At 48.7% G+C, this 72,089-nt stretch overlaps 1 long non-coding RNA gene across 1 annotated transcript; it reads left to right on the forward strand.

Moving 5' to 3' along the window:
• Nucleotides 1–25,274: 25,274 nt before the first annotated feature.
• LOC138297193 (uncharacterized) lies at nt 25,275–54,758 on the forward strand. Its single transcript, XR_011203927.1, has 3 exons — nt 25,275–25,341; nt 36,353–36,448; nt 54,681–54,758. It is a non-coding gene; the product is annotated as an uncharacterized lncRNA (long non-coding RNA).
• Nucleotides 54,759–72,089: the final 17,331 nt, after the last annotated feature.

Consider the following 72,089-nt stretch of genomic DNA (forward strand, 5'->3'; position numbering starts at 1 on the left):
GTCCCAGTGACACATAACAAACATACTGAAAACATAGGGTTTTCACTATGAGCACTGGGCCCTGGCTAGCAGGATCCCAGTGAGACAGTGAAAACACCCTAACATACACTCACAAACAGGCCAAAAGTGGGGGTAACAAGGCTAGAAAGAGGCTACTTTCTCACAGTCTTGCTACTTTGTTGCAGTTTTGCAGGCGTCCTGAGCAGTCAGCGGTCGATCCTTGGCAGAAGTTGAAGAGGGAAGTGCAGAGGAACTCTGGTGAGCTCTTGCATTCGTTATCTGAAGAATTCCCCAGAGGAGAGACCCTAAATAGCCAGAAAAGGAGGTTTGGCTACCAAGAAAGGAAGATTGGCTTCCAAGAAAGGTAGGAGCCTATCAGAGGGGGTCTCTGACGTCACCTGCTGGCACTGGCCACTCAGAGCAGTCCAGTGTGCCCCCAACACCTCTGTTTCCAAGATGGCAGAGGTCAGGGACACATTGGAGGAGCTCTGGGCACCTCCCCTGGGAGGTACTGGTCAGGAGAGTGGTCACTCCCCTTTCCTTTGTCCAGTTTCGTGCCAGAGCAAGGCTTGGGGATCCCTGAACCGGTGTAGACTGTCTTATGAAGAGATGGGCAGCATCTGTGCCCATCAAAGCATTTCCAGAGGCTGGGGGAAGCTACCCCTCCCCAGCCCTTCACATCTATTTCCAAAGGGAGAGGGTGTAACACCCTCTCTCAGAGGAAATCCTTTGTTCTGCCTTCCTGGGCTGGGGCTTCCCAGACCCCAGGAGGGCAGAATCTTGTCTGAGGGGTTGGCAGCAGCAGCAGCTGCAGTGGAAACCCCAGAAGGCAGTTTGGCAGCACCCGGGTTCTGTGCTAGAGACCCGGGGGATCATGGGATTGCCCCCCCCAATACCAGAATGTTACAAGGCTATGTTCGGAGTTACTATTGTGAAGCTATACATAGGTAGTGACCTATGTATAGTGCACGCGTGTAATGGTGTCCCCTGTAGGAGGCTGGACTGGCTTGTAGTGAGTACCAAGGGGTACTTGCACCTTGCACCAGGCCCAGTTATCCCTTATTAGTGTATAGGGTGTCTAGCAGCTTAGGCTGATAGATAATGGTAGCTTAGCAAAGCAGCTCAGGCTGAACTAGGAGACGTGTGAAGCTACTACAGTACCACTTAGTGTCATATGCACAATATCATAAGAAAACACAATACACAGTTATACTAAAAATAAAGGTACTTTATTTTTATGACAATATGCCAAAGTATCTTAGAGTGTACCCTCAGTGAGAGGATAGGAAATATACACAAGATATATATACACAATAGCAAAAATATGCAGTATAGTCTTAGAAAACAGTGCAAACAATGTATAGTTACAATAGGATGCAATGGGGAAACATAGGGATAGGGGCAACACAAACCATATACTCCAGAAGTGGAATGCGAACCACGAATGGACCCCAAACCTATGTGACCTTGTAGAGGGTCGCTGGGACTATTAGAAAATAGTGAGAGTTAGCAAAATAACCCACCCCAAGACCCTGAAAAGTGAGTGCAAAGTGCACCAAAGTTCCCCTAAGGACAAAATAGTCGTGTTAGAGGGAGAATGCAAGGAAAACACAAATCAGCAATGCAACAACGATGGATTCCTGTCTGAAGGTACCTGTGGAACAAGGGGACCAAGTCCAAAAGTCACAAGCAGCTCGGAGATGGGCAGATGCCCAAGAAATGCCAGCGGTTGGTGCAAAGAAGCTCTTACTAGGCTGAAGAACTGTGAATACTGCAGGAACGACAAGGGCTAGAGACTTCCCCTTTGGAGGGTGGATCCCCCACGCCTTGGAGAGTCGTGCAGATGTGTTTTCCCGCCGGATGGACGCCAACAAGCCTTGCTACACGCAAATCGTGCGTTTGGCGTTTTTGGACGCTGCTGGGGCCCAGGAGGGACCAGAAGGTCGCAAATTGGACCTGCTGAGAGAGGGGACGTCGAGCAAGACAAAGAGCCCTCGCTGAAGCAGGTAGCACCCGCAGAAGTGCCAGAAACAGGCACTACGAGGATGCGTGAAACGGTGCTCGCCGAAGTTGCACAAAGGAGTCCCACGTCGCCGGAGACCAACTTAGAAAGTCGTGCAATGCAGGTTAGAGTGCCGTGGACCCCGGCTTGGCTGTGCACGAAGGATTTCCGCCGGAAGTGCACAGGGGCCGGAGAAGCTTGCAAAGTCGCGGTTCCCAGCAATGCAGCCCAGCGAGGTGAGGCAAGGACTTACCTCCACCAAACTTGGGCTGAAGAGTCACTGGACTGTGGGGGTCACTTGGACGGTGTCGCTGGATTCGAGGGACCTCGCTCGTCGTGCTGAGAGGAGACCCAAGGGACCGGAGATGCAGCTTTTTGGTGCCTGCGGTTGCAGGGGGAAGATTCCGTCGACCCACGGGAGATTTCTTCGGATCTTCTGGTGCAGAGAGGAGGCAGACTACCCCCACAGCATGCACAAGCAGGAAAACAGTCGAGAAGGCGGCAGGATCAGCGTTACAGAGTTGCAGTAGTCGTCTTTGCTACTATGTTGCAGGTTTGCAGGCTTCCAGCGCGGTCAGCGGTCGATTCCTTATCAGAAGGTGAAGAGGGAGATGCAGAGGAACTCGGCTGAGCTCATGCATTCGTTATCTAAAGTTTCCCCAGAGACAGAGACCCTAAATAGCCAGAAAAGAGGGTTTGGCTACCTAGGAGAGAGGAAAGGCTACTAACACCTGAAGGAGCCTATCACAAGGAGTCTCTGACGTCACCTGGTGGCACTGGCCACTCAGAGCAGTCCAGTGTGCCAGCAGCACCTCTGTTTCCAAGATGGCAGAGGTCTGGAGCACACTGGAGGAGCTCTGGACACCTCCCAGGGGAGGTGCAGGTCAGGGGAGTGGTCACTCCCCTTTCCTTTGTCCAGTTTCGCGCCAGAGCAGGGGCTAAGGGGTCCCTGAACCGGTGTAGACTGGCTTATGCAGAATTGGGCACCTCTGTGCCCAACAAAGCATTTCCAGAGGCTGGGGGAGGCTACTCCTCCCCTGCCTTCACACCATTTTCCAAAGGGAGAGGGTGTCACACCCTCTCTCAGAGGAAGTTCTTTGTTCTGCCATCCTGGGCCAGGCCTGGCTGGACCCCAGGAGGGCAGATGCCTGTCTGAGGGGTTGGCAGCAGCAGCAGCTGCAGAGAAACCCCAGGAAGGGCAGTCTGGCAGTACCAGGGTCTGTGCTACAGACCACTGGGATCATGGAATTGTACCAACAATGCCAGGATGGCATAGAGGGGGCAATTCCATGATCATAGACATGTTACATGGCCATATTCGGAGTTACCATGGTGAAGCTACATATAGGTAGTGACCTATATGTAGTGCACGCGTGTAATGGTGTCCCCGCACTCACAAAGTTCAGTGAATTGGCTCTGAACAATGTGGGGGCACCTTGGCTAGTGCCAGGGTGCCCTCACACTAAGTAACTTTGCACCTAACCTTTACCAGGTAAAGGTTAGACATATAGGTGACTTATAAGTTACTTAAGTGCAGTGTAAAATGGCTGTGAAATAACGTGGACGTTATTTCACTCAGGCTGCAGTGGCAGGCCTGTGTAAGAATTGTCAGAGCTCCCTATGGGTGGCAAAAGAAATGCTGCAGCCCATAGGGATCTCCTGGAACCCCAATACCCTGGGTACCTCAGTACCATATACTAGGGGATTATAAGGGTGTTCCAGTAAGCCAATGTAAATTGGTAAAAATGGTCACTAGCCTGTCAGTGACAATTTGGAAAGAAATGAGAGAGCATAACCACTGAGGTTCTGATTAGCAGAGCCTCAGTGAGACAGTTAGTCACTACACAGGTAACACATACAGGCACACTTATGAGCACTGGGGCCCTGGGTTACCAGGGTCCCAGTGACACATACAACTAAAACAACATATATACAGTGAAAAATGGGGGTAACATGCCAGGCAAGATGGTACTTTCCTACACAACCCCCCCCAAACGAAGGACAATAAGACTAGCCATTACCTGATGAGTCTTCATTGTCTAAGTGGAAATATCTGGAGAGTCCATCTGCATTGGAGTGGCTACTCCCAGGTCTATGTTCCACTGTATAGTCCATTCCCTGTAGGGATATGGACCACCTCAACAATTTAGGATTTTCACCTTTCATTTGTTTTAGCCAAAGTAGAGGTTTGTGGTCTGTCTGAACAATGAAGTGAGTGCCAAACAGGTATGGCCTCAACTTCTTCAGAGCCCAGACCACAGCAAAGGCCTCCCTCTCAATGGCAGACCAATGCTTTTCTCTAGGGGTCAACCTTCTACTAATAAAAGCAAGAGGTTGATCCTGGCCCTCAGAATTAAGTTGTGATAGGACTGCCCCTACTCCTAATTCAGATGCATCAGTTTGGACATAGAATTTTTTAGAGTAACAAGGGCTTTTTAGGACAGGTGCAGAGCACATGGCCTGCTTCAGCTCCTCAAAAGCTTTCTGACAGTTTGCTGTCCATAATACCTTTTTAGGCATTTTCTTGGATGTGAGGTCATTAAGAGGGGCTGCAATGGAGCCATAGTTCTTAATGAACCTCCTGTAATACCCAGTGAGGCCTAGGAAGGCTCTCACCTGAGTCTGAGTGGTAGGGGGAATCCAATCAATAATGGTTTGGATTTTCCCCTGAAGTGGTGCAATCTGTTCCCCACCAACAAGGTGTCCCAGATAAACCACCTTACCCTGCCCTATCTGGCACTTTGAAGCCTTGATAGTGAGGCCTGCCTTTTGCAGGGCCTCCAAAACTTTCCAAAGGTGGACCAGGTGATCATCCCAGCTGGAGCTAAAGACAGCTATATCATCCAAATATGCTGCACTGAAAGCTTCCAGCCCTTGCAGGACTGTGTTCACCAACCTCTGAAAAGTGGCAGGTGCATTTTTCAAACCAAAAGGCATTACAGTAAACTGGTAATGTCCTCCAATGGTAGAAAATGCAGTCTTAGGTTTAGCATCTTCTGACATTTTGATCTGCCAATACCCTGCAGTCAAATCAAAAGTGCTTAGATACTTGGCAGATGCCAGTGTATCTATTAGCTCATCTGCCCTGGGTATAGGGTGAGCATCTGTTTTGGTTACCAAGTTGAGACCTCTATAGTCTACACAAAACCTCATTTCCTTCTTTCCATCTTTAGAATTGGGTTTTGGTACCAGTACCACAGGAGAAGCCCATGGACTGTCAGAGTGCTCAACCACTCCTAGTTCCAACATCTTCTGAACTTCTTGCTTTATGCAGTCCCTGACATGGTCAGGCTGCCTATAGATCTTACTTTTGACAGGTAAACTGTCTCCAGTATCTATAGTGTGCTCACACCAAGAAGTGGTGCCTGGCACAATGGAGAAGAGTTCTGAAAATTGTCCTAGGAGATTTATGCAATTATCTTTCTGCTCAGCAGTAAGACAATCAGCCAAAACTACCCCTTCCACAAGAGCATCTTGTTCTGTGGAAGAGAAGAGATCAGGTAGAGGATCACTGTCTTCTTCCTGTCCCTCATCTGTTGCCATGAGCAGGGTGAGATCAGCCCTGTCATAGTAGGGTTTCAGGCGGTTGACATGGAGCACCCTAAGGGGACTCCTGGCAGTGCCTAAGTCAACCAAGTAGGTGACTTCACCCTTCTTTTCAACAATTGTGTGTGGACCACTCCATTTATCTTGGAGTGCTCTTGGGGCCACAGGCTCCAAGACCCACACTTTCTGCCCTGGTTGGTACTGAACCAAAACAGCCTTCTGATCATGCCATTGCTTCTGGAGCTCTTGGCTGGCCTGAAGGTTTTTACTGGCCTTTTTCATGTATTCAGCCATCCTTGATCTGAGGCCAAGTACATAATCCACAATATCCTGCTTAGGAGCTTTTAAAGGTTGTTCCCAACCCTCCTTTACAAGTGTGAGTGGACCCCTAACAGGGTGTCCAAAAAGAAGTTCAAAGGGGCTGAAGCCCACTCCTTTCTGGGGTACCTCCCTGTAGGCAAAAAGGAGGCATGGTAGAAGGATATCCCATCTCCTGCGGAGTTTTTCAGGGAGTCCCATAATCATGCCTTTGAGAGTTTTATTAAATCTCTCCACCAGTCCATTTGTTTGTGGATGATAGGGTGTTGTGAACTTGTAAGTTACACCACACTCCTTCCACATGGCCTTTAAGTATGCAGACATGAAATTGCTTCCTCTGTCTGATACTACTTCCTTTGGGAAGCCCACCCTGGAAAATATTCCCAGGAGGGCCTTTGCCACTGCAGGAGCTGTAGTGGTCCTTAAAGGAATTGCTTCAGGATACCTTGTGGCATGGTCCACTACCACTAAGATAAACCTATTGCCTGAAGCAGTAGGAGGGTCAAGGGGGCCAACTATGTCAACCCCTACCCTTTCAAAGGGAACCCCAACCACAGGCAGTGGGATAAGGGGTGCCTTTGGAGTGCCACCTGTCTTGCCACTGGCTTGACAGGTTTCACAGGACTTACAAAATTCTTTTGTGTCCTCTGACATCCTAGGCCAATGAAACAGTGGAACCAATCTGTCCCAAGTTTTCATTTGACCCAGGTGCCCAGCTAAGGGAATGTCATGTGCCAGTGTTAGGAGGAACTTTCTGTACTCCTGAGGAATCACTAATCTCCTGGCAGCTCCAGGTTTAGGATCCCTATGCTCAGTGTACAAGAGGTTGTCCTCCCAGTAAACTCTGTGTGAGTCACTGACATCCCCATTAGCCTGTTTGACAGCTTGCTGTCTGAGACCCTCTAATGTGGGACAGGTTTGCTGTGCCACACTCAGCTCCTCTCTGGCAGGCCCCCCTTCACCCAAAAGCTCAGCAGTGTCTGCTTCCAGCTCCTCTGGTGTAGGTTCTGCACAGGGAGGGAATTCTTCTTCCTCAGAAGTAGAATCCACTGTAGAGGGAGGGATAGTAGGAAGTGGTTTGCTTCTACTAGCCCTAGCTTTAGGGAGCACTTGGTCCATTGTTCCAGGATCCAAGCTTCCCTGTCCTTTTTGCTTTTTGGCCTGAGCCCTTGTCAAAGCAAAAATATGCCCTGGGATGCCCAGCATTGCTGCATGGGCCTCCAACTCCACATCTGACCAAGCTGATGTCTCCAAATCGTTCCCTAATAGACAGTCTACAGGTAAATCTGAAGCTACCACAACTTTCTTTGGACCAGATACCCCCCCCCAGTTGAGATTTACAACAGCCATGGGGTGGCTTTGTGTTATGTTGTGAGCATCGGTTACTTGGTACTGGTGTCCAAGTATGTGTTGTTCAGGGTGCACCAGTTTCTCAATCACCATTGTGACACTGGCACCTGTGTCCCTGTAGGCCTGGACCTCAACACCATTTATTAGGGTTAGTTGCTTGTACTTCTCCAAGTTATGGGGGCAAGCAACCAAAGTGGCTAAGTCAATAGCCCCTTCAGAGACTAAAGTAGCCTCTGTGGTCTCCCTAATCAGACCAACCCCAACTAAATTACCAAAAGTGAGCCCAGCTACTCCCTTGGATTGGCTATTAGTAGGTTTGCTCCCACCACCACTGCTATTAGTAGGGACACTAGGTGTAGCAGTAGGGGTTGTAGTGGTAGGAGCTGTGGTGCCTTTCTTTGGACAACTGGGATCTGTTGTCCAATGGCCTTTTATCTTACATAAATAGCACCATGGTTTCTTTTCCTTGTTCTGATTAAAGGAGGGTTTGGGCCCACCACCCCCACCAGAGTGTTTTTGTGGGCCTGATGAAGACTCATTTTTAGATTTGTCCCCACCCTTGTCTGAAGACTTACCATCCTTCTTTTTGTTGCCATCTTTGTCACCCCCTGTATGAACTTTTCTGTTCACTCTTGTTCTGACCCATTTGTCTGCCTTCTTTCCCAATTCTTGGGGAGAGGTCAGATCAGAGTCCACCAAGTACTGGTGCAACAAATCAGACACACAATTATTAAGAATATGCTCTCTCAGGATTAAGTTATACAGGCTGTCATAATCAGTAACTTTACTGCCATGTAACCACCCCTCCAAGGCCTTCACTGCCTGGTCAATGAAATCAACCCAGTCTTGTGAAGACTCCTTTTTGGTATCTCTGAACTTGATCCTGTACTGTTCAGTGGTTAAGCCATAACCATCCAGGAGTGCATTCTTAAGAACTTGGAAATTGTTAGCATCATTTTCTTTTACAGTAAGGAGCCTATCCCTACCTTTTCCAGTAAATGATAGCCATAGGATAGCAGCCCACTGCCTTTGAGGGACATCCTGTACAGCACAGGCCCTCTCAAGTGCAGCAAACCACTTGTTAATGTCATCCCCCTCCTTGTAAGGGGGAACTATCTTATGCAGATTCCTGGAATCATGCTCTTTTGCAGGATGACTATGGGGAATACTGCTGCTGCCACCATGGGTATCTAAACCCATTTTCTGTCTTTCCCTCTCTATTTCTAAAGACTGTCTATCCAAATCCAGCTGTTGCTTCTTGAGCTTCAGTCTGGTTTGCTCCACTCTCAATCTATTGAGCTCCCTTTCCAACAATCTGTCATCAGGGTGGGTGGGAGGCACATTTCTAGATACAGAGGTATGATGGGAATGAACAGAAGGAGACCTGTCCCTTACAGAGGGCACCCTAACAGCTTGGCTACCAGTATAATGTGAGAGCACATCATCAGTATGATGTGATTCAACCTCTGTACCAACTATGCTAGACTGTCTAGTAATGGGCAGGCTGAGAAGTTTCTTTCCTGAACCTTTTCCTGGGGGAGTCCCTGGATCAGATTGAGAACCATTAGCTACTTTTTCTACAGATTGGGCACTTATGGCCTTATCCTGTACTCTAAGCATATTAATTAACAGTTCTAAGGAAGGATTCTTCCCTACACTCAAACCTCTCTCTATGCAGAGACTCCTTGCTCCTTTCCAGCTAAGGTGATCATATGCAAGTTTGGACAGTTCAACTTTTTGGCCTGTGCCAGACATTTTTTAGAGAGAGTTAAAGTGATAGACAAAGAGAAAAAAAGTTTTCAGAACTTTTTGGAAAGACAGAAAAAACTTTTTAAACTTTTAAGAACTTTTTGAAAGTTTAGAAGTACTTTTCAGCACTTAGAAAAGAGTGAAAAGAGGAAATGCAAAACTTTTTGGCTATGTGTATATACACTGACCTTGTTTTGTATATTTTTCTCTTATGAAAAGTACAATGACAAGAGTGGTAAGTAGTCTCAAAGCACTTATCCCACCACTGCACAACCAATGTAGGAGGCTGGACTGGCTTGTAGTGAGTACCAAGGGGTACTTGCACCTTGCACCAGGCCCAGTTATCCCTTATTAGTGTATAGGGTGTCTAGCAGCTTAGGCTGATAGATAATGGTAGCTTAGCAAAGCAGCTCAGGCTGAACTAGGAGACGTGTGAAGCTACTACAGTACCACTTAGTGTCATATGCACAATATCATAAGAAAACACAATACACAGTTATACTAAAAATAAAGGTACTTTATTTTTATGACAATATGCCAAAGTATCTTAGAGTGTACCCTCAGTGAGAGGATAGGAAATATACACAAGATATATATACACAATAGCAAAAATATGCAGTATAGTCTTAGAAAACAGTGCAAACAATGTATAGTTACAATAGGATGCAATGGGGAAACATAGGGATAGGGGCAACACAAACCATATACTCCAGAAGTGGAATGCGAACCACGAATGGACCCCAAACCTATGTGACCTTGTAGAGGGTCGCTGGGACTATTAGAAAATAGTGAGAGTTAGCAAAATAACCCACCCCAAGACCCTGAAAAGTGAGTGCAAAGTGCACCAAAGTTCCCCTAAGGACAAAATAGTCGTGTTAGAGGGAGAATGCAAGGAAAACACAAATCAGCAATGCAACAACGATGGATTCCTGTCTGAAGGTACCTGTGGAACAAGGGGACCAAGTCCAAAAGTCACAAGCAGCTCGGAGATGGGCAGATGCCCAAGAAATGCCAGCGGTTGGTGCAAAGAAGCTCTTACTAGGCTGAAGAACTGTGAATACTGCAGGAACGACAAGGGCTAGAGACTTCCCCTTTGGAGGGTGGATCCCCCACGCCTTGTAGAGTCGTGCAGAAGTGTTTTCCCGCCGGATGGACGCCAACAAGCCTTGCTACACGCAAATCGTGCGTTTGGCGTTTTTGGACGCTGCTGGGGCCCAGGAGGGACCAGAAGGTCGCAAATTGGACCTGCAGAGAGAGGGGACGTCGAGCAAGACAAAGAGCCCTCGCTGAAGCAGGTAGCACCCGGAGAAGTGCCAGAAACAGGCACTACGAGGATGCGTGAAACGGTGCTCGCCGAAGTTGCACAAAGGAGTCCCACGTCGCCGGAGACCAACTTAGAAAGTCGTGCAATGCAGGTTAGAGTGCCGTGGACCCCGGCTTGGCTGTGCACGAAGGATTTCCGCCGGAAGTGCACAGGGGCCGGAGAAGCTTGCAAAGTCGCGGTTCCCAGCAATGCAGCCCAGCGAGGTGAGGCAAGGACTTACCTCCACCAAACTTGGGCTGAAGAGTCACTGGACTGTGGGGGTCACTTGGACTGTGTCGCTGGATTCGAGGGACCTCGCTCGTCGTGCTGAGAGGAGACCCAAGGGACCGGAGATGCAGCTTTTTGGTGCCTGCGGTTGCAGGGGGAAGATTCCGTCGACCCACGGGAGATTTCTTCGGATCTTCTGGTGCAGAGAGGAGGCAGACTACCCCCACAGCATGCACAAGCAGGAAAACAGTCGAGAAGGCGGCAGGATCAGCGTTACAGAGTTGCAGTAGTCGTCTTTGCTACTATGTTGCAGGTTTGCAGGCTTCCAGCGCGGTCAGCGGTCGATTCCTTATCAGAAGGTGAAGAGGGAGATGCAGAGGAACTCGGCTGAGCTCATGCATTCGTTATCTAAAGTTTCCCCAGAGACAGAGACCCTAAATAGCCAGAAAAGAGGGTTTGGCTACCTAGGAGAGAGGAAAGGCTACTAACACCTGAAGGAGCCTATCACAAGGAGTCTCTGACGTCACCTGGTGGCACTGGCCACTCAGAGCAGTCCAGTGTGCCAGCAGCACCTCTGTTTCCAAGATGGCAGAGGTCTGGAGCACACTGGAGGAGCTCTGGACACCTCCCAGGGGAGGTGCAGGTCAGGGGAGTGGTCACTCCCCTTTCCTTTGTCCAGTTTCGCGCCAGAGCAGGGGCTAAGGGGTCCCTGAACCGGTGTAGACTGGCTTATGCAGAATTGGGCACCTCTGTGCCCAACAAAGCATTTCCAGAGGCTGGGGGAGGCTACTCCTCCCCTGCCTTCACACCATTTTCCAAAGGGAGAGGGTGTCACACCCTCTCTCAGAGGAAGTTCTTTGTTCTGCCATCCTGGGCCAGGCCTGGCTGGACCCCAGGAGGGCAGATGCCTGTCTGAGGGGTTGGCAGCAGCAGCAGCTGCAGAGAAACCCCAGGAAGGGCAGTCTGGCAGTACCAGGGTCTGTGCTACAGACCACTGGGATCATGGAATTGTACCAACAATGCCAGGATGGCATAGAGGGGGCAATTCCATGATCATAGACATGTTACATGGCCATATTCGGAGTTACCATGGTGAAGCTACATATAGGTAGTGACCTATATGTAGTGCACGCGTGTAATGGTGTCCCCTCACTCACAAAGTTCAGTGAATTGGCTCTGAACAATGTGGGGGCACCTTGGCTAGTGCCAGGGTGCCCTCACACTAAGTAACTTTGCACCTAACCTTTACCAGGTAAAGGTTAGACATATAGGTGACTTATAAGTTACTTAAGTGCAGTGTAAAATGGCTGTGAAATAACGTGGACGTTATTTCACTCAGGCTGCAGTGGCAGGCCTGTGTAAGAATTGTCAGAGCTCCCTATGGGTGGCAAAAGAAATGCTGCAGCCCATAGGGATCTCCTGGAACCCCAATACCCTGGGTACCTCAGTACCATATACTAGGGGATTATAAGGGTGTTCCAGTAAGCCAATGTAAATTGGTAAAAATGGTCACTAGCCTGTCAGTGACAATTTGGAAAGAAATGAGAGAGCATAACCACTGAGGTTCTGATTAGCAGAGCCTCAGTGAGACAGTTAGTCACTACACAGGTAACACATACAGGCACACTTATGAGCACTGGGGCCCTGGGTTACCAGGGTCCCAGTGACACATACAACTAAAACAACATATATACAGTGAAAAATGGGGGTAACATGCCAGGCAAGATGGTACTTTCCTACATCCCCGCACTCACAAAGTCCGGGGAATTTGCCTTGAATGATGTGGGGGCACCTTGGCTAGTGCCAGGGTTCCCACACACTAAGTAACTTGGCACCCAACCTTCACCAGGTGAAGGTTAGACATAAAAGTGAGTTATAAGTTACTTATGTGCAGTGAAAAATGGCTGTGAAATAATGTGGATGTTATTTCACTCAGGCTGCAGTGGCAGGCCTGTGTAAGAATTGTCTGATCTCCCTATGGGTGGCAAAAGAAATGCTGCAGCCCATAGGGATCTCCTGGAACCCCAATACCCTGGGTACCTAAGTACCATATACAAGGGAATTATATGGGTGTACCAGTGTGTCAATGAGAATTGGTAATTTTAGTCACTAGCCTGCAGTGACCAATTTAGAAAGCAGAGAGAGACTTTGGGGTTGCTCTGAACCCCGAACGCTGGGCTACCTTGGACTCAACTTTGAACCCTGTAAGTGTTTTACTTACCTGTGAACCTAACAATTACTTACCTCCCCCAGGAACTGTTGATTTTTGCAGTGTCCACTTTTAAAATATCTTATTGCCATTTCTGCCAAAACTGTACATGCTATTGTGATTATTCAAAGTTCCTAGAATACCTGAGTGAAATACCTTTCATTTGAAGTAGTACTTGTAAATCTTGAACCTGTGGTTCTTAAAATAAACTAAGAAAATATATTTTTCTATGTAAAAACCTATTGGCCTGGAATTGTTTCTGAGTGTGTGTTCCTCATTTATTGCCTGTGTGTGTACAACAAATGCTTAACACTACTTTCTGATAAGCCTACTGCTCGACCACACTACCACAAAATAGAGCATTAGATTATCTCCTTTTGCCACTATCTTACCTCTAAGGGGAACCCTTGGACTCTGTGCACACTATTTCTTACTTTGAAATAGTATATACAGAGCCAACTTCCTACATTGGTGGATCAGCGGTGCGGTACAATTCTTTGCATTTGCTGGACTACTCAGCCAATACCTGATCACACGACTAAATTAAAAAAATTGTCATTAGAAACTGATTTTTGAAATTTGAGCTATTTTTCAAAAAATGTTAAAGTCCTGCTAGGACCTTGTGTTAGTCCCTGTTAGCATTTCTTTTAGAGTTTAAAAGTTTTGTAAAAGTTTGGATTAAGTTCTAGAGATAGTTTTAGATTCTTAAAAAGTATCCCATCTGTTAGAGAAATACTGTCTACTACAGAAGAGATGGTGGTGGAGCTCAACCTCACCCCTTACCTGCATCTTAGGATATCAGAGTTAAGGACTTACAATTAAAAAGATAAAAACTGGTTCAAACCCTACCAAAGTACAGCTCCAGGAGCTTTTGGCAGAGTTTGCTAAGAACAACCCCTCTGAAGAGAACCTCACAGAGGAGGAAGCTAGTGACGTGGAGGACAATTTCCCCCCTCCACTCCTAGTTAGGGAGACTAAGGTTTCTCCAACTCTGACTCCAAATGTGATAGTCAGAGATGCTGCTTCTCCCACAGGGGAGTCCAACAGCTCTGGAAGCATTGAGGGCAGCCTCAATGAAGATGACCTCCTGTTAGCCATGATGGCCAAAAGATTGGCTTTGGAGAGACAGTTCCTAGCCATAGAAAGGGAAAAAAGAGATGGGGGTTAGCTCCCATCAATGGTGGCAGCAACTTAAATAGGGTCAGAGAAACTACTGACATGCTAAAAATCCCCAAAGGGATTGTAACAAAATATGAAGATGGTGATGATATCACCAAATGGTTCACAGCTCTTGAGAGGGCTTGTGCAACCAGAAAAGTAAACAGTTCTCACTGGGGTGCTCTCCTTTGAGAAATGTTCACTGGAAAGTGTAGGGATAGACTCCTCACACTCTCTGGAAAAGATGCAGAATCCTATGACCTCATGAAAGCTACCCTGATTGCGGGCTTTGGATTCTCAACTGAGGAGTACAGGATTAGGTTCAGGGGGGCTCAAAAATCCTCGAGCCAGACCTGGGTTGATTTTGTTGACTTCTCAGTCAAAGCACTGGATGGTTGGATTAATGGCAGTGGTGTAAATGATTATGATGGGTTGTACAATCTGTTTATGAAAGAACACCTTTTAAGTAATTGTTTCAATGATAAACCTCATCAACATCTGGTAGACCTAGGTCCAATTTCTCCCCAAGAATTGGGAAAGAAGGCAGACCATTGGGTCAAGACTAGGGTGACCAAGACATCCACAGGGGGTGACCAAAAGAAAGGGGTCGCATAGACCCCCCAGGGGAAGAGTGTTGAGACATCCAAGGGTAAAAGTAAAGAGTCTTCTACAGGGCCCCAAAAACCTGCTCAGGAGGGAGGGTCCAAAGCCTCTTCACAATCCACATTTGGGTACAACGGTAAAACCTTTGATCCCAAAAAGGCCTGGTGTCGTAGCTGTAATCAGCAGGGACACCAAACTGGAGACAAGGCCTGTCCCAAGAAAGGTTCCACTGCTACTACTACTCCAGTTAGCACTGGAATAGCCAGTCTCCAGGTGGGATCAACAGTGTGCCCAGAGAAAATCAGGGTCCACACTGAAGCTACATTAGTCTCTGAGGGCACACTGGCTGCCTGGCTGCCTGGCCCACTAATATGAAAAATTACAGGCAGCAGCTCTTTATTAATGGGACTAGTGTAGAAGCCCTGAGGGATACAGGTGCCAGTGTCACAATGGTGACAGACAAACTGGTTTCCACAGGACAATACCTGACTGGACAAACTTATCCAGTCACCAACGCTGACAATCAGACTAAAGTACATCCCATGGCAACTTTAGAATGGGGAGGGGTCACTGGCCACAAACAGGTGGTAGTCTCCTCTGCTATACCAGTTGAGTGTTTGCCTAGAAATGACCTGGAGTCCTCAGCATGGGATGAGGTAGAACTCAAAACCCATGCAGCCATGCTGAGTATCCCTGAACTGGTGTGTGTCAAGACAAGGGCACAGTGCAAGGCTGAGGGTGAAAAAGAGAATGGCCCAACCCTCCAAGAGAAAAGGAAAGAAGACTGGGGAACCAGCTTCAACACAGCAAAATAAAAAGAACCTCTCTTCCCAGGAAGAAGTTCTGCCCTATGAGGGAACTGAGCCCATGGAGTTGGAACCTTATCATGTTGAACTTTTAGGCCCAGGGGGACCCACAAGGGAACAGCTGTGTAAGGGGCAAGAAACCTGTCCCTCTCTTGAAGGCCCTAGGCAGCAAGCTGCTGAGGAAATCAAAGGAAATGTCAGTGGAACCCCCAGGGTCTATTGGGAAGATGGACTCCTTTACACTGAGGCAAGAGATCCAAAACATGGTGCCACTAAGAGAGTGGTAGTGCCTCAGGAGTTTAGGGAGTTCATTCTGACCTTAGCCAATGACATTCCACTTGCTGGGCATTTGGGACAAACCAAGACTTGGGAGAGGTTAGCCAACCATTTCTATTGGCCCAACATGTCCCAGAAAGTAAAGGAGTTTTGTGCCTCCTGTGCCACCTGTCAAGCCAGTGGTAAGACAGGTGGCCATCCAAAGGTCCCCCTCATTCCACTTCCAGTGGTGGGGGTCCCCTTTGAAAGAGTGGGAGTGGATATAGTGGGTCCACTTGATCCTCCCACAGCATCAGGGAATCAGTATATCCTGGTGGTAGTGGATCATGCTACCAGGTACCCTGAGGCAATTCCCCTTAGGTCCACTACTGCCCCTGCAGTAGCCAAAGCACTCATTTGTATCTTTATCAGAGTGGGATTTCCTAAGGAAGTGGTTTCTGATAGAGGTACCAACTTCATGTCAGCTTACCTAAAACACATGTGGAATGAGTGTGGGGTGACTTGCAAGTTCACCACACCATACCATCCACAAACCAATGGTCTTGTTGAAAGGTTTAACAAGACATTGAAGGGCATGATCATGGGGCTCCCTGAAAAGCTCAAAAGGAGATGGGATGTCCTCTTGCCATGTCTCCTTTTCGCCTACAGAGAGGTGCCTCAGAAGGGAGTAGGGTTTTCCCACTTTGAACTTCTGTATGCCATCCTGTTGGGAGACCACTAGCTCTTGTGAAAGAAGGGAGAGACCTCTTAATGAGCCTAAGCAAGATATAGTGGACTATGTACTAGGCCTACGTTCCAGGATGGCAGAGTACATGGAAAAGGCAAGTAAAAACCATGAGGCCAGCCAACAACTCCAGAAGATGTGGTATGACCAAAAGGCTGCAATGGTTGAGTTTCAACCAGGGCAGAAAGTCTGGGTTCTGGAGCCTGTGGCTCCCAGGGCACTTCAGGACAGATGGAGTGGCCCTTAACCAGTGCTAGAGAAAAAGAGTCAGGTCAGCTACCTGGTAGACCTAGGCACTAGCAGGACCCCCAAAAGGGTGATCCATATGAACCTCCCAAAACTCTTCCATGATAGGGCAGATGTGAATCTGTTGATGGTAACAGAGGAGGGCCAGGAAGCAGAGAGTGAACCTCTCCCTGACCTCCTCTCAAATGACCCTAAAGATGGCTCAGTAGATGGAGTGATCTACTCAGATACCCTTTCTGGCCAACAGCAAGCTGACTGCAGGCAAGTCCTCCAGCAGTTTCCTGAGCTCTTTTCCCTAACCCCTGGCCAGACACACCTGTGTACCCATGATGTGGACACAGGAGATAGTGCAAAAAAGGATTTGTCTAAAGGTCGGGATCAATTTTTATACGTGTTTGCAGAGATAAGTGATTAATACTTTCTTTGTGGTTTTACTACTTTCCAATATTTATTGAAAATGATTTTTGCAAGGCAGGAAGTGACTCATACGAAAATTATTTCGTGACATAGAATATCTTAGTGACAACACATAGCACATCTATAAATACATAAAACGTTTACCATCACTTGTTACACTTGTTAGTTTTCTAGGACTACAATGTACATGCTGTAGCCTAGAAAGCCAATGAACAGATGAATTACTTCTGTAGAAGCTAGTGGTTACAGCTGGTAATTATGGTTGTAATCCACTAAGGAGCGATGATTGAGGGTTTGTGTATTGGCTACACAGGGATACCTGTATGTTTCTTTGAGGTATCTATCAGTGTGCAGTGGAAACTCTTTGGAATTGAATACAACTACAGAACTCAATCTCGCCACGTTGTGTGTCGATGCGTTTCAGCCTCTCTATTCTAGGCCTCATCAGGACTATCAAGGGACACTGTGACTTTTGTGCCGGGTGCGGTAGAAGTCTTCGCCGGAATGTTAGACGGCTCACGAGACGTTATGCCGCTAAATATAAGGGGACCGTTCTGGATTATTTGTCATTTGGAACGCTGAAACATAAGCGGTCCTCTTAGGGGTCCTCTTAGGAGTGCGCGGCTGGATGTCTACTTGTTTACTGGCTCCAGTGTGGGGTGAGGCAGGCGTGTCGAGTAAATCGGCACGTTGTTCAGGAAGTAATATGGGAAGACAGCATGCCTGTCAAAAACAACATTTTCAGACAGTCTGATCAAGTTAAGGAAAGCATCAAGATGGAAGTCTACAAGATGCTGGAATTGGGAGTCATTGAGCACTCTGACAGCCCCTGGGATAGCCCAGTGGTCTTAGTCCCCAAACCTCACACAAAGGATGCCAAAAGAGAAATGAGGTTTTATGTGGACTACAGATGACTTAATTCTGTCACCAAGACAGATGCCCATCCCATTCCAAGGGCAGATGAGTTAATTGATAAATTGGGTGCTGCCAACTTAAGTACCTTTGACTTGACCGCAGGGTACTGGCAAATAAAAAGGCACCAGGAGCAAAAGAAAATACAGCATTCTCCACACCTGATGGGCACTACCAGTTTACTGTGATGCCCTTTGGCTTAAAGAATGCCCCTGCCACCTTCCAAACGTTGGTGAATTAAGTCCTTGCTGGCTTGGAGACCTTTAGTGCATCTTGTCTTGATTATATTGTTGTCTTTAGCTCCAGCTGGCAGGATCACCTGGTCCACCTGAAGAAGGTTTTGAAGGCCCTGCAAGCAGCAGGCCTCTCTATCAAGACATCCAAATGCCAGATAGGGCAGGGAACTGTGGTTTACTTGGGACACCTTGTAAGTGGAGGCCAAGTTCAGCCACTCCAACCCAAGATCCAGACTATTCTGTACTGGGTAGCTCCAAAAACCCAGACTCAAGTCAGGGCATTCCTTGGCTTGACTGGGTACTATAGGAGGTTTGTGAAGGGATATGCATCCATAGTGACACCTCCCACAGAACATACCTCTAAGAAAATGCCCAAGAAGGTAAAATGGACTGTAGAATGCCAACAGGCCTTTGACACCCTGAAACAAGCTATGTGCACAGCACCAGTTCTAAAAGCTCCAGATTACTCCAAGCAGTTCATTGTGCAGACTGATGCCTCTGAACAATGATGATGGCTTTGACCAGCCTGTTGCTTTCATTAGCTGGAGGTTACTCCCCAGGGAGCAGCATTGGAGTGCCAATGAGAGGGAGGCCTTTGCTGTGGTCTGGTCCCTGAAGAAGTTGAGACCATACCTCTTTGGTACTCACTTTGTAGTTCAGACTGACCACAGACCTCTCAGATGGCTGATGCAAATGAAAGGAGAAAATCCTAAACTGTTGAGGTGGTCCATATCCCTACAGGGAATGGACTTTATAGTGGAACACAGACCTGGGACTGCCCATGTGTAGGAGGATGGCCTGGCTTGTAGTGGGTACCAAGGAGTACTTACACTCTGTACCAGATCCAGTTATCCCTTATTAGTGTAGAAGAGGTGTTTATAGCAGCTTAGGCTGATAGAAGGTAGCTATAGCAGAGCAGCTTAGACTGAACTAGGAGACATGCAAAGCTCCTACTATACCACTGGTGTCATATGCACAATATCATAAGAAAACACAATACACAGATATACTAAAAATAAAGGTACTTTATTTTTATGACAATGTGCCAAAAGTATCTCAGTGAGTACCCTCAGTATGAGGATGCCAAATATACACAAGATATATACACACAATACCAAAAATATGCAGTAATAGCAAAAGGAAGTAGTGCAAGCAATGTAAAGTTACAGTAGATTGCAATAGGAGCACATAGGTATAGGGGCAACAGAAACCATATACTCCAAAAGTGGAATGAGAACCACGAATGGACCCCAAACCTATGTGAGCTTGTAGAGGGTCGCTGGGACTGTAAGAAAACAGTGAGGGTTAGAAAAATAGCCGACCCCAAGACCCTGAAAAGTAGGTGTAAAGTGCACCTATAACCCCCAGAGAGCACAGAAGTCATGATAGGGGGTTTCTGCAAGGAAGACCAACACCAGCAAAGCAACAACAGTGGATTTCCGGACCTGAGTACCTGTGGACAATGTCGAGAGTGGGCACATGCCCAGGAAATGCCAGCTGAGGGTGCAGGATGGTAGAAGCTGTGGATTCTGCAAGAACAAAGAGGGCTAGACACTTCCCCTTTGGAGGATGGATGTCCCACGTCGCGAAGAAGCTTGCAGAGGTGTTCCCACGTAGAAAGACCGCAAACAAGCCTTGCTAGCTGCAAGGGTCGCGGTTAGGGTTTTTGGATGCTGCTGTGGCACAGGAGGGACCAGGATGTCGCCACTTGGATGAGGAGACAGAGGGGGCGCCCAGCAAGTCAGGGAGCCCTCACAGAAGCAGGCAGCACCCGCAGAAGTACCAGAACAGGCACTTAGAAGAGGAGTGAACCAGAGTCCACCCGAAGACACAAAAGGGAGTCCCACTCAGAAGGTTGTGCACTGCAGGTTGGAGTGTCGGGGACCCAGGCTTGGCTGTGCATAAAGGAAATCCTGGAAGAGTGCAAAGGAGCTGGAGCAGCTGCAAATCACGCGGTACACAGCAATGCAGTCTAGCGTGGGGAGGCAAGGACTTACCTCCACCAAACTTGGACTGAAGAGTCACTGGACTGTGGGAGTCAATTGAAAAGAGTTGCTGAGTTCCAGGGACCATGCTCGTCGTGCTGAGAGGTGACCCAGGGGACCGGTGATGCAGTCTTTTTTTGCCGGGGGAAGATTCCGTCGACCCACTGGAGATTTCTTCAAAGCTCCAGGTGCAAGAAGGAGGCAGGCTACCCCCAGAGCATGCACCACCAGGAAACAGTCGAAAAGGCGGCAGGATAAGCGATACAAGGTTGCAGTAGTCGTCTTTGCTACTTTGTTGCAGTTTTGCAGGCGTCCTGAGCAGTCAGCGGTCGATCCTTTGGCAGAAGGTGAAGAGAGAGATGCAGAGGAACTCTGTATTCGGTATCTGAATAATTCCCCAAAGCAGAGACCCTAAATAGCCAGAAAAGGAGGTTTGGCTACCTAGGAAGGAGGATAGGCTAGTAACACAGGTAAGGGCCTATCAGAAGGAGTGTCTGACGTCACCTGCTGGCCCTGGCCACTCAGAGCAGTCTAGCGTGCCAGCACACCTCTGAATCCAAGATGGCAGAGGTCTTGGGCACGCTGGAGGAACTCTGGGCACCTCCCCTGGGAGGTCCAGGTCAGGGGAGCGGTCACTCCCCTTTCCTTTGTCCAGTTTTGCACCAGAGCAGGGCTGGGGGATCCCTGAACTGGTGTAGACTGGCTTATGCAGAGATGGGCACCATCTGTCCCTATCAAAGCATTTCCAGAGGCTGGGGGAGGCTACTCCTCCCCAGCCCTGACACCTTTTTCCTAAGGGAGAGGGTGTAACACCCTCTCTCTGAGGAAGTCCTTTGTTCTGCCTTTCTGGGCCAGGCTTGGCTGGACCCCAGGAGGGCAGAAACCTGTCTGAGGGGTTGGCAGCAGCAGCGGCTGCAGTAAAACCCCGGGAAAGGCAGTTTGGCAGTACCCGGGTCTGTGCTAGAGACTCGGGGATCATGGGTGATAATTCCATGATCTTAGACATGTTACATGGCCATGTTCGGAGTTACCATTGTGACGCTATACATAGGTAGTGACCTATGTATAGTGCACGCGTGAAATGGTGTCCCCGCACTCACAAAGTCCGGGGAATTTGCACTGAACAATGTGGGGGCACCTTGGCTAGTGCCAGGGTGCCCACACACTAAGTAACTTAGCACCCAACCTTCACCAGGTGAAGGTTAGACATATAGGTGCCTTATAAGTTACTTAAGTGCAGTGGTAAATGGCTGTGAAATAACGTGGACGTTATTTCACTCAGGCTGCAGTGGCAGGCCTGTGTAAGAATTGTCAGAGCTCCCTATGGGTGGCAAAAGAAATGCTGCAGCCCATAGGGATCCCCTGGAACCCCAATACCCTGGGTACCTTAGGACCATATACTAGGGAATTATAAGGGTGTTCAAGTATGCCAATGTGAATTGGTGAAATTGGTCACTAGCCTGTTAGTGACAATTTAGGAAGCAGAGAGATCATAACCACTGAGGTTCTGGTTATCAGAGCCTCAGTGAGACAGTTAGGCATGACACAGGGAACACATACAGGGCACACGTATGAGCACTGGGGCCCTGGCTGGCAGGGTCCCAGTGACACATACACTAAAACAACATATATACAGTGAAATATGGGGATAACATGCCAGGCAAAATGGTACTTTCCTACACCATGCCAATGCAGATGGCCTTTCCAGGTTCTTCCACTTAGAAAATGAAGACTCTCTTGGTGAAAGACTCTCTTGGGAAAGGTTAGTCTCATCCTCTTTCGTTTGGGGGGGGTTGTGTAAGGAAATGCCTCCTTGGCATGGTTAACCCCTGACTTTTTTTCTTTGCTGATGCTAAGTTATGACTTGAAAGTGTGCTGGGACCCTGCTAACCAGGCCCCAGCACCAGTGTTCTTTCACTAAACTGTACCTTTGTCTCCACAATTGGCACAACCCTGGCACCCAGATAAGTCCCTTGTAACTGGTACCCCTGGTACCAAGGGCCCTGATGCCAGGGAAGGTCTCTAAGGGCTGCAGCATGTCTTATGCCACCCTAGGGACTCTTTACTCAGGACATGCACACTGCCTCACAGCTTGTGTGTGCTGGTGGGGAGAAAATGACTAAGTCAACATGGCACTCCCCTCAGAGTGCCATGCCAACCTCACACTGCCTGTGGCATAGGTAAGTCACCCCTCTAGCAGGCCTTACAGCCCTAAGGCAGGGTGCACTATACCACAGGTGAGGGCATATGTGCATGAGCACTATGCCCCTACAGTGTCTAAGCAAAACCTTAGACATTGTAAGTGCAGGGTAGCCATAAGAGTATATGGTCTGGGAGTTTGTTAAATACGAACTCCACAGTTCCATAATGGCTACACTGAAAAATGGGAAGTTTGGTATCAAACTTCTCAGCACAATAAATGCACACCGATGCCAGTGTGCATCATTGTGCATTTTATTGTAAAATACACCCAGAGGGCATCTTAGAGATGCCCCCTGAAAACATACCCGACTTCCAGTGTAGGCTGACTAGTTTCTGCCAGCCTGCCTCACACCAGACATGTTGCTGGTGACATGGGGAGAGTGCCTTTGTCACTCTGTGGCCAGGAACAAAGCCTGTACTGGGTGGAGGTGCTCTCACCTCCCCCTGCAGGAACTGTAACACATGGCGATGAGCCTCAAAGGCTCACCCCTTTTGTTACAGCGCCCCAGGGCATCCCAGCTAGTGGAGATGCCCGCCCCTCCGGCCACTGCCCCCACTTTTGGCGGCAAGGCTGGAGGAGATAATCAGAAAAACAAGGAGGAGTCACCCATCAGTCAGGACAGCCCCTAAAGTGTCCTGAGCTGAGGTGTCCCTTACTTTTAGCAATCCTCCATCTTGTAGAAGGAGGATTCCCGCAAAATGATTAGGGATGTGCCCCCCTCCCACAGGGAGGAGGCACAAGGAGGGTGTAGCCACCCTCAAGGACAGTAGCCATTGTCTAATGCCCTCCCAGACCTAAACACACCCCTAAATTCAGTATTTAGGGGCTCCCAGAATCGAGGAAGACAGATTCCTGCAACCTAAAGAAGAAGAAGGACTGCTGACCTGAAGCCCTGCAGTGAAGATGGAGACGACAACTGATTTGGACCCAGCCCCACAGGCCTGTCTCCCTACTTCGACGAAAACTGCAACAGCGAGGCCTCCAACAGGGACCAGCGACCTCTGAAGCCTCAGAGGACTGCCCTGCATCTAAAGGACCAAGAAGCTCCAGAGAACAGCGGCCCTGTTCAACAAACTGCAACTTTCTGCAACAAAGAAGCAACTTTAAAGACTTCACGTTTCCCACCGGAAACGTGAGACTTTCCACTCTGCACCCGACGCCCCCGGCTTGACCTGTGGAAAACCAACACCTCAGGGAGGACTCCCTGGCAACTGCGAGCCCGTGAGTAACCAGAGACGACCCCCTTGAACCCCCACACCGACGCCTGCAGAGGCAATCCAGAGGCTCCCCTGACCGCGACTGCCTGTAACAAGGGACCCTGGAATCAACACTGCACCGCAGCCCCCAGGACCTGAAGGAACCGAACTCTAGTGCAGGAGCAACCCCCAGGCGACCCTCTGCCTAGCCCAGGTGGTGGCTACCCCGAGGAGCCCCCCCTGTGTCCGCCGGCAACGTTGAAGAGACCCCCGGGTCTCCCCATTGCTTTCTATACTAAACCCGACGCCTGTTTGCACTCTGCACCCAGCCACCTTTCTGTGCCTGCTTTTGTCCCCCCCGGTGCCCTAGAAAAAAACCCTGGTCTGCCCTCCGAGGACGCGGGTACTTACCTGCTGGCAGACTGGAACCAGGCACCCCTGTTTCCATTGAAGCCTATGTGTTTTGGGCACCACTTTGACCTCTGCACCTGACCGGCCCTGAGCTTCTGGTGTGGTAACTTTGGGGTTGCTCTGAACCCCTAACGGTGGGCTACCTTGGACTCAACTTTGAACCCTGTAAGTGTTTTACTTACCTGTGAACCTAACAATTACTTACCTCCCCAGGAACTGTTGATTTTGCAGTGTCCACTTTTAAAATAGCTTATTGCCATTTTTGACATAACTGTACATGCTATTGTGATTATTTAAAGTTCCTAGAATGCCTGAGTGAAATACCTTTCATTTGAAGTATTACTTGAAAATCTTTAACCTGTGGTTCTTAAAATAAACTAAGAAAATATATTTTTCTATCTAAAAACCTATTGGCCTGGAATTGTCTTTGAGTGTGTGTTCCTCGTTTATTGCCTGTGTGTGTACAACAAATGCTTAACACTACCCTCTGATAAGCCTACTGCTCGACCACATTACCACAAAATAGAGCATTAGATTATCTCTTTTTGCCGCTATCTTACCTCTAAGGGGAACCCTTGGAGTCTGTGCACACTACTTCTTACTTTGAAATAGTATATACAGAGCCAACTTCCTACAGTAACCTTGCATCTAGCCTTCAGTAAATAAAGGTTAGACATATAGGTGACTTATAAATTACTTAAGTGCAGTGAAAATGGCTGTGAAATAGTGTGTGCACTATTTCACGCAGGCTGCAGTGGCAGTCCTGAAGAAAGGTTTGTCTGAGCTCCCTATGGGTGGCAAAAGAAATGCTGCAGCCCATAGGGATCTCCTGGAACCCCAATACCCTGGGTACCTCAGTACCATATACTAGGGAACTATAAGGGGGGCCCAGTGTGCCAATTGGAATTGGAATATGAAGTCACTAAACTATAGTGACAAATTTGGTAAGTAGAGAGAGCCTAAGCACTGGAGTTCTGGTTAGCAGAACTTCAGTGATACAATTAGGCATATTGACAACAGACACATTAGGCCACAAACTACGAGCACTGGGGTCCTGGCTATCAGGATCCCAGTGAGGCAGGCAAAACATGCTGACAAGCAGGCAGAAATTGGGGGTAACATGCCGAGAAGGATGGTACTTTCCTACAGTACCTCTCACCTCCCTCATGCATCACTGAAGATAGGTGTTTGTGGTGCGGGCCTCTTATTCTGAGTCTCAGCATCTCTCCCTCTCACACAAAATACAGCAATAACAAGATTGTATCTGATCCTCTGCACATCCCTCCTTGCTCCAGCGTGTCAGCATGTAAAGCTGCATCAGCACTTTCTAAGCCACTTCCTTTGTCTGTAGTTGGTAAAAACCTCATGTCCTCAAGCTCTCCTCTTCACAGGGCCCCGAGGATTTGCCGAGGATCAAATGGCTTCAAGCAGTGCTCCAAGGAGCGGTCCGCCAGCACCCACAGGTAATTTTGATGCAGCCTGTTGCTTCCAGAACTTATTCTGACACAGGATGAAGGGGTCAGCTTTTAACTAGAGCTAGTTAGAAAACTGGCAGGGTCACATTTTCTATAGTGGTAATCCTTACATACAATTTCACACTCAAGCAGCACCTAGGGGGGTCACACTACTTACAGCAGTAATCCTCACACAGTACGAGAGAGTCATGCAGCACCTAGGGGCACACATCCTATGCTGGTAATCCTTACACTGTATGACACACTCATCCAGCACCTAGAGGGTCACACTTCTTATAGTGGTAATTCTTACACTGTATGACACACTCATCCAGCACCTAGAGAGTCACACTTCCTATAGTGGTAATCCTTACACAGCATGACACACTCATGCAGCACCTAGGGGGCACACATCCTATGCTGATAATCCTTACACAGCATGACACTCATGCAGCAGCTAGGGGGCACACATCCTTTAGTGATAATCCTTACACTGTATGACACACTCATCCAGCACCTAGAGGGTCACACTTCCTATAGTGGTAATCCTTACACAGCATGACACTCATGCAGCAGCTAGGGGGCACACATCCTGTGCTGATAATTCATACACTGTATGACACACTCATCCAGCACCTAGAGGGTCACACTTCCTTTAGTGATAATCCTTACACTGTATGACACACTCACCCAGCACCTAGAGGGTCACACTTCCTATAGTGGTAATCCTTACACAGCATGACACACTCATGCAGCACCTAGGGGGCACACATCCTTTAGTGATAATCCTTACACTGTATGACACACTCACCCAGCACCTAGAGGGTCACACTTCTTATAGTGGAAATCCTTACACAGCATGACACTCATGCAGCACCTAGGGGGCACACATCCTATGCTGGTAATCCTTACACAGTATGACACAGTCATGCTGCACCTAGAGGGTCACACTTCCTATGGTGGTAATCCTTACACTGTATGACACTCATGCAGCACCTAGAGGGTCACACTTCCTATGGTGGTAATCCTTACACAGCATGACACTCATGCAGCACCTAGGTGGCACACATCCTATGCTGGTAATCCTTACACTGTATGACACACTCATCCAGCACCTAGAGGGTCACACTTCCTATAGTGGTAATCCTTACACAGCATGACACTCATGCAGCAGCTAGGGGGCACACATCCTATGCTGATAATTCATACACTGTATGACACACTCATCCAGCACCTAGAGGGTCACACTTCCTTTAGTGATAATCCTTACACTGTATGACACACTCACCCAGCACCTGGAGGGTCACACTTCCTATAGTGGTAATCCTTACACAGCATGACACACTCATGCAGCACCTAGGGGGCACACATCCTTTAGTGATAATCCTTACACTGTATGACACACTGACCCAGCACCTAGAGGGTCACACTTCTTATAGTGGAAATCCTTACACAGCATGACACTCATGCAGCACCTAGGGGGCACACATCCTATGCTGGTAATCCTTACACAGTATGACACAGTCACGCTGCACCTAGAGGGTCACACTTCCTATGGTGGTAATCCTTACACTGTATGACACTCATGCAGCACCTAGAGGGTCACACTTCCTATGGTGGTAATCCTTACACAGCATGACACTCATGCAGCACCTAGGGGGCACACATCCTATGCTGGTAATCCTTACACTGTATGACACACTCATCCAGCACCTAGAGGGTCACACTTCCTTTAGTGATAATCCTTACACTGTATGACATACTCATCCAGCACCTAGAGGGTCACACTTCCTATAGTGGTAATCCTTACACTGTATGACACACTCACCCAGCACCTAGATGGTCACACTTCCTATAGTGGTAATCCTTACACAGCATGACACTCATGCAGCAGCTAGGGGGCACACATCCTATGCTGATAATTCATACACTGTATGACACACTCATCCAGCACCTAGAGGGTCACACTTCCTTTAGTGATAATCCTTACACTGTATGACACACTCATCCAGCACCTAGGGGGCACACATCCTATGCTGGTAATCCTTACACAGCATGACACTCATGCAGCACCTAGGGGGCACACATCCTATGCTGGTAATCCTTACACAGCATGACACTCATGCAGCACCTAGGGGGCACACATCCTATGCTGATAATCCTTACACTGTATGACACACTCATGCAGCACCTAGAGGGTCACACTTCTTATAGTGGTAATCCTTACACTGTATGACACTCATGCAGCACCTAGGGGGCACACATCCTATGCTGATAATCCTTACACTGTATGACACACTCATCCAGCACCTAGAGGGTCACACTTCTTATAGTGGTAATCCTTACACAGCATGACACTCATACAGCACCTAGCGGGCACACATCCTATGCTGGTAATTCATACACTGTCTGACACACTCATCCAGCACCTAAAGGGTCACACTTCCTATAGTGGTAATCCTTACACAGCATGACACAGTCATCCAGCACCTAGAGGGTCACACTTCCTTTAGTGGTAATCCTTACACAGCATGACACTCATACAGCACCTAGGGGGCACACATCGTATGCTGGTAATTCATACACTGTATGACACACTCATCCAGCACCTAGAGGGTCACACTTCCTTTAGTGATAATCCTTACACTGTATGACACACTCATCCAGCACCTAGAGGGTCACACTTCCTTTAGTGGTAATCCTTACACAGCATGACACTCATACAGCACCTAGGGGGCACACATCCTATGCTGGTAATCCTTATGCAGTATGACACACTCATGCAGCACCTAGAGGGTCACACTTCCTATAGTGGTAATCCTTACACAGCATGACACTCATGCAGCAGCTAGGGGGCACACATCCTATGCTGGTAATTCATACACTGTATGACACACTCATCCAGCACCTAGAGGGTCACACTTCCTATAGTGGTAATCCTTACACAGCATGACACAGTCATCCAGCACCTAGAGGGTCACACTTCCTTTAGTGGTTATCCTTACACAGCATGACATTCATGCAGCACCTAGGGGGCACACATCCTATGCTGGTAATCCTTACACTGTATGACACACTCATCGAGCACCCAGAGGATCACACTTCCTTTAGTGGTAATCCTTACACTGTATGACACACTCATACAGCACCTAGAGGGTCACACTTCCTATAGTGGTAATCCTTACACAGTATGACACTCATGCAGCACCTAGGGGGCACACATCCTATGCTGGTAATCCTTACACAGCATGACACTCATGCAGCACCTAGGGGGCACACATTCTATGCTGGTAATCCTTACACTGTATGACACACTCATCCAGCACCTAGAGGGTCACACTTCCTTTAGTGATAATCCTTTCACTGTATGACACACTCACCCAGCACCTAGAGGGTCACACTTCCTATAGTGGTAATCCTTACACAGCATGACAGTCATACAGCACCTAGGGGGCACACATCCTATGCTGATAATCCTTGCACTGTATGACACACTCATCGAGCACCCAGAGGGTCACACTTCCTATAGTGGTAATCACCACACAGCATGACTCACTCATTGAGCACCTAGGGGGTCACATAAGCTATACTGGTAATCCTTACACAGTATGACACAGTCACGCCGCACCTAGAGGGCACACTTCCTATAGTGGTAATGGCTACACAGTATAAGAGACTCAGGCTGCACCTATGGGATCACATGTGCTACAGCGGTAATCCTTACACAGTGTGACAATGTCATGCTGCACCTACAGGGTCACACTTCCTATGCTGGTAATCCTTACACTGTATGACACACTCATCCAGCACCTAGACGGTCACACTTCTTATAGTGGTAATCCTTACACAGCATGACACTCATGCAGCAGCTAGGGGGCACACATCCTATGCTGGTAATTCATACACTGTATGACACAGTCATACAGCACCTAGAGGGCACACATCCTTTAGTGATAATCCTTACACTGTATGACACACTCATCCAGCACCTAGACGGTCACACTTCCTATAGTGGTAATCCTTACACAACATGACACTCATGCAGCACCTAGGGGGCTCACATCCTATGCTGATAATCCTTACACTGTATGACACACTCATCCAGCACCTAAAGGGTCACACTTCCTTTAGTGATAATCCTTACAGTGTATGACACACTCACCCAGCACCTAGAGGGTCACACTTCCTATAGTGGTAATCCTTACACAGCATGACACTCATGCAGCACCTAAGAGGTCACATATCCTGTGCTGGTAATCCTTACACTGTATGACACACTCATCCAGCACCTAGAGGGTCACACTTCCTATGGTGGTAATCCTTACACAGCATGACACAGTCATACAGCACCTAGAGGGCACACATCCTTTAGTGATAATCCTTACACTGTATGACACACTCACCCAGCACCTAGAGGGTCACACTTCCTATAGTGGTAATCCTTACACAGAATGACACTCATGCAGCAGCTAGGGGGCACACATCCTATGCTGATAATTCATACACTGTTTGACACACTCATTGAGCAACCAGAGGGTCACACTTCCTATAGTGGTAATCACCCCACAGTATGACACACTCATGCAGCACCTAGGGGGTCACACAACCTATACTGGTAATCCTTACACAGTATGACACAGTCACGCCACACCTAGAGGGCACACTTCCTATAGTGGTAATGGCTACACAGTATAAGAGACTCAGGCTGCACCTATGGGATCACATGTGCTACGGCGGTAATCCTTACACAGTGTGACACAGTCATGCTGCACCTACAGGGTCACACTTCCTATGCTGGTAATCCTTACACTGTATGACACACTCATCGAGCACCTAGAGGGTCACACTTCCTTTAGTGGTAATCCTTACACAGCATGACACTCATGCAGCACTTAGGGGGTCACACAATGCTGGTAATCCTTATGCAGTATGACACAGTTAAGCTGCATAAAGAAGGTCACACTTTCTACAGTGGTAATCCTTACACAGTATGACACAGTCATCCAGCACCTAGAGGGTCACACTTCCTATGGTGGTAATCCTTACACAGTATGACACAGTCACGCTGCACCTAGAGGGTCACACTTCCTATGGTGGTAATCCTTACACAGCATGACACAGTCACGCTGCACCTAGAGGGTCACACTTCCTATGGTGGTAATCCCTACACAGTATGACACAGTCACGCTGCACCTAGAGGGTCACACTTCCTATGGTGGTAATCCTTACACAGTATGAAACAGTCATGCTGCACACAAAAGGTCACACTTCCTATGGTGGTAATCCTTACACAGTATGACAGTCACGCTGCACCTAGAGGGTCACACTTCCTATGGTGGTAATCCTTACACAGTATGACACAGTCACGGTGCACCTAGAGGGTCACACTTCCTATGGTGGTAATCCTTACACAGTATGACACAGTCACGCTGCGCCTAGAGGGTCACACTTCCTATGGTGGTAATCCTTACACAGTATGAAACAGTCATGCTGCACACAAAAGGTCACACTTCCTATGGTGGTAATCCTTACACAGTATGACACAGTCACGCTGCACACAAAAGGTCACACTTCCTATGGTGGTAATCCTTACACAGTATGACACAGTCACGCTGCACCTAGAGGGTCCACTTCCTATGGTGGTAATCCTTCACACAGTATGACACAGTCACGCTGCACCTAGAGGGTCACACTTCCTATGGTGGTAATCCTTACACAGTATGACACAGTCACGCTGCACCTAGAGGGTCACACTTCCTATGGTGGTAATCCTTACACAGTATGACACAGTCACGCTGCACACAAAAGGTCACACTTCCTATGGTGGTAATCCTTACACCATATGACACAGTCACGCTGCACCTAGAGGGTCACACTTCCTATAGTGGTAATCCTTACACAGCATGACACTCATCCAGCACCTAGAGGGTCACACTTCCTATGGTGGTAATCCTTAAACTGTATGACACACTCATCCAGCACCTAGAGGGTCACACTTCCTATGGTGGTAATCCTTACACAGTATGACAGTCGCGCTGCACCTTGAGTGTCTCACTTACCTAATAAGTAAAGTATGTGGTTAAGGCAGAGAAAAAGGCAGTCGTTGTTTAGTCAAGCGTTGTTGCGCTTACATGGAAAACGTCTGTGTTGTTCACACAACAATACGGGCATGCAAAGAGGCCAGTTGCATCTATTCTGCAACACTGGACCCAGTGGCAGGTTTTCTGCCTGGGTGCTTGTAGTATATTGCTGCTACAGCAGTGGCCATCACACTGAGTGAAATTATTGTAATGGGACACACATTATTTGCATGTGTGCCACACCTAGTTGAAATGTTGTTAACTCAGTCACACTCAGCACTTGAAAAGCCACTGTTTAACAAGGTATGAGCAAATACTCCTGGCTGCAGGGAACAGCATGTTGAATCCTGGTGACTTGTTGCCAGTTTATAAAGATGACAGAGAAGAAGAGGAAATGGATGAGGACCAGGACTACATTGATGTAAAATCAAACCAAGAGCAGACAAGAAGACGTAACACTCCATCGGGGTGATTTACTTTGCTTTATGGATGGCTCATGCTTGAGAGATCAACATATAACTGTTTGCACACACGTGTAGTGGCATAGAGTGCAGTGGCATTGAATGCAGTGGCATAGAGTGCAGTGGGATAGAGTGCAGTTGCATAGAATGCAGTGGGATAGAGTGCAGTGGCATAGAGTGCAGTGGTGCAGAGTGCAGTGGCATAGAGTGCAGTGTCGTGGAGTGCAGTGGCATAGAGTGCAGTGGCATAGAGTGCAGTGTCATGGAGTGCAGTGGCATAGAGTGCAGTGGCATAGAATGCAGTTGCATAGAGTGCAGTGGTGCAGAGTGCAGTGGCATAGAGTGCAGTGGGATAGAGTGCAGTGGTGCAGAGTAGAGAGCTGCATAGTGCAGTGGCATAGAGTGCAGTGTCATGGAGTGCAGTAGCATAGAGTGCAGTGCATAGAATGCAGTGGCATAGAGTGCAGTGGTGCAGAGTGCAGTGACATAGAGTAGAGTGCTGCAGAGTGCAGTGGCATAGAGTGCAGTGACATGGATTGCAGTGGCATTGAGTGCAGTGGGATAGAGTGCAGTTGCATATAATGCAGTGGGCTAGAGTGCAGTGGCATAGAGTGCAGTGGCATAGAGTGCAGTGGTGCAGAGTGCAGTGGCATAGAGTGCAGTGGTGCAGAGTAGAGTGCTGCAGAGTGCAGTGGCATAGAGTGCAGTGACATGGAGTGCAGTGGCATTGAGTGCAGTGACATGGAGTGCAGTGGCATTGAGTGCAGTGGGATAGAGTGCAGTGGCATAGAGTGCAGTGGCGTAGAGTGCAGTGTCTTAGAGTGCAGTGGCATAGAGTGCAGTGGTGCAGAGTGCAGTGGCATGGAGTGCAGTGGTGCAGAGTGCAGTGTTATAGAGTGCAGTGGCATAGAGTGCAGTGGTGCAGAGTAGAGTGCTGCAGAGTGCAGTGGCATAGAGTGTGCTGTCATAGAGTGCAGTGGTGCAGAGTGCAGTGCATAGAATGCAGTGGCATAGAGTGCAGTGGCGCAGAGTAGAGTGCTGCAGAGTGCAGTGCCATAGAGTGCAGTGACATGGAGTGCAGTGGCATAGAGTGCAGTGGAATAGAGTGCCGTGGCGCAGAGTAGAGTGCTGCAGAGAGCAGTGGCATAGAGTGCAGTGTCATGGAGTGCAGTGGCATAGAGTGCAGTGTCATGGAGTGCAGTGGCATAGAGTGCAGTGCAAAGAGTGCAGTGGCATAGAGTGCAGTGACGCAGAGTAGAGTGCTGCGGAGAGCAGTGGCATAGAGTGCAGTTTCATGGAGTGCAGTGGCATAGAGTGCAGTGGCGCAGAGTAGAGTGCTGCAGAGTGCAGCGGGGTACAGTGCATATGGAATGCGCACAGTTACACATATGATGGACGATTTGTACCTGTGTTGTGCAAGCGTATGCTGTTAGAAGAGCACGCTGCGTAGCCAATTAAATGAGGGGTACAATCTACACAGATAGCCAATGTGCTTTTGGGGTGGTCCACGATTCTGGGCGATTATAATCGCAGCGGTGTTCAAGAGGTCAGCGAGCACCAGCAATTCAAAGCAGTGGCGTATTTTGGATTATTGAACATGCTGAAGTTGCATATCACATATGATGTGTGAAATGTGTTGCACATAAAGGTGGCAGTAAGTTGGCCAGATTGGGTGATACGTTTTCTGATGAAACTGCCATACAGTGGGCTTTTATTTCTGCTACATTAACAATATCAGGCGATGAGTCAGAAACAAATGATGTTGAACCAGTGAATGCTTTCCCTTCAATAAAAAAAATCTGATTTTTGAGGGATTGAGCGATTGACGGATCTGGAGAGGAAAAGGTGGGACAATTCAGACTCTAAACAATGCAAAATGTCAAGAAGAAAATCTAACCTTGAAAACCCAGGGCAAGCTAGAGAGCTGTCAAGGATCCACAAGTTGTAAGGAGTCCAGGAAGGAGAAATGTGCAAAGCAGGTCCAGCAGATGAGAAGGAGATGCTGGAAGATGGCGGCTTGGACCAGGCTGGACGCTCTGCAGGTCTCAGAAGAGGAAGCAGCGTTGCAAAGACAAACTGGTGTGAGAGAAAGTGATGTCATTTCAGTTGAAGTGAGGACTGGTTGACAAGGAGAAGGTGAAGCAGCAGTCAGAAGATCATCAGCCACAGCAGTGACAAACAAGATGTGCAGGAGAGAGGTGCACTGACCTGAGAGAGTTCACAGCTTTGCTTAAAGAACCTCCTTGAAGATGCACAAGAACTGAGAAGTGGAATTACTGAGCTAAATAACGCCATGATGACGGATGAACTCTGAGTTTGGATTCAATTTTTTTAAAAGACTGAACTGATTTTGATAATGCATTTTATGGCCACGTAGTTTTGATTGCCCGAATAAAGTGGATTCCAACCTTTGCACACATTAATTATTTATTATTTGGCATATTTTGTATTTTGCTTGCAATCCCTACCAAAATTCTATCAACTCAATTACTTATTTTAATTAGAGCACCAGCTGACCTGCCGTACATTGGGAGACACTGGTGGCCTTAAAAGATACTGTGAGTCTCTGAATATTTATGGCATGCACTGGCAGTGACTGACCAGTCCCCACACAGACTTATAGCATTTGACTAGTCTACAATACACTAAGGGGGATATTTAGGAGAGCCTTGCGTCATGTTTGCACCATGCAAAGTGGTATAACGCAAAGCCACTAGGAGTGGCCTCATAAATCTAGAGTAGCACAATGCAGCGAAAGGCAGTGCGTTGTGCTACTCTGCTCCGGGTAGTCGTTCCATGGGTGTTGGGGTGGATGTTCCCATGCAACTCCCATTGATTTTGACGCATCCCCAGATTCACAAGAACTTGTAGACCTGGAGATCCACCAAAACCTTACGCCTCCCCAGGTGAGATGCAATGAGGAGGAATATCACTATTTTTCCTCATTTCTGGCGCTAGGCTGCACGTTTCAGCTCCTTTGCGTCACTCTTGCTCCAAGCAACGTGGGGTTGAGAGGTACAAGAGTGACGCAAGCCCAAAGTTAGATTTATGAAGCCATGCAAGGCCACTTTGTGCAAACCACCAAATCATATCACTGAAGCCATGCAAGGCCACTTTGTGCAAACCACCAAATCATATCACTGAAGCCATGCAAGGTCACTTTGTGCTAACCACCAAATCATATCACTGAAGCCATGCAAGGCCACTTTGTGCAAACCACCAAATCATATCACTGAAGCCATGCAAGGCCACTTTGTGTGGCTTTGAACGGCCCCATAGATATGGAGTAAGGCAAGGCATCTGAAATTGCTGAGTTGCCAAACTCTGCGCAAGGGAGGTGTTCCATGGGAGTTGCAGTGAGTGTTCCCACACAACAGCCATGGATTTTGATGCATCCTCAGATGCACTGCGCCACTTTTCACATACATTTGCCCCTAAGTGTCTCTCACCATTCTGAGACCACCCTGAGAATCAGTGGCCAGTGTTGTCACAAACTGTTAGTCAGTGTTGGGAAACACTTAGAGCCAAAGGCCAATTATGGCGCTCACTGAGGCTCACAGGGTAGTCACTGTGCACACTGGGAGTCACAGGCCACAAACGAGGCACAGCTATTTACGCACCAATCATGGAATACACGGAAAGTGACTGGCTAGCGTTGTCATAGACTGGTAGGCTGTGTCCCATCTTAGCATAAGCTGAGGCAAAGACCATAGTACTGTTTGAGACTCACGAGCTGGTCATGGTGTACACCAAGGTTTATGAATATGCCTGGTACACCCCAAGAATCACTGTCTAGGTCAGCACACACTGACAGCCAGCAGTAAACCCTGGTATACACCGGCAATCTGTGGTGGTCTTGGCAGACACTGAGGTTCATTGACCAATGTTGGCACAGGTGGGAGGCACTGGCTGGCCTAGCACAAACTAAGATTATCTGAACAGTTGTGGCAAATGCTTGGGATCAATCTCTTGTCCTGGCACACTCACTGTCACTGACTAGTCCTGGCAGACACTGAAAGACACTAAGGGCCTTTTTTCAGAGACCCTAGCAACACACTGTGCGACTGGAGCATCATTTGTTTTAGCGCTCCAGTGCTGCAATGAGCCAGCACATATTTACAAGGCCACCCAAAACCATGTGGTGTGACTTTTCATGGCAGTGAAAATACGAACCCATTTCACGCATAACACTGCGTGAAAGGGGCGTTCCATGGGTGTTGCTGTGGGTGTTTCCATGCAACACACATGAAATCCAAAGGAATCTGACACATTCCTGCCCTTTTGTTTTGACTCAGGCCGACACAACAAAAAGGCTTGCGGTGCTGCCCTGTGCCAAAAGTTAGTATATAAAGCCCTAACTGGGGCTGGCCCAATCATCTTCACTGGCCAGCCTTTGCATATTCTGCTATGATGCTATAAGTCAGGTATTCAAAGGCAAATAACCTAATCATTATTAATCATGTGTGACTTCCTTTGCAGGTGTCTCAGAGATTCGTCGTGTGAAGAGACAAGCTATAACCCTGGGAGTGATGACAGCCATTAGCACCTTTGTGACCATCGTGCTGTACCGCCTGGGTAAGCAGCAGTGAACAGATATTTAGACACCTGACAAGTCAATGGCCCACTTCTGCCTCAGATGCAGCGGCAAAACATAGATACTTCTGTTAGGACCATGCACCAAGAACTGGCTGAAGAGACTCCAGGCCTCATTTACAAGGCCTGTGGTGCAGGGCAGTGCCGTCGGGAAAGGGCAGAACTTTGCTTTATCTGCAAGATACGGCACATTTCTGTCCTCTTCCCATGCGCTGGCACACAAATTGCTACCATGCGTTGCGGGGATACTTGTTTTTGTGCAGAAAGGGACACCTCACTGTAGGAGCTGTCCTGGCTTATAGTGGGTACCTTGTGGTACTTACACCTTGTGCCAAGTCACCTATATGCCTAATCTTCACCTGGTGAAGGTTGGGTGCCAAGTTACATAGTGTGTGGGCACTAGCCAAGGTGCCCCCACATTGTTCAGGGCAAATTCCCCGGACTTTGTGTGAGTGCGGGGACACCATTACAAGCGTGCACTATACATATGTCACTACCTATGTATAGCGTCACAATGGTAACTCCGAACATGGCCATGTAACATGTCTAAGATCATGGAATTGTCACCCCAATACCATTCTGGTATTGGGGGGACAATTCCATGATCCCCCGGGTCTCTAGAACAGAACCCGGGTGCTGCCAAACTGCCTTTGCGGGGTTTCCACTGCAGCTGCTGCTGCTGCCAACCCCTCAGACAGCTTTCTGCCCCCCTGGGGTCTGGGCAGCCCCAGCCCAGGAAGGCAGAACAAAGGATTTCCTCTGAGAGAGGGTGTTACACCCTCTCCCTTTGGAAATAGGTGTGAAGTGCTGGGGAGGACTAGCCTCCCCAGCCTCTGGAAATGCTTTGATGGGCACAGATGCTGCCCATCTCTGCATAAGCCAGTCTACACCGGTTCAGGGATCCCCCAGCCCTGCTCTGGTGTGAAACTGGACAAAGGAAAGGGGAGTGACCACTCCCCTGACCAGTACCTCCCAGGGGAGGTGCCCAGAGCTCCTCCAGTGTGTCCCAGACCTCTGCCATCTTAGATTCAGAGGTGTTGGGGGCACACTGGACTGCTCTGAGTGGCCAGTGCCAGCAGGTGACGTCAGAGACCCCCTCTGATAGGCTCTTACCTTTCTTGGTAGCCAAACCTCCTTTTCTGGCTATTTAGGGTCTCTCCTTTGGGGTATTCTTCAGAAAACGAATGCAAGAGCTCACCAGAGTTCCTCTGCACTTCCCTCTTTGACTCCTGTCAAGGATCGACCGCTGACTGCTCCAGGACGCCTGCAAAACAGCAACAAAGTAGCACGACGACAACCAGCAACCTTTGTAGTGCCTAATCCTGCCGGCTTTCTCGACTGCTTCCTGGTGGTGCATGCTCTGAGGGCTGTCTGCCTTCACTCTGCACTGGAAATCCCGAAGAAATCTCCCGTGGGTTGACAGAGTCTTCCCCCTGCTCAAGCAGGCACCAAACTTCTGCATCACCAGTCCTCTGGGTCCCCTCTCATCTCGACGAGCGTGGTCCCTGGCACACAGGAGCTGGATCCAAGAGACTCCCACAGTCCAGTGGTCCTTCAGTCCAAGTTTGATGGAGGTAAGTCCTTGCCTCCCCACGCCAGATGACATTCCTGTGTTCTGCGTGATCTGCAGCTGCTCCGGCTTCCGTGCATTTTTTCAAGACTTCCTTTGTGCACAGCCTAGCCTGGGTCCCCAGCACTATGTCCTGCATTACCCAGCTCCCTGAGTTGGAATCCAAAGTCATGGGACCCTCCTTTGTGACTCTGAGTTGACTGCTGATGTCAGGTCTTCTAAGTGCCTGCTCTGGTACTTCTGCGGGTGCTGCCTGCTTCTGTGGGGGCTCTATGAGTTGCTGAGCAACTCCTCTGTCACCTCCTCCAAGTGGCGACATCCTGGTCCTTCCTGGGCCCCAGCAGCACCCAAAAACCTCTACTGTGACCTTTGCAGCTAGCAAGGTTTGTTGGCTGTAATTCTGCGTGGAAACACTTCTGAAACCTCCTGCGCACCATGGGACATCTTCCATGCAAAGAAGAAGCTCCTGGCCCTTTTTGTTGTTGCAGAATCTTTGGCTTCTTCCACCTGGAGGCAGCCCTTTTGCACCTTCATCTGGGGTTTCCTGGACACCTGCCCCCAAACACTATCGCAACTCTTGGACTTGGTCCCCTTGCTTTGCAGGTCCTCAGGTCCAGGAATCTGTCTTCAGTGTTTTGCTGGTGCTTGTGGTTCTTGCAGAATCCCCCTATCACGACTATTGTGTCTTTCTGGGGGAGTAGGGTAACTTTGCTCCTACTTTCTAGGGTCTTGGGGTGGGGTATTTTGGTAACCCTCACTGTTTTCTTACAGTCCCAGCGATCCTCTACAACTTCCCATAGGCCTGGGGTCCATTCGTGGTTCGCATTCCACTTGTGGAGTATATGGTTCGTGTTGCCCCTAGGCCTATTTCTACCTATTGCTTTCTATTGTGATTCTACATTGTTTGCACTACTTTTCTAACTGTTACTTACCTAACTTGTGTATATTACTTACCTTCTAACTGAGGGTACTCACTGAGATACTTGTGGCATATTGTCATAAAAATAAAGTACCTTTATTTTTAGTAACTCTGAGTATTGTGTTTTCTTATGATATTGTGCTATATGATATACGTGGTATAGTAGGAGCTTTGCATGTCTCCTAGTTCAGCCTAAGCTGCTAGAAACACCTCTATTCTACTAATAAGGGATACCTGGACCTGGCACAGGGTGTAAGTACCACAAAGTACCCACTATAAGCCAGGCCAGCCTCCTACATTGGTGGTGCAACGGTGGGAGAAGTACTTGCAACTGCTTTACCACTTTGTCATTTTGTACTTTTCATAAGAGAATCATATACCAAATAGTTCAGTGTATGTACACTTAACCGAAAAAATTCACTTTTCCATTCTAAAACTTTTTAGAAAGTTCTGAAAAGTTTCCTAAAACTTCTAAAAGTTTTCCCAAAGTTTGAAAAAGTTTTTTCTTCTGTGCTTTCTAAAGTTCTAAAAAAAAATTCTTTCTCACTAACCTTAAACCTATACTATCATGTCTGTTGTAGAGCCCAATCCCAAAACTGTTAATGCAACATATGAGAGTTTAAACTACAAAAGTTTAAGGGGTCTCTGCCTGGATAGAGGTTTGAGTATAGGAAAGAACCCTACAAAAGAGTTTCTCTTTAACATGCTTGTTGTGGATGACCAGAACCAGTCTGGCCCATCAAATGAGAGATTAGAAAAGGGAGAAGCTTCCCAGTCTGACTCAGGAGAGTTCCTTGAGAAAGTTGGGGAGGATTCTTACAAGGGCCTGCCCCCTAGCAGGGCACCTAGTGATGCTGGTAGTGATAGAGGTACCCATAACAGTAGGGCATCCTTTATCCCTAGAGGCCAGGTTACCAAGGGTCCAGACAGTTAGGGACAAGTCCCCCTCTGAAACTTCACACATTTCCTCTGTGTCAAAGCATTCATAACCCACCCACCCTGAGGATAACTTGTTAGAAAGGGAAATCAAAAAGTTGAGGGTTGAAGAGACCAGACTGAAGATTAAACAGCAGCAGCTGGCCTTAGATAGGGAATGCCTAGACATAGAGAGGGAAAGACAGAGGTTGGGGTTAGTTCCCCATGGTGGCAGCAGCAGTATTCCTGATAGTAATCCTGTTAGAGAGCAAGATTCCAGGAATCTGCACAAGATAGTCCCCCCTTACAAGGAGGGGGATGACATTAACAAGTGGTTTGCTGCACTTGAGAGGGCCTGTATGGTACAGGGGGTCCCTCAAAGGCAGTGGGCTGCTATTTTGTGGCTATCATTCACTGGAAAGGGTAGGGATAGGCTCCTTACTGTTAGAGAAAGTGAAAACAATAACTACAAAGTTTTGAAAGATGCACTCTTGGATGGATTTGGCTTAACCACCGAACAATACAGGATTAAGTTCAGAGACACCAGAAAAGAGTCTTCTCAAGACTGGACAGATTGTGTGGACTGTTCAGTGAAGGCTTTGGAACGGTGGTTGCATGGCAGTAAATTTTCTGACTATGAAAGACTGTAGAATCTTATTCTGAGAGAGCATTTTTTTAACAACTGTGTGTCTGACTTGTTGCACCAATACCTAGTGGACTCTGATCTGACCTCTCCCCAAGAATTGGGAAAGAAGGCAGACAAATGGGTCAGAACAAGGGTGAACAGAACAGTTCATACAGGGGGTGACAAGGATGGCAAGAAGAAGGATGGTATAAATTTTACCTTTGCCAGGCAGGCAAAGGTAAAAGCAGTGCCAAGTGGACCTCTTACAGGGTGCCCAAAGAGGAGTTCAAAGGGGCTGAAGCCCACTCCTTTCTGGGGTACCTCTATGTAAGCAAAAAGAAGGCAAGGTAACAGGACATCCCATCTCCTCCTGAATTTTTCAGGGAGTCCCATTATCATACCTTTGAGAGTTTTATGAAACCTCTCAACCAGACCATTTGTTTGTGGATGGTAAGGGGTGGTGAACTTGTAGGTAACACCACACCCCTTCCACATTGCTTTTAGGTATGCAGACATGAAGTTGCTACCTCTGTCTGACACCACCTCTTTAGGAAAACCCACTCTGGAAAAGATTCCCAGGAGGGCCTTTGCCACTGCAGGAGCTGTAGTGGTCCGTAGAGGAATTGCTTCAGGATATCTTGTGGCATGGCCCACTACCACCAAGATAAATCTATTGCCTGAAGCATTTGGAGGGTCAAGGTGGCCAACTATGTCAACCCCTACTGTTTCAAAGGGCACCCCAAGCACTGGTAGTGGAATTAGAGGGGCCTTTGGAGTGCCACCAGTCTTGCTACTGGCTTGGCAGGTCACACAAGATTTACAAAAGTATTTTGTGTCCTCTGACATATGAGGCCAGTGAAACAAGGGGACAAGTCTTTCCCAAGTTTTCGTCTGGCGCAAATGCCCAGCCAAAGGAATGTCATGTGCTAGGGTGAGAAGAAACTCTCTGTACTGCAGGGGAATGACCAATCTCATGGCAGCTCCAGGCTTTGGGTCCCTTGACTCTTTGTACAAGAGGTTGTCTTCCCAGCACACCCTATGACTGTCACTGATATCCCCATTCTGCTGTTTGACAGCTTGCTGTCTGAGACCCTCTAATGTGGGACAGGATTGCTGTGCCACACTCAGCTCTTACCTGGCAGGCCCCCCGCCCCCAAAAGCTCAGCAGTGTCTGCTGCCAGCTCCTCTGGTGTAGGTTCTGCACAGGGAGAGAATTCCTCTTCCTCAAAAGGGGAATCATCTGTAGAGGGAGGGATAGTGGGTCGGGATTTACCCTTACTACCCCTAGTTTTTGGGAGCACTTGGTCCATTGTTCCAGGATCCAAGTTTCCCTGTCCTTTTTGCTTTTTGGCCTGAGCCCTTGTTAAAGCAAAAATATGCCCAGGAATGCCCAGCATTGCTGCATGAGCCTCCATCTCCACTTCTGCCCAAGCTGATGTTTCCAAATCGTTTCCTAGTAGACAATCTACAGGTAAATCAGTGGCTACCACAACTTTCTTTGGACCAGTACCCCCCCCCCAGTTGAGATTCACAACAGCCATGCGGTGGCTAAGCGTGTTGTTATGAGCATCAGTCACTTGGTACTGGAGACCAAGTAGGTGTTGATCAGGGTGGACCAGTTTTTCTAACACCATAGTTACACTGGCTCCTGTGTCCCTGCAGGCCTCAACCTCAACAGCATTGATTAGGGGTAGTTGCTTGTACTTACCCATATTAAGGGGACAAGCAACCAAGGTGGCAAAATCAAGGCCACCATCAGAGACTAAAACAGCCTCTGTGGTCTCCCTAACAAGACCAACCCCAACTACAGGCCCTCCAAAGTGCAGCAAACCACTTATTAATGTCATTCCCCTCATTGTAAGGGGGGACTATCTTGTGCAGATTCCTGGAATCTTGCTCTCTAACAGGATTACTATCAGAAATACTGTTGCTGCCACCATGGGGAACTAACCCCAACCTCTCTCTTTCCCTCTCTATGTCTAGGGATTCCCTATCTAAGGCCAGCTGCTGCTGTTTAAGCTTCAGTCTGGTCTCTTCTACCCTCAGCTTTCTGAGTTCCCTTTCCATCAAGTTATCCTCAGGGGGGGTGGGTTGGGAATGTTTAGACACAGAAGAAATGTGGGAAGTTTCAGAGGGAGACCTGTCCCTAACTGTCTGGACCCTAGCAACCTGGCATCTAGGAGTGAAAGATGCCCCACTGGTGTGCGATCCTCTAACACTACCAGTGTCGCTAGGTGGCCTATCAGGGAGCAGGACTTTGTAGGAACCCTCCCCAGCTTCCTCATGAAACTCCTCTGAGTCTGACTGGGAAGCTTCCCCATTTTCTAACCTCTCCTGAGATGGGCCAGACTGGTTCTCGTCATCTACAATGAGCATGTTAAAGAGAAACTCTTTTGTAGGATTCTTACCTATACACAAACCTCTATCCAGGCAGAGACCCCCCAAACCTTTATAGTTTAAACTCTCATATGTTGCATTAACAGTTTTGGGAGTGGGCTCTACAACAGACATGATAGTATAGGTTTAAGGATAGTGAGAGAAAACGTTTTAGAACTTAAGAAAGCACAGAGAAAAACCTTTTTCAAACTTTGGGGAAACTTTTAGAAGTTTTCAAAACTTTTCAGAAACTTTGTTAAAAGTTTTAGAATAGAAAAGTAAACTGTTTTGTTTTAATGTACATATACTGAACTATTTGGTACATGATTTTCTTATGAAAAGCACCAAATGACAAAGTGGTAAAGCAGTTTCAAGTACTTATCCCACCGCTGCACCACCAATGTAGGAGGCTGGTCTGGCTTATAGTAGGTACCTTGTGGTACTTACACCTTGTGCCAGGTCCAGTTATCCCTTATTAGTAGAATAGAGGTGTTTCTAGCAGCTTAGGCTGATAGAAGGTAGCTATGGCAAAGCAGCTTAGGCTGAACTAGGAGACATGCAAAGCTCTTACTATACCACTTATATCATATAGCACAATATCATGAGAAAACACAATACTCAGTTACTAAAAATAAAAGTACTTTATTTTTATGACAATATGCCACAAGTATCTCAGTGAGTACCCTCAGTTAGAAGGTAAGTAATATACACAAGATATATGCACACAAACCCAAAACAGGTAAGTAACAGTAAGAAAAGTAGTGCAAACAATGTAGAATCACAATAGGATGCAGTAGGTAGACATAGGCCTAGGGGCAACACAAACCATATACTCCAAAAGTGGAATGCGAATTACAAATGGACCCCAGGCCTACGGGAAGTTGTAGAGGGTCGCTGGGACTGTAAGAAAAAAGTAAGGGTGTCCAAAATACCCCACCCCAAGACCCTAGAAAGTAGGAGTAAAGTTACCCTACTACCCCAGAAAGACAAAATAGTCGTGATAGGGGATTCTGCAAGAACCACAAGCACCAGCAAAACACTGAAGGTGGATTCCTGGACCTGAGGACCTGTAAAGGAAGGGGACCAAATCCAAGAGTCATGCTAGTGTCCAGGGAGGGGCAGGAGCCCAGGACACTCCGGATGAAGGTGCAAAAGGGCTGCCTCCAGGTGGAAGAAGCCAAAGATTCTGCAACAACGAAAAGGACTAGGAACTTCTCCTTTGGACTGCAAATGTCCCACGATGTGCTGAAGGTTGTAGAACTGTTTCCTGGCAGAAATACCACAAACAAGACTTGCTAGCTTCAAGAGTCATGGTTGAGGATTTTGGGTGATGCTGGGGCCCAGGAAGGACCAGGATGTCGCCACTTGAAGGAGGAGATAGAAGAGGTGCTCAGCAACTTGGAGAGTGCCCACAGAAGCAGACAGTATCCGCACAAGTACCAGAGCAGGCACTTGGAAGATCTGAGGACAGCGGTCAACTCAGAGTCACAAAGGAGGGGCCCACGACGTCGGAGTTTAACTCAGAGGGTTGAGCACAGCAGGAAGGATTGCTTGGGACCCATGCTAGGCTGTGCACAAAGGAATCCTTGGAAAAGTGCACAGAAGCCGGAGCAGCTGCAAATCACGCAGTACACAGGTTTGCTGTTTGGCGTGGGGAGGTAAGGACTTACCTCCACCAAATTTTGGCAGAAGGGCCACTGGACTGTGGGAGACACTTGGACCCAGCTCCTGTGTTCCAGGGACCACGCTCGTCAGTATGAGAGGGGACCCAGAGGACCGGTGGTGCGGTCTTTTGGTGCCTGCATTAGCAGGGGGAAGATTCCGTCGACCCACAGGAGATATCTTCTTGGCTTCCAGTGCAGGGTGAAGGCAGACAGCCCTCAGAGCATGCACCACCAGGAAACAGTCGAGAAAGCCGGCAGGATGAGACTCTACAATGTTGCTGGTAGTCTTCCTGCTACCTTGTTGCGGTTTTGCAGGCGTCCTGGAGCAGTCAGCGGTTGATCCTTGGCAGAAGTCAAGAGGGAAGTGCAGAGGAACTCTGGTGAGCTCTTGCATTCATTATCTGAAGAATACCCCAGAGGAGAGACCCTAAATAGCCAGAAAAGGAGGTTTGGCTACCAAGAAAGGAGGATTGGCTACCAAGAGAGGTAAGAGCCTATCAGAGGGGGTCTCTGACGTCACCTGCTGGCACTGGCCACTCAGAGCAGTTCAGTGTGCCCCCAACACCTCTCAATACACGATGGCAGAGGTCTGGGACACACTGGAGGAGCTCTGGGCACCTCCCCTGGGAGGTACTGGTCAGGGGAGTGGTCACTCCCATTTCCTTTGTCAAGTTTCATGCCAGAAGAGGGCCAGGGGATCCCTGAACCGGTGTAGACTGGCTTATGCAGAGATGGGCACCATCTGTGCCCATCAAAGCGTTTCCAGAGGCTGGGGGAGGCTACTCCTCCCCAGCCCTTCACACCTATTTCCAAAGGGAGAGGGTGTAACACCCTCTCTCAGAGGAAATCCTTTGTTCTGCCTTCCTGGACCAGGGCTGCCCAGACCCCAGGAGGGCAGAATTCTGTCTGAGGGGTTGGCAGCAGCAGCAGCTGCAGTGGAAACCCCGTAAAGGCAGTTTGGCAGTACCCAGGTTCTGTGCTAGAGACCCGGGGGATCATGGAATTGTCCCCCCAATACCAGAATGGTATTGGGGTGACAATTCCATGATCTTAGACATGTTACATGGCCATGTTCGGAGTTACTATTGTGACGTTACACATAGGTAGTGACCTATGTGTAGTGCACATGTGTAATGGTGTCCCCGCACTCACAAAGTCCGGGGAATTTACCCTGAACAATGTGGGGGCAAATTAGCTAGTGCCAGGGTGCCCACACACTAAGTAACTTGGCACCTAACCTTCACCAGGTGAGGGTTAGGCATATAGGTGACTTATAAGTTACTTATGTGCAGTGAAAAATGGCTGTGAAATAACGTGGACGTTATTTCACTCAGGCTGCAGTGGCAGTCCTGTGTAAGAATTTCCTGAGCTCACTATGGGTGGCAAAAGAAATGCTGCCGCCCATAGGAATCTCCTGGAACCCCAATACCCTGGGTACCTAAGTACCATAAACAATGGAATTATAAGGGTGTTCCATTGTGCCAATGAGAATTGGTAAATTTAGTCAGTAGCCTGCAGTGACAATTTTAGAAAGCAGAAAGAGCATAAACACTGAGGTTCTGGTTAGCAGAGCCTCAGTGATACGGTTAAGCACCACACAGGGAACACATACAGGGCATACACTATGAGCACTGGGGTCCTGGCTGGCAGGATCCCAGTGACACATAGGCAAAAACAAAGATACATACAGTGAAAATGGGAGTAACATGCCAGGAATAATGGTACTTTCCTACACATGTTAATCTCCATAGGGATTTTGAACAGGAATAGAGGCCAAACTGCTGGACAGAATTACACCACATTTGGCAGAAAGCTATCTCTTGATACAAAAAGAGCCCTTTTTGTTATTTGTTGTAAATTCATTCAGTATTTTTTAAAATATTAGAAAAAGGAAATTTGTATATAAAGGGACATGAAGGCTCCACAGACCCTCTTGATCTTGTGCTGAGATCTGATTGGCTGCCAACCTGAAACTGTTGGCAGCAATCTCGGGACTTGGCTTCTGCTGAGTCCCTGAAAAAAGATATAAAATAGGAGAAGGGGCCAGGGGAGGGACACCCTGACTCCTTAGCTGTGGTGCTGGGATCTCCGATGGACCTCCCAAGGGCAAAAAAGTACTTTTTATAAAACAAAATTGATGCAAATTCATGACAGAGTCGCAAATCCACAGCAAACATTAAAAAGAAAAGCAAATGTGGTCTTCGGTGCTTGTTTTAAGGAAAGCCCCCATGTGGGCCAGGGCCCGGGGGCATGTTAAAAATAAAGGAGGAGGCACACCGGGCCCTCCTCCTGGGCTTATTTATGCCCTGGGGAGAGCCAGGTCCCCGGGGATTATATTTAATTTAATTATAAGCAGTGTGTTGTATGGCCCCTCCGAGCCCCAAGGACCTGCACCACCCCAGGGCTAACATTCAATTAATGTGGGGGCCATGTGCCCTCCCCCACAGCCACAGCGACTGCCACCTCCTGGGGACTAAACAATCGATGTGGGGGGGGGGAGTGCCAGGCTTGCTTATACCTTGCTTGCTAACTTTGCCACCCTTTTGATGAATCTCAACGAGACTTTGTAGACCTATTCCCATTTGTACATTGACTGACAATGCAAAGGTTTGTGGTGATTTGTTAAGCAGGTGCAAGGAAAGAAAGGGAGACCCAAAACACGTTTTCCAACAATGCATTTTCCATTGACATTTATATCAAATGAGGCAGCAAAATAGCTGAAAGGATTTTTTTTTAAATTGGCAGAAATATAGAATATAGTTTATAAATGGTAATTTTTGTCAGTAGATTAAAATTGGTTTAGTAGTAGTTATAAGGCACAAACTCTTAGTGATATATTGAGTCATGGTATACCTTGGTACATGCCCATGACAAAACTCAATGGGTCTCATTAGGTGGCTGGCGGTCATGAGACCATCAGCCCCGCGTGGCTGCCCTGACCGCTGCCAGTTTACGCACCGAACTCTGCCATTTCCGCCAGGTACAATATTCCCGTCAGGTTGGCGGCAGTCCAGGTTGGAATCAGCCAGGACGGCGCTGAGCTCGGTTTCCGCTGGTCAGCCCAGCAGGAAAGTCGTAATGGGTCCGACGGGGAGTAGCCAGTGTGGCATCAACCGCGCCATCCGAAGTTCCGCCACGCTCCTAATCAGGCTCCATATGATTTCTTAAGGCAGGCCCTTACGAAAGGAAAAAGCTGCCCTGTTGTTTTCGCCACGTAGGCTTTGTTCTGAGTTTGACACTGATATATAGCATTAAACTGCTTGTTAAGTGCAAAGGAGGAAGCTTAATGAAGTCTGCATAGTTAGGGGAAACTAGTTTAATTCATTTATATATTTCTAAAAAATGTTGTGGAGTACTGCAGTACTACTGTGAAATACCTAGAAGGTATTGCAGTACTTACATACATTTTAAGAAAAATGTATAAGACAAAATAGAAAAATAGACAAAATAGAATTACACTGTAGTCCACTCTGCGCCAACCTTTAAAAAAAATATATGCATTATATATGTGTGTGTATATGTATATATACATGGACATATATATATATATATGCACACACACACATATATATTTATATATTGTTATAGTTATGCATTTATATAGGTTGTACATTTAAAAATATTACCAACATATTTACATCTACAACAATTTTCAAAAATAATGTTAACAGTAAAAAACAATTATAAAAACACGTAACAAAATAATTCAATATTTATAATTAAAAATGTAAGTTTACAAAACAGCTTTATAAAAATAGTACAAAAATCAAACAATAGAAATAATGTGGAAAATATAAACAAGCAGCATTAAATAGCAATACAAAATCACTATAAATGCAGGTTAACAAACATGATATAAAATAATTCATTTTCAGAAAACTATTTAACTATTACAACTCCATCCTATTAGGCAGTAAGGTAAGTGGAGGGGTTATATTTACCGTTCCCACTCAAGTCTAACAACAGTAGGAAAAGCATTGGACTCCGGAGGGGTTAGTTATACTATTCCCACTCCAGCCTACGCAGCAGTAGGGCTGGTCTCGGGGGGGGCGTTAGGTTAACTATTCCCACTCCAGGCTAAGCAGCAGTAGGGTTGGTCGCTGGGGGGTTAGGTTTACTATTCACACTCCAGTCTAAGCAGCAGTAGGGTTGGTCGCTGGGGGGTTAGGTTTACTATTCCCACTCCAGTCTAAGCAGCAGTAGGGCTGGTCTCTGGGGGTTTAGGTTTACTATTCCCACTCCAGTCTAAGCAGCAGTAGGGCTGGTCTCTGGGGGTTAGGTTTACTACTCACACTCCAGTCTAAGCAGCAGTACGGCTAGTCTTTGGGGGGTTAGGTTTATTATTCACACTCCTGGCTAAGCAGCAGTAGGGCTGGTCTCGGGGGGGCGTTAGGTTAACTATTCCCACTCCAGGCTAAGCAGCAGTAGGGCTGGTCTCTGGGGGTTAGGTTTACTATTCCCACTCCAGGCTAAGCAGCAGTAGGGCTGGTCTCTGGGGGGTTAGGTTTACTATTCCCACTTCAGTCTACGCAGCAGTAGGGCTGGCCTTTGCGGGGCTTTGTTTACTATTCCCACTCCAGTCTAAGCAGCAGTAGGGCTAGTCTTTGGGGGGTTAGGTTTAGTATTCACACTCCAGGCTAAGCAGTAGTAGGGCTGGTCTCGGGGGGTGGGGGGTTAGGTTTACTATTCCCACTTCAGTCTACGCAGCAGTAGGGCTGGCCTCTGCAGGGTTAGGTTTACTACTCACACTCCAGTCTAAGCAGCAGTAGGGCTGGTCTCTGGGGGTTAGGTTTACTATTCCCACTACAGCCTACGCAGCAGTAGGGCTGGCCTCTGCAGGGTTAGGTTTACTACTCACACTCCAGTCTAAGCAGCAGTACTGCTAGTCTTTTTGGGGGGTTAGGTTTAGTATTCACACTCCTGGCTAAGCAGCAGTAGGGCTGGTCTTGGGGGGGCGTTAGGTTTACTATTCCCACTCCAGGCTAAGCAGCAATAGGGCTGGTCTCTGGGGGGTTAGGTTTACTATTCCCACTTCAGTCTACGCAGCAGTAGGGCTGGCCTTTGCGGGGTTATGTTTAATATTCCCACTCCAGTCTAAGCAGCAGTATAACTGGTCTCTGGGGGGTTAGGTTTACTATTCCCACTCCAGTCTAAGCAGCAGTAGGGCTGGTCTTTGGGGGGTTAGGTTTAGTATTCACACTCCTGGCTAAGCAGCAGTAGGGCTGGTCTCGGGGGGGCGTTAGGTTTACTCTTCCACTTCAGTCTACGCAGCAGTAGGGCTGGCCTTTGCGGGGTTATGTTTACTATTCACACTCCAGTCTAAGCAGCAGTAGGGTTGGTCGCTGGTGGGTTAGGTTTACTATGCACACTCCAGCCTACGCAGCAGTAGGGCTGGTCTCTGGGGGTTAGGTTTACTATTCCCACTCCAGGCTAAGCAGCAGTAGGGCTGGTCTCTGGGGGCTTAGGTTTACTATTCCCACTTCAGTCTACGCAGCAGTAGGGCTGGCCTTTGCGGGGCTTTGTTTACTATTCCCACTCCAGTCTAAGCAGCAGTAGGGCTAGTCTTTGGGGGGTTAGGTTTAGTATTCACACTCCAGGCTAAGCAGTAGTAGGGCTGGTCTCGGGGGTGGGGGGTTAGGTTTACTATTCCCACTTCAGTCTACGCAGCAGTAGGGCTGGCCTCTGCAGGGTTAGGTTTACTACTCACACTCCAGTCTAAGCAGCAGTACGGCTAGTCTTTTTGGGGGGTTAGGTTTAGTATTCACACTCCTGGCTATGCAGCAGTAGGGCTGGTCTTGGGGGGGCGTTAGGTTTACTATTCCCACTCCAGGCTAAGCAGCAATAGGGCTGGTCTCTGGGGGGTTAGGTTTACTATTCCCACTTCAGTCTACGCAGCAGTAGGGCTGGCCTTTGCGGGGTTATGTTTAATATTCCCACTCCAGTCTAAGCAGCAGTATAACTGGTCTCTGGGGGGTTAGGTTTACTATTCCCACTCCAGTCTAAGCAGCAGTAGGGCTGGTCTTTGGGGGGTTAGGTTTAGTATTCACACTCCTGGCTAAGCAGCAGTAGGGCTGGTCTCGGGGGGGCGTTAGGTTTACTCTTCCCACTTCAGTCTACGCAGCAGTAGGGTTGGTCGCTGGTGGGTTAGGTTTACTATGCACACTCCAGCCTACGCAGCAGTAGGGCTGGTCTCGGGGGGTGGGGGGTTAGGTTTACTATTCCCACTCCAGCCTACGCAGCAGTAGGGCTGGTCTCGGGGGGTGGGGGGTTAGGTTTACTATTCCCACTCCAGTCTAAGCAGCAGTAGGGCTGGTCTCTGGGGGTTAGGTTTACTATTCCCACTCCAGTCTAAGCAGCAGTAGGGCTGGTCTGTGGGGGGTTAGGTTTACTATTCCCACTCCAGTCTAAGCAGCAGTAGGGCTGGCCTCTGGGGGGTTATGTTTACTATTCACACTCCAGTCTAAGCAGCAGTAGGGTTGGTCGCTGGGGGGTTAGGTTTAATATTCACACTCCAGTCTAAGCAGCAGTAGGGCTGGTCTCTGGGGGTTTAGGTTTACTATTCCCACTCCAGTCTAAGCAGCAGTAGGGCTGGTCTCTGGGGGGTTAGGTTTACTACTCACACTCCAGTCTAAGCAGCAGTAGGGCTGGCCTCTGGGGGGTTATGTTTACTATTCACACTCCAGTCTAAGCAGCAGTAGGGTTGGTCGCTGGGGGGTTAGGTTTACTATTCCCACTCCAGTCTAAGCAGCAGTAGGGCTGGTCTCTGGGGGGTTAGGTTTACTATTCCCACTCCAGTCTAAGCAACAGTAGGGCTGGTCTCTGGGGGGTTAGGTTTACTACTCACACTCCAGTCTAAGCAGCAGTACGGCTAGTCTTTGTGGGGTTAGGTTTATTATTCACACTCCTGGCTAAGCAGTAGTAGGGCTGGTCTCGGGGGGCGTTAGGTTTACTATTCCCACTCCAGGCTAAGCAGCAGTAGGGCTGGTCTCGGGGGGCGTTAGGTTTACTATTCCCACTCCAGGCTAAGCAGCAGTAGGGCTGGTCTCGGGGGTGGGAGGTTAGGTTTACTATTCACACTTCAGTATATGCAGCATTACGGGTGGTCTCCGAAGGGGTTAGGGTTTAGTATTCCCACTCCAGTCTAAGCAGCGGTAGGTATGGTCTCTGGATAGGTTAGGGTTTAGTATTCCCACTCCAGGCTAAGCAGCAGTAGGGCTGGTCTCGGGGGTGGGAGGTTAGGTTTACTATTCCCACTCCAGGCTAAGCAGCAGTAGGGCTGGTCTCAGGGTGGGAGGTTAGGTTTACTATTCACACTTCAGTCTACGCAGCATTACGGGTGGTCTCCGAAGGGGTTAGGGTTTAGTATTCCCACTCCAGTCTAAGCAGCGGTAGGTATGGTCTCTGGATAGGTTAGGTTTAGTATTCCCAGTCCAGCCTAAGCAGCAGTAGGGCTGATCTCTGGATAGGTTAGGTTTAGTATTCCCACTCCAGTCTAAGCAGTGGTAGGTAGGGTCTCTGGATAGGTTAGGTTTAGTATTCCCACTCCAGTCTAAGCAGTGGTAGGTAGGGTCTCTGGATAGGTTAGGTTTAGTATTCCCACTCCAGTCTAAGCAGAGGTAGGTATGGTCTCTGGATAGGTTAGGTTTAGTATTCCCACTCCAGTCTAAGCAGAGGTAGGTAGGGTCTCTGGATAGGTTAGGTTTAGTATTCCCACTCCAGTCTAAGCAGCGGTAGGTATGGTCTCTGGATAGGTTAGGTTTAGTATTCCCACTCCAGTCTAAGCAGAGGTAGGTATGGTCTCTGGATAGGTTAGGTTTAGTATTCCCACTCCAGTCTAAGCAGCGGTAGGGCTGGTCTCTGGATAGGTTAGGTTTAGTATTCCCACTCCAGTCTAAGCAGTAGTAGGTATGGTCTCTGGATAGGTTAGGTTTAGTATTCCCGCTCCAGTCTAAGCAGCGGTAGGTTTCACTATTCACAAAACAGTGTAATCAACAGCACAACAAATGTAGGACTTTGGAGGGACCCCAAAAACAATCCACCTCCTAATCATTTTGTACACAGTATGTAAATACACAACATCAAATACACACAAAATTCATATTATAGATAAAAACACATACTTTACACTTATAAAAATAATACATCCATAACTAAGCTAAAATAAATAAAATACATTTAAATACAGTTTACTTCCCTACCACACAAAAACTGTAATACTAAAAAACATAGCTTACATATCAAATACAATTGATTTAACAAAAACAAAAATTGTAAGTAAAAATGCACTGTACACATATTATTATTAAAACAGCTAATGGTAAATTATTGAATAAACATATAATGTAAATAATATTTGCAACAATAAAAAATAAATATTTATTAGCTGAGGAGTCAGAGGTGCAAAAACCTCTTTTTGAGTGTAAGAGGATAGCTGGAATTAGATAGTAAAAAGACACATTTTAAGGTCTTTCCTGAATCTAATCAAGGAGGTCGCTGATTTTAAATGGAGGGGGAGCCTATTCCAGAGTTCAGCTGTGCCCAGTAAAATTCCTGCCTTCTAATTTGTCAGTTTAAACCGGGGAATGCTGATGTTTTTGCTGAGCTCAGTGCTCTAGTAGGGGAAAGCCATTTGAAATATTCAGGGCTCACGCCAGATAGGGCCTTATGGGTGATGCAATGGGCCTCGAAATTGATGCGTTTTTTGGTGGCAACCATAGAAGTTTGTGTAGTGATTGAACTTTGGGATCCCTAGTAGCACCGTTCAGCTGCATAATGCAACAACCTGCTACTGCAACAGAAAGAACTAATAAACATTTTAACATGTTAATATACATTTAAAAGAACACATACGTTTAATAACACATTAAACTTAAATTCATAAAATGGGTATTAAACAATGAAACTATTTAAAAAAGTATAAATCAATTCAATAATTAATTTACAATACAACGATGAATTAACAATTATGTTAATTCTAATTTACATTACTTCCCACTCGATTCCCTTACAAACTCAGCAATCTGCTACTACATTATAAATTACTAACTCCATTAAGAAATAAAGTGAACATTTTAAATTAGAACATATAAGACAAAAATTAACAGGTATACTAACAATAATAACTCATGAAATTACTAATATAAAATTGAATAAAAAAATAATGTTTTACAACCAGATTATAATTGCAAAATACATCAAAAGAAATTATTTAAATTATTATGTACCAAAAAACCACAGTGTTTTTCACAACCATATTCCATGAGGTGATATTTCTGCACTAACAATATTTTTAACACAATATTTATGTTCAGAATATTGAAAAGTTAATATTTTGTCCAAGCCCCATCTGTAGCAGCGCAGATCATCCAATACTGCCATGTGTCACCAGTCATTGATGGCTTTTGATGTGGTTCTTGTGAGGGGGCTGCCTGCAGAAGCTGAGGAAGGCGCGGGGGATGGGGAACAATGAGGCGCTCTGAGGTGATTGACACCTACTGGGACCAGCAAGGACCCATGTGAAGCAGCTGGGGTCAGCGTGATAAATAGAGCGGGACCGTGAAGGAAGTCTCTCTTGAACCCATGTGCGGTGGGGGGCAGTGTGGGAGGGATCTGAGAGGCCCGGTGGTACCCGGAGGCAAGGGTCATCTCTAGGTGTGCCCAAGAGGACCCGGGCTATGGTGTGTAGCTTTGCTGTCTCTGCAGCATGGTCAGATGCCAGGGAGGTAGACAGGGGACGATTGTGTTGAGTTGATCTAGCTGAAATGGCATTCCTGCTTTTTCTGTGATCTTGTGAGAAATGGTTGGAATCAAGAGGTGACCAGTGCACGCACTAAATGCCTTGGACCCACCAGCCTTGGACCCACCAGCCTTGGACCCACCAGCCTTGGTTGTGATGTGTCTGGTGCTATAAATATAGATCCTGAGTATCTTGGTTATTTTCTGCATTGTTCTATTTTAATGTTATGTCTGCTGAGCCATTAATTTCTTCCATTTAATTAATTTCTACATTGATGGTGGAAAGTGCCTCCTAAGTGCCAGTTGTTATTACTGGAGAGCAGTATCGCTCTTGTTGCTCACTCACGCTCACATCTGTTATTCTCTCATTCTGCACCCACCCAATTTCTTCTGGTCCTTCTGTCTTGCAGTAGAGCGAGAAATATTTTACAACCCCAAAGTGCAGAGCTCTGCTGCTGTCCACCATAAAGCAAAGAGCTGTGCTGGTCTACAACATGCCTTTCAAAAGGATGCTGAGCCATTCCAGACTCCTGCAGCCTCTCTTCTGAGAACCACTCACTGCCTCCGTCCGGCTGAAAAGAATCAGATGCTGTCTCAAAAAGGTATGTATGTGTCCAGTATGTGTACTATGGATGCAGAATAATGGAGGGTGGTCCACGTGCACCAGGAACCTGCAGGTTGTGAGGGTGCGAGTGAGGTGGAATGAGCAGAGCCATGGGCTCATGATCAGTTGGCTGCAGGAACAGCACTAGAATCGACTAGTTATGTCACAGAGCTATACAACGTGACATTGTATGGATAAACCAAATCATACATATATTATATATTCACTAAAATACCAACGCTTACAGACATGCTGTAGTTAGGCTCACATTTGAAATATACAAAGCCATAGAAATTCACCAGTTATAGTTAGAGTTACCTAAAGTAACTATAACTCATCTCCAAAGGTAACTATAACTAGCGCCCCCGCCATGCACAGTTTTTTCATCAAAGATTTTACTGCAAATATTACATTGATATTATCAATGATGCTATCAACCATGTCATGAGTGCCCTAATTTGTGAGGTAATTAGCAGTGCATATCTATGGAATGGTGCACACCAGCACTAAGGATAGTCTAGCGTCAGAAGAGAGGACACAAGCCTGGGGGGGGATGGTGGTAGCGAAGAAGGCACAAGTGGGTCAGAAATGACATTAGGCTGGTTAGCATTAGTAAATATGCAGCTAACCAGACTAGCGTCATTTCCTGACGCACTAGCACCCAAAAATGAATCCTGTCTTAGTAAAGACAGGAGTCATGTGCACCACCCCCAGTGGCGAGCACAAGGGCCCCCTTGGAAAGGCCATAAGACCCAGTGCCAGGCAGGGGGACCCATGTGAGGGTCCACGGATGGCACATAAAAAAAACAAAAAATGATACTGACCTATACTTACCCAGGATGGGGTCCCCCATCCTGTGGTGTCCCTCTAGTGTGAGTGGGGGTATTGGGGTATTACTGGGGCTTGGGGTGGGGCAATTTGTGGGCCCATTCCACTGGTACCCTAATGCCTGGTCTAAACAAAGTGTTAAATAATGGCTCTAAGCAGGCTTAGCGCCATTATTTGGGTCCGCCTACTCCGTGCGTGTCATTTCTGTGCAGGAGTATAAATAAGGCGTGGGGGTTGGCGTCATGTTATGGACAGCAACGCCTACCTTGCATCTAATTAGCGCAAGGTAGGTTTCCACATCCACAACATAGCACTAACTCCAATATTTTGACACTAGACGGGTCTAGCGTCAAAATATAAATATGGAGTTAGCTCAGCGCTGTTTTAGCGTCAAATTTTTTTAATGCTAAAATGGTGCAAGCAGAGTATAAATATGCACCCATGTGTCTCCTTAGAGCCACTGCTGGCCAGTACGAAGTTAGTAAATATCACTATGTGCTGAGAGCTGCCGCACAGTCCAAGGTATTTGGAATCCATCTGATCTGAATGCTGCATAGATCCCATGTGCCTTGTTTGCTAACCATCGCCTCACTAGCCTTTGGTAGTACACCAGCCCTGAAAGATTAATTCCTCAGACGTTTCCTGTAGCAGAGGCAAGTGGCTTTTCATTTGAAGGTAGGTTCAAGGCCGTCCAGGATCAACGTCCATTGATCAGTCAATAGGTTCTGTAATTCTGATGGTTCGTTGCTTGTGGGATGATACCAGGGTCCTGGTATGAGTGCAACGAGGGGCCACCTTTTTATGCAGTAGGTGCTCCCATCCCGAGGCCTTCTGGATGGTACAAAGACTCTTGGAATTGATCTGTGACTCCACTGAAAGACGGAGTACCTCATTGGCTGGTTTCATGTTGCTCGAATGCAGATTTACCTTAAAGAAATGAAAGACAAGAGGCTCTTGGCAAAACAGGAACAGCTGGTCTAATTAAACCCAGCTGCAGGGAGAGCGCAGTGCAGAATCAGGATCTGATGGCCGTCTCTCAAAGCTAAAGAGTGTTGAGCGCCCTTTCATACAATTCTTGAAGGGTTATAAAACAATTCTATAATTCTTTACAGAAAGGAATCTTGGCGTAGTCATAAAGTTGTAAATCTGACCATCTGATAAAATGCTTAGTTGGATCTCGACCTTGCGTGGACAAATTGCGGGCTAGTAGGTAACATGTCCAGATGTTCGGCATGAGGAGAGCATGATCACTGTGTGGTGTTTGCTTATTGGCTGATTGAGTGTTCCTAACTTCATCTGTCATCTAACTTTTATGGTGTTTTGAGAATGCATCCCCTTCACCAAATGTGTTTTATTGGGGTCCAATCTCCTACGACTATTGTGCTGTCACCTCCTATCTGGGGGATCGATCTGGGTTTTTCCTGTTCGCACATTTGTCTATGAGCTACGTGTCACCCCTCCTGTGATCAGTCAATCAGTTGCTTCAGGCTTAGTTTGCAGGGCTTGCCTGCCCACGTATTTCTGACTCGGGGTTGATGAGGAGGTCACAGCGGGTGGAATCGACAATAGTTATTCAAGTTCATTGTTATGGGCACACATATCATGGCGTACATGTAGATCATTTTTATCTCAATCAACATTCCACTCTATAGTTTAATTTTCTACTACATTATCCACCCCATAATTCACAAGAGTCACATTATTTTATGTTTGCCGTATTTCTGTTGTATCTATTACGATTTCCCTAGTTACTTGCATTCTATCTCATTTGAGGACTGGGTCTTGCAGGAAAGTACCCTCTTTTTAGCATGTTACCCCCAATTTCTACCTGAGGTCAGTATGTTTGACTGTGTTCACTGGGATCCTGCTAACAAGGACCCCAGTGATTATGATCTCTCTCCTCTAAATCTTGTCACTGCATACTGGTAACCCAGTATTTCACCCAAAATTGGCATACTGGTCACCCCTTATTAGTCCCTAGTATACGGTACCTAGGTACCCAGGGCATTGGGGTTCCAGAGGATCCCTAAGGTCAGCAACATTTCTTTTGCCACCCATAGGGAGCCCATGCAAATACTTCTACAGGACTGCCATGGCAGTCTGCGTGAACTGGTGCATGCACCCTTTCACTGACATTTACACTGCACCAGGTCACTTATAAGTCAGCCATTTGTCAGGCCTTCCAACCATGAAGGCTGGGGGCAGAGTACCTGTGTGTGAGAGCACCCCTGTACTAGCAGAGGTGCTCCCACGACCTCCAGGACCATTTTCCTGGACTTTGTGAGTGCAGGGACGCCATTGTATGTGTGCACTGGACATAGGTCAATTCCTATGTCCAGCTCCACAATGGTAACTCTGAATGTGGCCATGTTTGGTATGAAACATGTTGGAATCATACCCTAAGGTTTTGCAAGCATTGGCTGTATGATTCCATGCACTCTGGGGGGTCCTCAGAGGACTACCACTACTGCCTTTACAACCTTCTGAGGTTTTCCAGGCAGCCCCAGCTGCTGCCACCTCACAGACAGGTTTCTGCCCTCCTGTTGCTTGAGCAGCTCAAGCCCAGGAAGGCAGAACAAAGGATTTCCTTTAGGAGAGGGATGTTACACCCTCTCCCATTGGAAATAGGTTTTACAGGCATGGGAGGGGTAGCCTTCCAGAGCCTCTGGAAATGCTTTGAAGGGCACAGATGGTGCCCTCCTTGCATAATCCAGTCTACACCAGTTCAGGGATCCCCAGTCCCTGCTCTGGCATGAAACTTGACAAACGAAAGGGGAGTGACCACTCCCCTGCCCATCACCACCCCAGTATTGGTCCTCAGAGCTCATCCAAAGGGTCCCTGGGTTTTGCCATCTTGGATACCAAGGTGGCAGGAAACTCTGGGAGCATCTGAGTGGCCAGAGGCAGCAGATGACGTCAGAGCCCTCCCCTGATAGGTGCTTACCTGTGTGGCTGACCAATCCCTCTTTCAGGGCTATATAGGGTCTCTCTCTTGGGTGGTTCTTCAGATTCTGATTGCAAGACTCCAGCAGGAATCGTCTTCATCCTTTACTTCACCTCCTTACTGAAGAAACTTCATCTGGACCCTCCAGGAACTCTACAACTGCAACAAAGAAGAAAAGACCACTTCTGCAACATTGTATCTTCAGCTCCTGCCAGCAACTGCAACTGTTTCATGTTCGTGCATCCTCAGAGGACAGCCAATTTTCAGCCTGCACCAGAGCAACAAAGGAATCTCCCTTGAAGTGAAGGAGTCACTTCTCTGCTTCAGAAAGCACCCCTCTGCAGCAACGACTGGTGGCTTGGGTCCCCTCTCCAGATGAAGTGCGTGGGTCCAGCATCACGGGTGGTAGACTGAAGTGGTCCTGACATCCAACTGTCCATCTTTGGTGGAGGTAAGAGCTTGCCTCTCCACGCAAGACAGTACCCCCGGGGGTGTGGTCTGGCCACGAACAGAGATGGCCGCCTAGGAGCCGAGCTCTGCTAGGCGGCAGGCCGTGGACCGGGAGTGGCGGCGCCGGGGGCGCTCCGAAGGCCCCCCAACCATTAATAAAGCAAGCGCCGGGGACCGGCGATGCACGAGAGGCACTGACACGCGCGGTAGACATACTGGCCCTCATTCCAATTCTGGCGGGCGGCGGAGGCCGCCCGCCAGAATTCCCCCCTCCAAAATACCGCGCCGCGGTCAAAAGACCGCGGCGGGTATTCTGAGTTTTCCCCTGGGCTGGCGGGCACCCGCCAAAAGGCCGCCCGCCAGCCCAGGGGAAAACGACCTTCCCACGAGGATGCCGGCTCGTAATCGAGCCGGCGGAGTGGGAAGGTGCGACGGGTGCAGTTGCACCCGTCGCGTATTTCACTGTCTGCCAAGCAGACAGTGAAATACTTTTAGGGGCCCTCTTACGGGGGCCCCTGCAGTGCCCATGCCATTGGCATGGGCACTGCAGGGGCCCCCAGGGGCCCCACGACAATCCCTACCGCCATCCTGTTCCTGGCGGGTGAGCCGCCAGGAACAGGATGGCGGTAGGGATTGTCAGAATCCCCTCGGCGGCGCAGCGAGCTGCGCCGCCTTGGAGGATTCTAAGGGGCAGTGGAAAACCGGCGGGAGACCGCCGGTTTTCCCTTTCTGACCGCGGCCAAAGCGCCGCGGTCAGAATGCCTCGCGGAGCACCGCCAGGCTGTCGGCGGTGCTCCCGCCTACAGCGGCCCTGGCGGTGTTACACCGCCAGGGTCGTAATGAGGGCCACTATCTCCCCCGAGTGAACAGGGAGAGTGGACAGCGACACGGAGGCCTGTGGCGGGATGAAAAGCCGCAGCCTTGAATAGTCGGGAGACCCGACCCGGGAGGTGTGCCTCCCTTTGCTGCGGACACCGGGGACAGCGGACATCTGGGAGCTTCCCCGCTCACCCTCGCTCCCCCCTCCTTGCTCGGAGCTCGGAGGGCCCACGCCCCTGCGGGCGCACCGGTGAAAGTTGGGCGGCCCTCGGGGAGCGGCGACAGCGCCGTGGATCCCCCCCAGCTGACCTACAACTGGGACTTACGGAGCCCCCCCCGGGGACCCAAGACACGCCGCTACCTCTAGGTGAGTGAGGGCATCGCCGGTGCCCACGCTGGCCCTCACTCACCCTTACATCTCCATTTCCATCCCCTACTATCATAGAGGCCTGCAGTGGGAGGAACAGCCACGGCCTCGAGCATCCGGGAGGCCCGATCCAGGAGGCACGCCTCACTTCTTTGTGGACACCGGGGTCGGTGAGGGCCTGGGAGCCTCCTCGCTTACTCTCGCTTCGCCCCCGCACTCGGATCCTGGTGAGTTCCCGCCCTGGAGGGCACGGTGGTGAAACTTGGGTGGCCCGCATGGATCCCCTCCCTCCCACCCGACCAGGAACAGGGACCCACGGAGTCCCCCCCTCTAGGGACCCTAGGCACGCTACAACCTCTAGGTGGGTGAGGGCATCACCGGTACCCACGATGGGGCCCTCTCTCGCCCCCACATCTTCAATCAACGCCCGCCCGGACTCGCTGCTGTGCTGACCTCCTCTCCTCCTTGGAGGAGCAGAGGATTGCCTGAGACTGCACCTGTGCCCGGACCCACGCTCTGTCCAAGCGCCCAGAAGCCTCTTCTCTGAGATCTTGTTGTGTGCCAGCAAAGTATGCACCCGAAACTGTCGACCACCTGTCCCCCCTTCCCCCACCCTCTCCCTTTTTCTACATACTCTACATTTGCTGCGCCAAAGATAGGCACCCCTCGGATCCCTACCTGCACGGGGACACCGCAATGCCCAGGGGCGAGACGGAGGGCAAAACACCGGGTAAACCAGCCCGCCAACTACTCTTCTCAGAAGCCCTGCGTCAACAGAAGCATCCTTCCGCGGAGGACCCTCCACCTCTCCCCCGTAACAGCATGGCAGATGACACACAAGGTATGACAATGGACCGTATACTACAGGAGATATCGGCGGTGAGTTGCAAACTGGAGGGCATGGACAGTGCCATGGTGGCGCTGACAGCGGAGACAAGATCTATGCGCCTAGATATAGTGGGCTTCCAGTCGCAAATCTCCGGGCTAGATCAACCAGTGGCAAGAGTGGAAACTCAAGTAGCCTACTGGACCGATAGAGACCAAGAACTCCTGCACTTTTGTAGTAAACTGTTAGACTTGGAGGACAGGAGCCGCAGGAACAACGTTTGCCTCCTTGGGTTTCCGGAAGGCATTGAAGGCGCCTACGTGTTCTCCCACCTGAGGGAAACGCTACCCAAACTAACGGATATAGGTGGTCATTCTAACCCTGGCAGTAAAAACCGCCAGGGCGAATGACCGCGGTAGCACCGCCAACAGGCTGGCGGTGCACCGCTGGGCATTCTGACCGCGGCGGTTCAGCCGCGGCCAGAAACGGAAAGTCGGCGGTGTACCGCCAACTTTCCGCTGCCCTTGAGAATCCTCCATGGCGGCGGAGCTCCGCCGCCATGGGGATTCTGACACCCCCTACCGCCATCCTGTTCCTGGCGGGTCTCCCGCCAGGAACAGGATGGCGGTAGGGGGTGCCGCGGGGCCCCCGTAAGAGGGCCCCAAAAAGAATTTCAGTGTCTGCCTAGCAGACACTGAAATTCGCGACGGGTGCTACTGCACCCGTCGCACTCCAGCAACTCCGCCGGCTCCATTCGGAGCCGGCTTCATCGTTGCTGGGTCTTTCCCGCTGTGCTGGCGGGCGGCCTTTTGGCGGTCGCCCGCCAGCACAGCGGGAAAGCCAGAATGTCCGCCGCGGTCTTGTGACCGCGGTACGGTCATTTGGCGGTAACCGCATGGCTGGCGGCGACCGCCGCCCGCTGCGGTTAGAATCACCGCCATAATGTTCAATCCTCCTCTGGAATTTCAAAGGGCGCACAGACTGGGTCCAAAGAGACAAGACGAAAACGGCCACCTAGTCCAATTATAGTCTGTCTGCTGCGCCACACGTAGACCCGCCAACTGCTACAGGCAGCCCGAATGCAAGGACCATTCTGGTCGGGCACTCTGGAAATCAAACTCTCAGCTGATTTTTCCAAAGAGACTCCCGAACGAAGGAAAGCCTTCCTATCTCTCTGTACTCGCCTCCGTAACTTAGATGTGAAATTCGGCCTATTTGAGCCAGCCAGGATGTGGATCACCAAGAACGGGGAATCACAGAACTTTTACAACCCGGAGGACCTGAGAACATTCTTAGAGGGACTTCACGACCAGTCCCAATCCATGGAAACGACAGCTCAGACCCTCCTGGACATACTGGGTCTACCCTCGAGAGCCGGCCACCCGGCAATCGCATCTGAACCTGAGGGAAGAGTTACCATAGATCCCCAAACCAGGGGAAGAGACCTAGAGAGACTCACAAAAAGCTACGACGACAGGGGGCAAGTACTTCAGGCAGTGACGATGCACACACAGCTATTGGACAGAGACAAATCCCGATCCCCTTTGAAACCCACGCGGCCCCTACCTGAGGACGAGAAAACACTGGGTCCTTTAGGGCACTCGCTACTGCTGACCACGGGCTGCCACGGATACGCCAAAGGGATCCTGCTGCGGAGAAGACGAAGCGGAGAGATGAGTACCTGATTTTGTGAACTCATAGACATATTATTACTGGGGGCTATTGCTCCTGACTGTCTTCGATTGTTTTTGATTGTCCCTGCCTATTATCACGTGTTCCTGTACACTTTTCTCTGTTTAATTTTTTCTTTTTTCTTAGAAACTCAGAAATATGACAGCCTTCAGTAGCCTGACTCTCGTTTCGTTTATTAAAAAGATACCAGGCACCTCCTTAGAACTGCTACATTGTTCCCATCTGTTAACAACTTGTTCTACCTTTGATTGTTTTCAATGATTGTTGTTAAATGCCCACTATAGGCGGTAATGTATAATTGCAACTGGCTAACACACAACAGCGGCGTAGCACCTCCCTCTCCCTTACTGCAGTCTATCCGCCCCTCCCCTCTTCTCGCCCCACCCCCTCTGATTAAAGTTGACATACGTCGACACTACTGCTACACTCTCCTTGATGCGACCTAGGCACTGATCTTATCTCCCAAAACCCTTGCAGATCCACACAGCACCTTTCCCCTGTCCTTTGCTCTCTCCTCTCCCCCCACCACCCCCCCTCTCTCGCGGTACAGCACAAACCCGCTTTTGGACACAAGTCTCCACAGGAGCCACACATATTCTGTACACAGTCCTCTCCTCATACCCCCCACCTCCTATTTAAGTCGCCAAGATCTGCACGCAGATTGGAGAACCAGATCAAGGGGGGCCGGAGCGCTGCGCGTGCGCCGCCTCCCTAGGCCTGGGGCCCGCTGGCCGGGCACCGGAGCTCAATAAGCCCTGGTTCTTCACCCGCAGGTTACAGCTCGCGAACGCCGGGACCTTTGTCCCGATTTTCTTATTTTTCTTTTCTCTTTCAGTCTTGTCCACTTGTTACTCCCCTTTGCACTTACCCCTCCCTCCTCCCTCTTCTCTCCTTAACTATCTCCCGCTGTAGGAGGCTGGACTGGCTTGTAGTGAGTACCAAGGGGTACTTACACCTTGCACCAGGCCCAGGTATCCCTTATTAGTGTATAGGGTGTCTAGCAGCTTAGGCTGATAGATAATGGTAGCTTAGCAGAGCAGCTTAGGCTTAACTAGGAGATGAGTGAAGCTCCTACAGTACCACTAGTGTCACTTGCACAATATCATAAGAAAACACAATACACAGATATACTAAAAATAAAGGTACTTTATTTTTATGACAATATGCCAAAGTATCTCAGTGAGTACCCTCAGTATGAGGATAGCAAATATAAACAAGATATATGTACACAATACCAAAAATATGCAGTATAGTCTTAGAAAACAGTGCGTACAATGTATAGTTACAATAGGATGCAATGGGGACACATAGGGATAGGGGCAACACAAACCATATACTCCAAAAGTGGAATGCGAACCATGAATGGACCCCAAACCTATGTGACCTTGTAGAGGGTCACTGGGACTGTAAGAAAACAGTGAGGGTTAGAAAAATAGCCTACCCCAAGACCCTGAAAAGTGAGTGCAAAGTGCACTAAAGTTCCCCAAAGGACACAGAAGTCGTGATAGGGGAATTCTGCAGGAAAGACACAAACCAGCAATGCAACAACGATGGATTTCCAAACGAGGGTACCGGTGGAACAAGGGGACCAAGTCCAAAAGTCACAAGCAAGTCGGAGATGGGCAGATGCCCAGGAAATGCCAGCTGTGGGTGCAAAGGAGCTGCTACTGGACAGTAGAAGCTGAGGATTCTGCAGGAACGACAAGGGCTAGAAACTTCCTCTTTGGAGGATAGATGCCCCATGCCGTGCAGAGTTGTGCAGAAGTATTTTCCTGAAGAAAGACTGCCAACAAGCCTTGCTAGCTGCAAATCATGCAGTTAGGGTTTTTGGATGCTGCTGTGGCCCAGGAGGGACCAGGATGTCGCCAATTATGTCTGGGGACAGAGGGAGCGCCCAGCAAGACAAGGAGCCCTCTCAGAAGCAGGCAGCACCCGCAGAAGTGCCAGAACAGGCACTACAAAGAGGAGTGAAATGGTGCTCACTCGAAGTTGCACAAAGGAGTCCCATGCCGCCGGAGGACAACTTAGAAAGTCGTGCAATGCAGGTTAGAGTGCTGTGGACCCAGGCTTGGCTGTGCACAAAGGATTTCCACCGGAAGTGCACAGAGGCCAGAATAGCTGCAAAAGACGCAGTTCCCAGCAATGCAGTCTGGTGTGGGGAGGCAAGGACTTACCTCCACCAAACTTGGACTGAAGAGTCACTGGACTGTGTGGGTCACTTGGACACAGTTGCTGGATTCGAGGGACCTCGCTCGTTGTGCTGAGAGGAGACCCAAGGGACCGGTGATGCAGTTCTTTGGTGCCTGCGGTAGCAGGGGGAAGATTCCGTCGACCCACGGGAGATTTCTTCGGAGCTTCTAGTGCAGAGAGGAGGCAGACTACCCCCACAGCATGCACCACCAGGAAAACAGTTGAGAAGGCGGCAGGATCAGCGTTACAGAGTTGCAGTAGTCGTCTTTGCTACTTTGTTGCAGTTTTGCAGGCTTCCAGCACGGTCAGCAGTCGATTCCTTGGCAGAAGGTGAAGGGAGAGATGCAGAGGAACTCTGATGAGCTCTTGCATTCATTATCTGAGGAATTCCCCAGAGTAGAGACCCTAAATAGCCAGAAAAGAGGGTTTGGCTACTTAGGAGAGAGGATAGGCTAGCAACACATGAAGGAGCCTATCAGAAGGAGTCTCTGACGTCACCTGCTGGCTCTGGCCACTCAGAGCAGTCCAGTGTGCCAGCAGCACCTCTGTTTCCAAGATGGCAGAGGTCTGGAGCACACTGGAGGAGCTCTGGGCACCTCCCAGGGGAGGTGCAGGTCAGGGGAGTGGTCACTCCCCTTTCCTTTGTCCAGTTTCATGCCAGAGCAGGGCTGAGGGGTCCCTGAACCGGTGTAGACTGGCTTATGCAGAAATGGGCACCATCTGTGCCCATGAAAGCATTTCCAGAGGCTGGGGGGGGGCTACTCTTCCCCTGCCTTAACACCTTTTTCCAAAGGGAGAGGGTGTAACACCCTCTCTCTGAGGAAGTCCTTTGTTCTTCCATCCTGGGCCAAGCCTGGCTGGACCCCAGGAGGGCAGAAACCTGTCTGAGGGGTTGGCAGCAGCAGCAGCTGCAGTGAAACCCCTGAAAAGGCAGTTTGGCAGTACCAGGGTCTGTGCTACAGACCCGTGGGATCATGGGATTGTGCCAACTATGCCAGGATGGCATAGAGGGGGCAATTCCATGATCATAGACATGTTACATGGCCATATTCGGAGTTACCATTGTGAAGCTACACATAGGTAGTGACCTATGTGTAGTGCACGCGTGTAATGGTGTCCCCGCACTCACAGAGTCCGGGGAATTTGCCCTGAACAATGTGGGGGGCACCTTGGCTAGTGCCAGGGTGCCCACACACTAAGTAACTTAGCACCCAACCTTTACCAGGTAAAGGTTAGACATATAGGTGACTTATAAGTTACTTAAGTGCAGTGGTAAATGGCTGTGAAATAACGTGGACGTTATTTCACACAGGCTGCAGTGGCAGGCCTGTGTAAGAATTGTCAGAGCTCCCTATGGGTGGCAAAAGAAATGCTGCAGCTCATAGGGATCTCCTGGAACCCCAATACCCTGGATACCTCAGTACCATATACTAGGGAATTATAAGGGTGTTCCAGTATGCCAATGTGAATTGGTGAAATAGGTCACTAGCCTGTTATTGACAATTTGTACAGAGAGAGCATAACCACTGAGGTTCTGGTTAGCAGAGCCTCAGTGAGACACTTAGGTATCACACAGGGAACACATACATATAGGTCACAAACGTATGAGCACTGGGGTCCTGGCTAGCAGGGTTCCAGTGACACATAACAAACATACTGAAAACATAGGGTTTTCACTATGAGCACTGGGCCCTGGCTAGCAGGATCCCAGTGAGACAGGCAAAAACACCCTGACATACACTCACAAACAGGCCAAAAGTGGGGGTAACAAGGCTAGAAAGAGGCTACTTTCTCACACCCGCCTTCTCTTCTTTCCACCCTTTCTCCCCGCCTCTAGAGTCCGCGCCAAGTCCCTACTCTCCCCTCCCCCTCTTACCCCTCCATCCCCCCTTCTGCCCTATCCCAAGTGCCCACATACCCGGGTAGGTTTCCATAAGGCGCAGGAATGTCTGACCCGAACGCAGCACCAGTAGTTCCTCTGCGGATCATATCATGGAATGTAAATGGCCTCACCCACTTCATAAAGCGGAAAAAAGTCCTATCCTATCTCAATTCCAAACAAGCTGATATCGCCCTATTGCAAGAGACGCACTTAGACAGACCGGAATCTGATAAATTACGACGAGATTGGGTGGGCACCGCCCTGTTTAACTGCAACCCAACCTCACCCAGTACGGAGAATACCCCAAGAAAATGCGGGGTGGCGCTATTGCTACGTAAAACCCTTCCCCATACAGTTATTAAATCATGGACTGACCCTGAGGGTCAATACGTATTTGCTAAATTAAAGATAGGCGGTGCCTCACTGTGTGTGGACTCCGTCTATGCACCAACTGGCCCAAAACGCCTCTTTTTCCTACAAATCAACCGGCTCCTGACTGAGATAAGGGCATCTCGCTATGGGGTGACTGGAACATAGTCGCAGAGACGCAGTACTGGACAGAACGGGACCCTTGGAAGTAAGCAATAATGCAGACAGAGCCCTTCAGACCGACATACTATCGGACAACGGCCTAGTGGACCACTGGAGGTTGATACACCCGACAGAAAGAGAATTTACTTTTCTCTCACCGGTGCACGGCACCCAATCCCGCCTCAACTACTTTCTCCTATCCCACAACCTTGTGGCCCACACCCACGACGACTGCATACTAGAAGGTGGCCTCTCGGACCACTCCCCAATCAGCGGTGCCATCCAAATGGGCCTAGTATCCCCAGGCCACAAACCCTGGAGATTTGCAGTCCATTGCTGTCTCTCCCCCCAGGGTAAGCTACAGCTACAGGACCATGCAGCCACCTTCGCCCAAGATAATTAGGTACTGTTGATTCTAGCCGAATCATGTGGGCCGCAGCCAAGGCATCGATACGGGGACAGCTAATGCGGGATGCTACGCTGGCGAACAGAGACAGAAAAGAGCAACAGGCGGAACTGGAACTCGACATTCGTCGGCTCACTAGACAAAACACCACACTCCCCTCTCTCTCCGGGTGCCAAAACCTAGAATGTGCCCAAATGGCCCTTAATGAGCTATACACCTCCCAGGCTGAGTATGCCCTACAGAGGTTACAAGGAAAACATTACGAATAGGGCGAGAAGGCAGGACGTCTGCTGGCAGCCCAGCTTCACCAGAGGACAGCTGTTCTTGCTATCCCGGCCATCCGTGCTTCCTCCTGAGAAATACTAACACATCCGCAAGCAATCGCAAACAAATTTGCGTCTTTCTATTGGCACCTTTACACACCAGAGACAACGTCCAGTCCTGCACAGATCACAGCTTTCCTGGCGGGCCTTGATCTACCCTCCCTGTCAGAAGAGGGATGCAGCCTTCTAGAAGGGGAAATAAGTAGACAGGAAATAGAAAGAGTCGTCTCCGACCTCCCCTACCACAAATTGCCCGGGAAGGATGGATTCCCTGGCGGAATTCTACAAATGGGTAGAGAGAGAGGCGATTGAAATCCTGCATTCGGCCTTGAATGAAGCCTGTTCAGTGCAGACCCTGGGGGCCGTATCCAACAATGCCACAATAGGCATCATACCAAAACCCGGGAGAGATCCCCTGCTGTGTGGCAGTTACCTACCCATATCTCTTCTAAACGGTGATATCAAAATCCTAGCAAGCATCCTGGCAAATAGACTACGCAAAGTTATACCGTCCCTGATCCACCATAGACAAATGGGGTTTGTACCGGGCCGCACCTCTAGGAACTACTTGCGCACCCTACGTCACACCCTATGGACCTCAAGGGACTGGCTGGTTCTGTCCTTGGACGCCGAAAAGGCGTTCGATCGCATAGAGTGGCCTTACTTGTTTACGACACTGGAGAGATTTGGTCTGGGAAACAGATTTATCTCAATGGTGCGGCTATTATATGATCAGCCTGCGGCAAGAGTTAACTGTGGAGGCTTCCTCTCAGACCCCTTTCCTATCCGCAGAGGCACACAACAGGGTTGTCCCCTCTCGCCCCTCTTGTTCCTGCTAGCAATGGAGCCCCTTGCTGCAGCTATCCAATCTTCCCCTTCCATAATAGACCTTACACTACCGGAAGGTATTTCTAAAATCTACTTATATGCAGATGACGTCCTACTTACTCTCACGGATCTAGAACAATCCATACCAGCTTTGCTGGAGGTCAACGGCGGATTTGCAACCCTCTCCAGCTACCGCATCTATTGGGATAAGAGCGAGGCGCTCCCCCTCTCGTGGATGACTACAAGAGCAGCACTCCTAGGCTTCCCATTTCGCTGGACACCGAAACGCCTCAAATACCTGGGAGTGCTAGTCAATCCGGGCCTGGTATATATGGTGGCGGACAACATCGATCCCCTCATCACATGGACTAAACTTGACTTTGCAAAATGGAATCAACTGGGCCTTTCTATGTGGGGCCGAGTACAGGCAGTCAGGATGGTCACGGTGCCCTGCTTCACCTATATTCTGGGGCTCCTCCCCCTACAGGTGTCCCTTCATACGCTGCGAAGCATAGATCAACTCATCAGATCATTTGTATGGGGCTCAATGCTCCCACGCTTGTTGCCCGCCAAGCTCATAGCCCGTCGCTCCCACGGGGGCATGGGACTTCCGTCGGTAGAGCATTATTTACTAGCACTACACCTGTCTCAAATGTCCCACATTTTGTCCAAAGTGCCGGAGCCGCCTCAGTGGGTTGCTGTGGAAAGGCTGCTGCTATCCGTGAATGAGGGACTCGGAGGGCCCTACCGCTACGACCTCCCATCCACCAACTCGGTGAACCCTATTTTAAAGGCATCTCGGGCGGCCTGGCAAAGGGCCCACCGCCTGCTTGGGGTCCATCCTCTCCTTCACGTCCAGCCACCTCTGTGGCGCAACAGTGGACTTCGGATAGGCGGCAAAATGCTCAATTGGCCACAGTGGAAGAGGGCTGGTATTTGCACTCTTTCTCAGATCCTAGAAAAGGACACACTCAAATCTTTTCTCAGGCTGCGGGAAGAATTCGATCTCCAGCCGAGCCAAGAGTGGAGATACTTGCAACTCAAGCACTGCATTTGCCACGGGACCGACACTACCCGACGGGGGTCCCAGTCTTCACCCGTGGTGGCCTACCTGCAGCAGTGGGGGCAACACAGGGGAGTTATGGCGGGTCTCTACGACCTAATCACCAGACAGCTCTATTCCCAACCTCTCCTAGATAAGCAACGCTTACAATGGCAAACCCGATTACAACAGACATTAGACCCAGATGACTGGGAAGAAATCCTAGAGGCCCTGGACAGAGGTACCTGGGAGGCGCTTTTAAAGTTCTGCCTCTTTAAGGTCCTACACGATTGGTATTGGTCTCCAGCGAAACTGCACAGAACAGGACTCCTTCCGCATGCGAAGTGTTGGCGATGTTCAGAGACATGCTGTGACCTAAAACATATCTTAACTGACTGCCCAACGGTCCGACCACTGTGGGACGTGGTGGGTTCCACTTTGGCCGAATCCATGCTACTTCCGTCACCACTCCCTCCCTCTCTCATACTTTTACAAGACACGACCCCCCTCCCAGACCTCTCTAGACCACACATAAGGTTGCTACACACAGCATTAGCCACCGCAAAAATCTGTATCCTCCGTCATTGGCGGTCGATGACCTCCCCAACCCCGGAAGAATGGATCATAGCAATGACCCGTATTACCATGCATTAAAAAAAATCATCTATAACTCAAGACCAAGCTCAATTATTCAATCAAGTGTGGGCTCCCTTCCTCACTGTGGGAAGACTGTAGGCTGCCCGAAACCACCTGCCCCCCCTCCCTTTCCCCACTTTCCCTCCCTTCCCCCCTTCCCTCTCTCCCCCCCTTCTTCTCTCTTCCTTTACTAGTTCCTTTCACTTCTCTTTCTTTCTTTTTCCTCTCAGCTTCATCAGGGCCTCGATCCTGGTCTCTCCTATTCCTTCTAGCATGCTCCTCCCGTAGAACCATCTTTCTGAGTCACTGAAAGGACACTGAGTACTGAGTATGAACTATGCCGAGTGAAGACAGAAGACCCAGGCCCCAATATCCCAATTGATCTGCTACTTTGACAATACATTGTCCTGGTATATACCACTACCCCGATATTCTGACCTCCAAAGTAAAGATACCTGACCTAAAACTGATGTCCCACTGTACATATGCGCCAAGACTTGCTCTCAACTCGGATTTCGCCACAGTGAGGAGTGAACTTCCTACTCCCGGGGGTCCAGATGACCTTGTATTTATGCCCTCATCATCCTGTTAGTTTCTTTATTTTCCCTATCCCTTCTTGCCTTCCCCAAACGCCCTATGGCCCGATGTTACGCTTATTCCCCATCTCTTATTCTTATCTTCATCTTCTCTTTCTTTTCTTTTTTTCCTTTCGATCAATGTGGTATGTTTTTCAAAATACGATTGGCAGTATCCCAATGTCTTATTTGCTTCCTATATTCTCTGATTTATTATGTATTATTGTTTGCAAATGTTGGGACCATTTGTCCCTCTGGGGTTATGTACCATTTTGCAGTATTTACAATAAAATAATTAATAAAAAAAATAAAAAAAGACAGTACCCTGTGCATCGCATGCTTTGCAGTTGCCAAGGCTTGTTGTCATCTTTCCATGAACTTCTTCATGCACCGTGCAGCTAAGGCCCCCAGCACTCCTTCCTGCGACGCACAGCTTCCTGCGTGGTCCTCCAGAATTTTGCTTAGCAGGGGAGAAAGAGAAATAGGCCTATAATTGGATAGATCAGTTGATGATACCAGAGCCTTGTTTTGGATGGGTCAATGCTTTGTATAAAGCCCTTTGTTGAATGACTTGCTAACTTGATTTGCTGATAAATTGAGGTTTTACAAGCTGTTTTGATGTTTCTACTGTACATGGTAAGCATGGATTTATATCTCACTTTGTCCGCCAGATCCTTGCTAGCATGCCAGCGTCCTTCTAGTTTTTTGAATAAGGATTTTTCTCAGCGAAGCTCCGTGGTGTACCATGTGGCAGCGGTCCTCCGACTAGTTTTGGGTCTGTTGCATAACGGGCCCAGATGGCAAAATGCTGTAACTCAAAGTTTTCATCCATATCTACCAGCACCTAAGGTATTGAAAGCTTAAAGTCTTTGGTAA

Source organism: Pleurodeles waltl, chromosome 5 (assembly GCF_031143425.1).
Source record: "Pleurodeles waltl isolate 20211129_DDA chromosome 5, aPleWal1.hap1.20221129, whole genome shotgun sequence".
Taxonomy (NCBI): domain Eukaryota; kingdom Metazoa; phylum Chordata; class Amphibia; order Caudata; family Salamandridae; genus Pleurodeles; species Pleurodeles waltl.